The sequence below is a fragment of the Crinia signifera genome, chromosome 2 (assembly GCF_055691185.1).
Source record: "Crinia signifera chromosome 2, ASM5569118v1, whole genome shotgun sequence".
In the NCBI taxonomy this organism is placed as follows: domain Eukaryota; kingdom Metazoa; phylum Chordata; class Amphibia; order Anura; family Myobatrachidae; genus Crinia; species Crinia signifera.
Window position 1 is genome coordinate 225590369 of NC_139218.1, and position 72089 is coordinate 225662457.

Below are 72089 nucleotides of genomic sequence, written 5' to 3' on the forward strand. Positions count from 1 at the left end.
AGGATATCCTGGGATCCAGACAGGAGACCGAAACAAAGGACCAGACAGAAGTTCCCTGCACATGCAGCAGGAACTTTAACCAGGAAGCTGACAGGAACTGAAGCTGACAGGAAATGAGCTATCACTGGCCCAGATCCCCAGGAGAGCATGGCTTATAAAGGCCTCAGGTGATTCCAGCAAGTGCTTGATTAGCTTAATGTCTCACAGCCTAGTGAATAAATTAAGCTCCCAGAACACACAGCTGTAATGGCAACAGACCTGCCACTGGAGGCCACCAGTGAGCAAAAATGCCAAACAGACAGAAACTGGTTCCTGACAGTACCCCCCCCCCCTTGAGGAGGGGTCAACAGACCCCAAAATCCAGACCTCCAAAAATTAAATGCATCTGGACTCTGGATGACGGGGCAAAGGCAACAAAAATGAAAACACAAGCTACAACCACAGCTTGTGACAGTGCCCCCCCCTAAGGGTGACCACAGAGCACAACCAAAACTAAAAGATGATCCAGGAGAAAAGATTAATGTTTCTTTCTTCTCTTTTTCCTGGATTTTGAAGGGAAAAATAACTTAAGGCCCCACACATTATCAGATCTGATGGTACCCTTCCCCAAGCTACAGCTATGGGGTATCAAATCAGATTCAGGGTTGGAATCCTGAACTGAAGAGATCCTGAACGTCTTTTTCACAGACGGGATGGGTAACGAAGAAGAATGAACGCCTTGGCCGTAGATGGAATCTTTGTGAAAGTCTTTAATCTCAGACTTTTGACTGGACAACTCAGCCAGCACTCTCTTGTCTGCCATCATTAAGGCAGGAGCAACTGCTGGACTCTTGCCTGTGGGTATACAAGGTGAGGCGAAAGTGCAATGGATTGATTGTGAATTTCTCAGAGCCGGGACCTCATACCTCTGGCTAATGTTGGAGACCATATCTCCCGGAGCTGATGAAGCCTCAACCTTCCTCTTGGGACTGAACTTTTTAATAACGGCATCACAAAAAGAGGAAAGATCCTTAAGGCAAGGGTCACTACACCTGATCAGCTTGTAGGCCCATGTCTGAGGTCTACCCCTAAAGGCAGAAATGATGAGGTCTACAATGTTAGCCCAAGTGACCCCTGAAGATGGTCCCGATTCAAAAAGGGAAGTATAGTGTTTGACCAGGGCAATAAAATGGGCAAGGTCTCCATCAAATACAATGGACGTGGAAACGTCCACCTCTAGGACCTCAGAGCTAGAATTCTCTGTGTGAACGACCCCACTAGAAGTTAAAACTTCAGAAGTCTCCTTGGAAGCTAGCATGACCGAGACCCCAACTGGGTTTATGGCTCTCAAGTCCTTTGCTGAGGCTGTGGTCTTTGGGACCTCAGCCAAGGAGATGGCCGCCCTTTCCAGGGATTCAGCCTTACAGGTACCTCTTGGGGCAAAATGGACTAAGCCCCCCTCTGGGATGGGACAGGCAGAGTCCCCTTCCGGGGCCGGACAGGCAGAGTCCCCTTCCGGGGCCGGACAGGCAGAGTCCCCTTCCGGGACCGGACAGGCAAAGTCCCCTTCCGGGACCGGACAGGCAGAGTCCCCTTCCGGGACCGGACAGGCAGAGTCCCCTTCCGGGACCGGACAGGCAGAGTCCCCTTCCGGGACCGGACAGGCAGAGTCCCCTTCCGGGACCGGACAGGCAGAGTCCCCTTCCGGGACCGGACAGACAGAGTCCCCTTCTGGGACCGGACAGACAGAGTCCCCTTCCGGGACCGGACAGACAGAGTCCCCTTCCGGGACCAAACAGACAGAGTCCCCTTCCGGGACCAAACAGACAGAGTCCCCTTCCGGGACCAAACAGACAGAGTCCCCTTCCGGGGCGAAACAGACTTGCCCACCTTCTGGGGCGAAACAGACTTGCCCACCGTCTGGGGCGAAACAGACTTGCCCACCGTCTGGGGCGAAACAGACTTGCCCACCTTCTGGGGCGAAACAGACTTTTGGGCCCCCACTCGGGGCTACGGCTTTTGGGCCCCCACTCGGGGCGAAACAGACCTTTGGGCCCCCACTCGGGGCGAAACAGACCTTTGGGCCCCCACTCGGGGCTGCGGCCTTTGGGCCCCCACTCGGGGCTGCGGCCTTTGGGCCCCCACTCGGGGCTGCGGCCTTTGGGCCCCCACTCGGGGCTGCGGCCTTTGGGCCCCCACTCGGGGCTGCGGCCTTTGGGCCCCCACTCGGGGCTGCGGCCTTTGGGCCCCCACTCGGGGCTGCGGCCTTTGGGCCCCCACTCGGGGCTGCGGCCTTTGGGCCCCCACTCGGGGCTGCGGCCTTTGGGCCCCCACTCGGGCTGCGGCCTTTGGGCCCCCACTCGGGGCTGCGGCCTTTGGGCCCCCACTCGGGGCTGCGGCCTTTGGGCTGAACACTTTCCGCATGGTTTTTAGAAAACCCGGAAGATCCCTTAGGATGGGATCGTCAGCCTCTATGAGAGGTTTAACCCACTCCCAAGCTCTTCCTCTAAAGCATGATAAGAGATAACGGACAGCAGAAGTAGGAGTTATCTTCACATTATGTGAGAAGTCCATTTTAGCGAGGAATTGCTGAGCAATTGGTCGGAGCTGGGCCAAATCTCCATCGAAGTATGGCGTGTTAGAAGTATCATCAGACACGCCCGGCGGGCCTTGGGCATCAAATTGGCTCGACTGACCTCGAGCACCCAAAACGTTCAATGAGCCCCAAGCGCCCTTGCCGCTAGATGAGCCCACGGCATCGGACTCGCCTATGGAGACCAGGACTTTGAGTGCCACTCCTGGACCCACAACCTCAGAGGCAACTCCGTGAACCCCAAGATCAGGGAAGATGTCACTAGAAATCCCGGCTGAGACTGATGTCAGGGATTCTTTCTCCGGAGTTATGCCTCCCAAGGCCTCATCAGGAGCAATGACCTCCATAACTCCATGTGGGGTTAAGTTCCCCAAGACCCTCTTAGGGGTGACGGCTTCAAGGACCCCCTCTGGGATTATGCCACTTGAAGCCCCTTTTGAGGGAAAAACCTGAGACTCCTCTACGGGACATAACAATTCCAATGTTGAAAGAACGTTGATCTCCCTGACTGGAAGATTAGCATCCAACGTCTTTCTGTCTGGAATCTTTGTGGATGAATTCCACATTCCCGTCTGATTCCGTACCTCAACATGGGGCGCTCTAGTCTTAGGACCCCAGTTGTAAGTCGGAGCGCTACGTATGTGGGGTGTGTGGTCAGGCTCCTCCTGCTTAGAGGAGACAGGCATAGATGGAACCTCCTGATACCACTTGGATTGAGGAAAATCCTTCCCAGTACCACCACCAGGTCTGCGCAATTCGCAATACTGGAGAAAGTGGCCTGATTCCCCACAATACAGACATAGGTTAAAGTCTTTACGCCGTTGCCGCTCTTCTGGTGTGAGCCTTGGCCGTAAAAAACTTCTATGTCTCTTCTGAATCTCCTGATCTGAAGTTTGACTGATTAACCCCTTAGCCAGGGTCTCCCTCGGAGCTGGTTGAGCCCCAAAAACCTCAGACAGGTCCAGGAAAATTTGGGTTAACAGATCTTGCAATCGCAGAAATGACTGCTGCAGATCCTTAACCCGCTCAGGTTTTAAGGCTGTAAAGGCCGTATTTAAGGCCATCAAGGAAGCTTGCAAGGCCTGCATAATTAAGTACAGAAATGAAACAAACAGACCAGACCACCTGAGTATGCTGAATAAAGCAAAACCCTGTACCGGGCAAAATACTGGAAGGGAAAGAAGGAAAAAAAAAATCTTAATATGGACAACTCTATAGGTCCCGCAACCAATCAAAAAAACACCCAAATCACCTTGAAACAAGATTTTATATATGCATGTACCCCTATGACTACCGTGAACACATGCATATATCGGTATGGCCAGTGATAATGTTACGGATTTGGGTGTTACCCACGGATGAAGTCCGGAGACAGGGACGTGAGGATGCTGGTGTGGTGCTGCAGGAGGCAGGGAGCTGGAGATCAGGCGTGAGCCCGCAGCTGGGACCGCTGTTTAGGACGGCCACAGCAAAACCTACACTAACTCTGTTGAGTCCCCCGGGCAGATGGAATACCCCTGCGGTAGTGCTAGGCTTCGCCTGTAGCCGCCGCGTTCGAAAGAGCCAGTTACGCCGGCTCTGACCCCGATGCAGCCAGGTGTTACGTGGAGACAAGGGGTGAGCGATCGCCAGGGGGTATCTCAAGAGGCAGCTCTAACTAACGGGCCTAACTGAAAAAGAACCCCTATCTAACCGGCACCAGGCCAAGGACGGGACAACGCGACCAAGTCGCAAACCCAACAGGAGATAGGGAATCCTCAGAACCAAGAAAACAGAAAACGGATATTCCCCAAAACCGGATGCAGAGAGGAAAGGGGAAACCCCTACCTGACGGAGACTAAGGAACAAGATAGGGGGAAAAATAGAAGACAAGAATAAACCGTAACCTGACAACAAGAGAAAACAGTCCCGCGGAGGGGAACGGCCACGGCGGGCCACAACAGAGATGAAAGAAGAACCGGGGCTCCACAGGAGCACTTACGTGACCCACGAAGAGAGGGAGAAGGTGGAATTCACGTGGACTCCGTCCCGGGACAGGAACACTGAACGCAGGAGTGAGGAGACGCCGACACAGAAGACGTCGACACAGGGAACACAGAAGATGCTGACACTGAAGACACTGACGCAGGAGATACAGGAGGCGCTGACACTGAAGACACTGACGCAGGAGACACAGGAGGCGCTGACACGGAAGATGCTGACGCAGGAGACAACTGGAGCCACAGGGAGAAACCCAAACACTCCAGGGACCAAGGTAGCATATAGAACGCTAAATGCAGGGCTGCAAGAAGCTGAGCTGCAGAGGATATCCTGGGATCCAGACAGGAGACCGAAACAAAGGACCAGACAGAAGTTCCCTGCACATGCAGCAGGAACTTTAACCAGGAAGCTGACAGGAACTGAAGCTGACAGGAAATGAGCTATCACTGGCCCAGATCCCCAGGAGAGCATGGCTTATAAAGGCCTCAGGTGATTCCAGCAAGTGCTTGATTAGCTTAATGTCTCACAGCCTAGTGAATAAATTAAGCTCCCAGAACACACAGCTGTAATGGCAACAGACCTGCCACTGGAGGCCACCAGTGAGCAAAAATGCCAAACAGACAGAAACTGGTTCCTGACACTTGGACAGTGACTAATTTCTACATTACCCTATTGGTTGGACGTTGGAAAGTCTCTTGATTGTTGCCTGTCCTGACTTTTTGCCTTTATACTGTCCATTCACTGCGCTGGGGCATGGACACGCCCAGCATTTCATGGGCGTCCCCATGAAAACGCTGGGGGCGTTCCCATGCAAATGTGGATAGGACGCAGTGTTCTGCATGACCTCAGTCGCCCACCCTGTCTTCGTCCTGGAGCCCTCGAAATCCATCGATAACACATCCCCTTGCATGGTTGCGAGGGGATACGGCGGTGGAGATAAGGCTTACCGAGTCAACCAGAGTCACGCCCTGTGTACTGGAGCTTGGTACTTGCTGATCATCGTCATTCTATGCCTTCCATAGTCTAGAAATGTTGGGGGACATTTACCAAAATGGATTCGTAGAAAAAAGGTGTATTCGTAGGGAGAAATACACCTTTTTTTTACGAATTTGTATTTTTGGGATTTACAATCCCAAAAATACAACAATTCGTAGTCCTAAAGATGGAACATTCGTATTTGTATTTACAAATACGAATGTCTACACCATCGATAGGATACGACAGAAATCACCATTCAAAAGAATGGTGGTTTCTGATTTACTAAGCAGCCGTACTGACAATACGGCTGCTTAGTGGTGTGAAACACCCACGCAAATACGACAGGAAAATAGAACACCATTTTCCTGTTCTATTTGCGTTTTAGCCTGCACGGATCAGTCAGATCCGTGCAGGCTGCAGTGTAAAAAAATAGAAAAATAAATAAATAAAAAAAAAAAAACGGCGTGGGGTCCCCCCCACAGCCATAACCAGCACCAGGCTGAAGGAGCCGGGGCCGGTAATTAAAAATCAGGGAACCCGACAAATAGGGGCTCCCCGATTTTTAACAACCAGCCCCAGCCTCCAGGTCCGGGGCTGGTTCCCAAAATACGGGGGGACAAAATGACTAGGGGTCCCCCGTATTTCAAGAACCAGTCCCAGGCACAACCAGCCGGCAGGGTAATGTCACAGCCGGGGGACACTTATAATATAAGGTCCAGCGGCCAAAACATTAACCCTACCGACCAGTCAGCCTGGCCAGGGGCCCTGGGGGAGTGGGGACCCCCCAATAAAGGGGTCCCCCCCCTCCAGGACTTACCTGACCAGGCTGAAGCCTGGTACTGTCCTCGATGCCCCTGGGCGGTGGGCATCGAGCTGATAAATGGTGTAAAAATAAGGTTAAACTATTGTTTTTTACTGTGGCACTACAAGTGCCAGCAAGCCTCCCCAGCAAGCTGGGACTTGGAGAACCACAAGTCCCAGCCTGCTGGGCATTAAAGGGCCCGCTGGCACTTGTAGTTCCACAGTTAAAAAAATAGTGCACAAAACACACTGATACACTTTTAAAATAAAACTTTATTACATACAAAGCCCACACATACTAATACTTACCTATCTTCTTTCCGTAGGTAGCCCTGATGTCCTGTGTCGGCGTCTTCTGGTCCTGTGTCGTCTTCTTCCTACATGTCGACCGTCGCTGTCGGTGGGCATCGAGCTGGGCGGTGGGCATCGAGCTGATAAATGGTGTAAAAATAAGGTTAAACTATTGTTTTTTACTGTGGCACTACAAGTGCCAGCAAGCCTCCCCAGCAAGCTGGGACTTGGAGAACCACAAGTCCCAGCCTGCTGGGCATTAAAGGGCCCGCTGGCACTTGTAGTTCCACAGTTAAAAAAATAGTGCACAAAACACACTGATACACTTTTAAAATAAAACTTTATTACATACAAAGCCCACACATACTAATACTTACCTATCTTCTTTCCGTAGGTAGCCCTGATGTCCTGTGTCGGCGTCTTCTGGTCCTGTGTCGTCTTCTTCCTCCATGTCGACCGTCGCTGTCGCAGTCCGGATCCGACGAAATCCATTTGGGAAGCTGTGGAAGGAAACCATACTCACCAGTCCCAGCGCGACGTAGTCCAGGTAAGTGTCTTTGCAAAAAAACAAAACGAACACCCGAAACCAAGCGGACACGGAGACGCACGGTACTGTGTGTACATCGTGCGGCTCCGCCTCCCGAATGCCGCTATTGGCCGCCTTGCGGCCTAGCGGCCAATCAGGAGCCGCTAGGCCGCAAGGCGGCCAATAGCGGCATTCGGGAGGCAGAGCCGCACGATGTAAACACCATGCGGCTCTCAGTCCGGTCTGGATTCGGGGTGTTCGTTTTGTTTTTCTGCAAAGACACTTACCTGGACTATGTCGCGCTGGGACAGGTGAGTATGGTTTCCTTCCACAGCTTCCCAAATGGATTTCGTCGGATCCGGACGGCGACAGCGACGGTCGACATGGAGGAAGAAGACGACACAGGACCAGAAGACGCCGACACAGGACATCAGGGCTACCTACGGAAAGAAGATAGGTAAGTATTAGTATGTGTGGGCTTTGTATGTAATAAAGTTTTATTTTAAAAGTGTATCAGTGTGTTTTGTGCACTATTTTTTTAACTGTAGAACTACAAGTGCCAGCGGGCCCTTTAATGCCCAGCAGGCTGGGACTTGTGGTTCTCCAAGTCCCAGCTTGCTGGGGAGGCTTGCTGGCACTTGTAGTGCCACAGTAAAAAACAATAGTTTAACCTTATTTTTACACCATTTATCAGCCCGATGCCCACCGCCCAGGGGCATCGGGGACAGTACCAGGCTTCAGCCTGGTCAGGTAAGTCCTGGAGGGGGGGGAACCCTTTATTGGGGGGGTCCCCACTCCCCCAGGGCCCCTGGCCAGGCTGACTGGTCGGTAGGGTTAATGTTTTAGCCGCGGGACCTTATATTATAAGTGTCCCCCGGCTGTGACATTACCCTGCCGGCTGGTTGTGCCTGGGACTGGTTCTTGAAATACGGGGGACCCCTAGTCATTTTGTCCCCCGTATTTTGGGAACCAGCCCCGGACCTGGAGCCTGGGGCTGGTTGTTAAAAATCGGGGAGCCCCTATTTGTCGGGTTCCCTGATTTTTAATTACCGGCTCCAGGCTCTGTCAGCCTGGTGCTGGTTTCGGCTGTGGGGGGGACCCCACGCCGTTTTTTTTTAAATTTATTTATTTTTCTATTTTTTTTTTACACACTGCAGCCTGCACGGATCTGACTGATCCGTGCAGACTGCTAGAAATAATTCGTATTAGCAGCCGTATATACGGCCGCTAATACGAATTGTTACACCATCGGAGGGTTACAAAGCAGTCGTATCTGACTGCTTTGTAACTGACCCTCGGGAACACGAGTTTGCATACGACTTAAACAGTCGTATGCAACCGTAGGGAAAATACGAATACGAAAAACTAGGTTTTTCATATTGGTAAATTTCCCCCGTTATACCAAGCCTTATTTCTAAGTTATGGCATTGCTGTATTTATCACCTGCAAATGTATTTAAAAAATATTTATTTTACACAAACAATAGAAGCATTCTTAATATAAAAATATACTTGGTGTGAATTTTGGCAGTACTGTGTTAATGACCTCTATAAGCGCACGACTCCTGAGTTGCTAAAAAAAGAAAGTCATTAAATGAATACCCTGTGTGCATCACTTTATGTTAATGCCTCACCCAGGGGACTGTCTCCTCAGCTAATACCAGATAATGAAATACATCTGTCAGACGAGAAGACTGCCTACCAGTGTGAAAGGAAGCGCATCTTAGGCATCAGCTTGCAGGTACAGTTCTCACAGCTAGCTTTTTTTTATTTTTAATTGATAAGGCAAGCAACTTATTTTAGCTCAATGTATCACCTAGCCATGAGCGGACCGAATGTGTGGGAAATGTCCAAACTGTCGCACTCATTACACTAGTATATTTATAGCATCCGCTTAAACATAAATTGAGTAAATGTCTTGTTTGCATTTGATGGAGGATAATAGTTTACAGCGGATATTCCTAATTTTTCGTGTTGATACACAGCAGGTAACTGGATATAAAATAGCAGCTTACATTTTGTGTTGGCAGCAAAAGCATGTGGGATAAAATCACGGGCTTGCTTCACAGTAATAAGAGTGTCAAATGGGTATGGGTCATATGGTCGACTCAATTAAGGTCGACATACATTAGGATCACCACTGAAGGTCAACAGGGCTTAGGTCGACACAGAAAATAGGTCAAAATTGGTAAGGTTGGCAGGGTTGGAAGGTCAACACAAGCATTAGGTTGACAATGGGAAGGTCGTCAGTCAAAAAGGTCAACATTAGTTGTTCGCGCTTTTGTCCTGAATGTCGACACAGTCAACATGGACACCATCTAAATTAAAATCTACACACTTATACAGTAAATATGTACCTTATAACATGGCTAGTTTTTTCACCTTGTTCCTTTACGGATGTGTTACTCAGTATAATCCATTAAATTAGTAATTACTAGAAGACTTCCCCGAATGACTTGCCATCAGCTTTACACATTAGCACTTTCATATTCATATAGATATACCTTTACATATGATATAAATGCATCAGATGCTGTATATCAGGGGTGACAGACTTTTGCAACCCGGGATCTACTTTTTGTACACTTACAGTACTTATTGGGGATCTACCTGAATCTCCCCATGTAAAATATACCCCTCCAAATGAAATATAAACGTTACACATTATGCAACGGGGAATGAGCCAAACTTCAAATGACAGTATGCCACACATGATGAGCTCAAATTCACATTATTCCACATGGAATGCACCGAAATTCACATTCTGCCACACGGTATGTGCCTGAAATTCACATTCTATCACACAGAATGCGCCCGAAATTCACATTCTGACACAGGAATGCGCTGAAATTCACATTCTGTCATACGGAATGCGCTGATATTCGCATTCTGACACAGGAATGCGCTGATATTTGCATTCTGACACAGGAAATGCGCAGAAATTCACATTCTGTCATACGAAATGCGCTGATATTCGCATTCTGACACAGGAATGCGCTGATATTCGCATTCTGTCACAGGAAATGCGCCGAAATTCACATTCTGTCATACGAAATACGAAGGTTTGTTTAAAATCCTATTTCAATTGCTGATGAATGCCCTAGGCCAGTGGTTCTAAAAACTCGGGGGCCGATTCAGACCCGTGCGTTCTGGTCTGAATTCAGCCCTTCCCCGATGTTCAGGGTTGGGGCATGTGCGATTAGGCACATGTGCAAAACCCGGCAGCGAATGGCTTTAGCAAGTTTCTCACTCGCCGAGCCATTCGAACCAGGAAGAGCAGAATGGGAGCAGCAGGGGGTGGTGGCAGAGGAACACCCAGCATTTTATGGGTGTCCCCATAGAAATTCTGGGCATGGTGAGGTCAGCACCTGCTCCAAATTTGGAAGACAGCAGACATCTGGAAAGTAAGTATCGACTTTTCAGAACGAAGGTCAGCGACCATCAAATGATTTCTCCTCCTTTTGGCCCCATGTGTTCGCGTAAACATCCCCTTGCATGCTAGCGAGGGTGTGGGGGGTTCCGGAGGTGTTCAGGGAGGGTGGGGGGGGGCGGCATTTACCTGACGGCTAGGGTGCAAACATATGCCGCCTAGCGAACAGGTCTGAATCAGGCCCTCGGTGCTAAGGATCCCACTCAGTTCCCGTTTTCTGGTCAGGAGCACTGTGCATCACCATCTGTGATACACTTTTACCAACTTCAAAAATCCACAGGTGACCTGAAAGGAACCCAAGTAGGGTGGCCAATCCCGGGATCGGCGGGATTTGACCGCAAAATGTCTGGAATTTCAATCCCGGAATTGGAGTATCCAATCCCAGGATTTCGGGATTAGACTGCGCATGTGCAGTCTAATGCCAGGCAGCGTCTGAGCACTCGCTCAGACACTGCCCGGCTGTTCCCGACCCGGCATGCGGCCTGCGCAACGAGATTCATTCATAGGTCACGCTGCGCAGGCCGCAGCGCTGACCACCAGCGCCGGAACCTGCTTGCCGTCGGGCCTCCCACATCCTCCCATATCATACCCGATGCCGGAACCTGCTCGCCGCCGGGCCTCCCACGTCCTCCCACATCATACCCGACGCCGGAACCTGCTCGCCACCGGGCCTCACACGTTGCACATGTCTACCCGACGCCTGCCTCTGCACTGCGGCCGCCTGCCCCCTCCGCAGCTCAGAAAAAGTAAGTCAGTGTGGGAGCACAGGGGGCAATTTTCTTTTAGGGATGCCAATCCTGGGATCCCGGGAATAGCGGGAATCCCGGGATTGAGCATATTTTAATCCCAATTTCTGGGATTGAATAAATGCCCCGGGATTGACATCCCTAAACCCAAAACCTGTGTGGGGTCTGAGGAACAAGTTTGAGAACATGTGCCATCGGTAATATAACTTGAACCACTTGCCTGTAATGGTCACATTAGATACGAGAACAGTAGGTTAAGCTTTCCCTGACCTGGTTGCATCTGTAAGCTAATGACAAAGCCCACGGTGCAGCTGCAGAAAAAGAATCTTCCTGCAGTTGCAGCTCTCAGAGGAACCACTGGTTCATCTGCTCCCCCCAAGAAGGATCCTGGGGTGCAAGCTAGATTATAGGGGTGAGCTGCTCCATGATTGTGTACTCTATACCTAGCAAACTATTTATTTCATTTTACTTTCAAATAAAATTGGAGCCTGAGGGCTTCTCTAAACTCTATGGTATCAGCTGCCTAGCGGCTCCCTGTAAGAGAGTGCAGTATCAGCTGCCTAGCTGCTCCCTGTAAGATAGTGCAGTACCAGCTGCCTAGCTGCTCTCTGTAAGAGTGCAGCACCAGCTGCCTAGCTGCTCTCTGTAAGAATGCAGTACCAGCTGCCTAGCTGCTTCCTGTGATAAAGTGCAGTATCAGCTGCCTAGCTGCTTCCTTTGATAAAGTGCAGTATCAGCTGCCTAGCTGCTCCCTGTGAAAGAGTGCAGTATCAGCTGCCTAGCTGCTCCATGGGAGAGAGTGCAGTATCAGCTGCCCATAGACGAATCTAGAATTATGGTAATGGGTGGTCCCAGATCTGGACATAATAGCAGGGGGACCTTTGCGCGGCATAGCCGCGCTGCAAAAAGGGGGCGTGGCCTCATGGGCATCACAAAAAGGGGTGTGGTATTACACTTTAGACCATGGGTCTTCAACCTGTGGCCCTCCAGATGTTGTGAAACTACATGTTCCAACATGCATTGCCACATTTTTTCCTATAAGAGCATGCCAAAACTGTCAGGGCATGCTGGGACATGTAGTTCCACAACATCTGGAGGGCCACAGGTTGAAGACCTGTGCTTTAGACCATACACAGTAATGCCCATTACACATTTTAGCAAACTCCGTAATACCCATTACACATAAAGCCACACGCCGTAATGCCAATTACACATAAGGCCACACACCATAATGCCCATTACACATTGTGCCACACATCATGATGCCCATTACATACTATATAACAAACCGTAATGCCCATTACATATTTGCCACATAAGTGCTGCTTACCTATGTGCTCATTGCTAGGGGGTTCTTGCTTGATGGCACCATAGTACCCATTACACATGATGCCGCACACCATAGTACCCATTACACATGATGCCGCGCACCATAGTACCCATTACACATGATGCCGCACACCATAGTACCCATTACACATGATGCCGCACACCATAGTACCCATTACACATGATGCCGCACACCATAGTACCCATTACACATGATGCCGCACACCATAGTACCCATTACACACAATGCTGCACACATAATGTCCCTTACACATGATGCAGCACACATAATGCCGCTTACACATGATGCTGCACACCGTAATACCCCTTACACATTAAGCCACACATTATGCGTAATGCCCCCACATACCGCCACTTATGCGTCCCTTAAGCAAAGCAATGCCCCCAAAAGTGCCACTTACTGTAAATTTTTATATGAGCCTTCGCTGCTGCTGCAGGGAGAGATGGAGAGCGGTGCAGCTGCTTCTATGGGGAGAGGAGCAGAGCGCAGCACAGAGCACGCTCCCACTCCCCTCCTGGTGTCCCCTCTATCCGAGTGGACATTTGAAATATTGTGCACGCTGTTGTATACAAACACTTACTGAATGTGTGTAGATGGTTATAACCTAACTACCTTGGCATATATAAGCAGGTGTTAAAATAAATCTTACCTAAAACTAAACCAACCTTTACATGTAGAGAAGTGAAGAAAGATATGCTTCCAATGTGTTTGTGGGCTGTGTGTGGCTTGCAGGTAGTGAAATCATGATTTTCACTTAATAGGCTGCAGCATTGCTTATTACATTCAGGTGTCTGAGTTTGAGTAGTAATCAGCGTTAATTAGCAGACCCAGGCGTCCGCTCTCATACGGTATCTCTAGGGGTGGTATGGAGGTATCGTTGGCGTCCGCCTGTTTTCTGTCCAAAATACACGGTGCGTTGGCCGATCGAGCGGTTGTAGCACTGTACATTTTTGGAGCACACCCCCGTGTACGCCCATGTTTACGCCCAGTTTTCCTCATTATTTCGGCCGCTCCCCTCAACACGCCCCTATGCCGCCCACAATGACCGTGCTCTTGCGGACAGGTTTTTTTGCACGGAAAGACCCGTCAGTGAGCGTTGTGAAGTTGCCGCACCTGCGCATTGCGAAAGGTATGCATGCGCAGAACAAAAAAAAACCCCGATCCGAAGGCGTACGTCTCGAACGCACCAAGCAGAATAAGGCCCATTGTGCCACACATCATGATGCCCATAACATACTATATAACAAACCGTAATACCCATTACATATTTGCCACATAAGTGCTGCTTACCTACGTGCTCATTGCTAGTTTTTTTTTTGCTTGATAGCACCATAGTACCCATTACACATGATGCCTCACACCATAGTACCCATTACACATGATGCCGCACACCATAGTACCCATTACACATGATGCCGCACACCATAGTACCCATTACACATGATGCCGCGCACCATAGTACACATTACACATGATGCTGCACACATAATGGAGGTTATTCTGATCGGAGCGGCCAAACGTGCGTACGTTCGCTATTAACGTACGCTAGCCGTACGCTGCCGTTAGGGTTAGGTCCACCCACAAATCATCCGCTTACGTACGGGCAGAAATACCGTAGAAGGGGAGTGGCGTACAAATGAGCGTACGGCAACGTACGCGGACGGCCCAGCCCTGCACTCCGACAACTGGCGTACAACTGAGCATACGGCGCCGTTTACGGACGTCTTTCGTCCGTCTTCCCACCGACTTCTTGCGGAGATCTGAGCGTACTCCAGCTTGCACGGACGGGTCCCTATTGTTTTCAATGGAAAACTCAGCTTATGTCACCGCTCGTGAGAGTGAGCGTACGTCCGTGCACGCTGGCATACCCTTCACATATATGGACCTGCAAATCTTGCCTTTCAATTATAATTATGAAAATTAATTAATTGATTGAATTAATTAATGTGCAAAATAGTGGGCATGGGCTTCAAACATTGCTGAAACATCCTTTGTAGGTGTTAGATGTGGTTTATGTTATTGTATCCTAAATACAAAACCTATGTTAGTATTAGAGTGAACACGTTGACACATGTCGACTTGTGTAGATTGAGTGTGCTACTGCGTAAAGTCTATGAAAGCACGTAGTGAATGTGTCTAACTGTTTAGCAAATACCTACCTTAGCGTATAAAAAGATTCTTACCTTAAATTAAACAAACCTTTAAATGTGGAGAAGTATAGAAACATAAGCTTCCAATGTGTTTGCGTGCTGTGTGTGTGGCTTGCAGGCAGTGAAATCATGGTTTGGACTTAATAGACTGCAGCATTGCTTATTACATTCAGGTGTATGTGTTTGAGTAGTAATCAGCGTTAATTAGCCAACTCAGGCGCACGCTGGCATGCGGTATCTGTAGGGGTGGTTTGAGCTGGCGGTTGGCGGCCGCCTGTTTGGTGTCCGAAATGAACGGTGCCTTAGTCGATCGTGCGGTAGTAGCACCGCTCATTTTTGGTGCACACCCCCGTGTACGCCCATATTTACGCCCATTTTCCCTCATTATTTCGGCCGCTCCCACTTAACACGCCCCTATGCCGCCCCATTACCCGTACACTCGCGTACAGGTTTTTTCGCACGTTGAGACCCCGGCCGTAAGCGTTGTGGAGTGTTCGCGCCGGCGCATTAGCGTATCTGCACATGCGCAGATCATGAAAAACCCCGGGACGTACGCGTACGGCCCGGCCGCTCCAACCAGAATAAGGCCCAATGTCCCTTACACATGATGCTGCACACATAATGCCCCTTACACATGATGCTGCACACCGTAATGCCCCTTACACATTAAGCCACACATTATGCGTAATGCCCCTACATACCGCCACTTGTAGCGTCCCTTAAGCAATGCCCCCAAAAGTGCCACTTACTGTAAATTTTTATATGAGCCTTCCCTGCTGCTGCAGGGAGAGATGGAGAGCGGTGCAGCTGCTTCTATGGGGAGAGGAGCAGAGCGCAGCGCAGAGCACGCTCCCACTCCCCTCCTGGTGTCCCTTCTAGCCAAGTGGACATTTGAAATAATGTGCGCTCTGTTGTTGTGCGTGACGTCGGGGGAGCACCACATGATTAAAGGGGGGGTGGGCTGAGGTGAAACGGGGAGAAGAATTGGAGCGGAAGCTGCAGGGGTGACAGTCATTGACAGCTGGGCAGAGAGCAGGGAGGTGCCCGGCTGTATTCAGAGCACTGCAGGTCACAGCTGTTTGAAATAATACCCCTTTCACAACAGAAAATGCAGGGATTTACCCGGGAATATGGTCCCAGGATCATGCAGGGACATTCCCAGGCTGACCCCTTATACACCAGCCTAGTTCCTGCATTTTCTGGTGTGAGAGGGAGAGACAACCACTCCCCTCTCCCTACCCCCCTCTAACCAACCAGCTATATCTTCGGAACCAACTGACCCATTTACATGAGACCAGTATCATATTGAAGAACTTTTGAGTTGGCTTCAAATGATTTTGGTCCCGTGAAACTGGGCTGTTTGGTTCCAGAGAAATCTGCCCTCAAAGAACATAAACAGTCATGAAATTACATTTAAGAAATGAAAAAAAAAAAAACGGTTTAACCTCAATATCCCTGGAACCAATTAACCCATATGGATCCAGCCTGGTATCAGATTAAAGGCCTAGCGATTTGGGTTCGACTGAGATCAACCTTGAGCCTCAGTGATGCCAAAGGGGGAACTGGAAGCCGTTGAACTGGGTGGGGGTCAGAATTAGCGGGTCCCATGTTATCCTATAGGGAAAACGTTCCAGCTTTGCACCCCCGGACCACCCCCTAGATTCGCCTATGATTGCAATGTGAACCTGGGTGTTAAGGACTCGCCCAGGTCGCATTGTATATGCGATCCGTAGTAAATGGGCCCCCAAGTGTTAAAGCATCAGTCACCTCCTCTGGGGCTCAGTGTAGCTCACACTTTCCTACCCACCCGGAATGGCCATGACGTCGCGTATCCCCAAGAAAGGTGGACAAGTCTCCTGCAATTCCAATTCTGCCAGTCTCCCGCACCCCCCCCCCCCATCCGTGGTGGCTCCATGGGGACTCAATGATGGAAATACTGTCACCGTAACCCCCCCCCCCCCATAGTATCGGCAGGGGGCATGGCCAAGATGATGTGTTTGTATGGTGTAGCTGAACAGATCCTTATAGCCCACAGTACTGCACCAACCTACCATATACTTGTAATTACGCATTACATACCCACAGCTATTTAACCCTTTCAGTGTCAACATCTGACAGATGTGCAAAACATCAGTTAAAAATACCAGCATCGCTCACATTTTGTTCTATACATTTGTATAAATTTTGAGTAAAAAAAGATGATATTTCCTATATAAGGTATATAAGGTAACATTACCGGTCATCATGATGAATAGAATTGTTTGCTTGACAATGTTGACACCTATTTTGACAAATTCACCTGGCGCTCACAGGGCCGTATTCAATGGTCTTTAGTGAGCTGTGATGGCGAGCAGCGCTGATTGCTGGCCGTCACTGCTCGCCGGTCAGTATTCAACCCCCCCCTGCACCCACCATTTCCATCTCGCTGGGATTTTACAGCACGATGCAAACGGTGTGTACGGCCGCCAAAACGGCGAGGCTCGTGGCTAAATTCAGCGGGCTACCTGCATTAGCCGTGAACCTCGCTGTTTGGGGAAATCCTCGCCATTCTCTGACAGCGAGGATTACCCCGGAATGTTGAATAGGGTGAGCGGCCGACGCAGGGGTTAAATGGCGAGGGTGGCTTGTTTTTGGCAATCTTAGCTGTTTAACCCTCTCGTCGGCGCCATTGAATACCACCCAAATGGTTAACACAAGAACAGGGGTCAGACAAATATAGTGGTACAATGGAAAATGTAAACATTAAAACAGACACTGATTGACTTGCCGGTCTTTTTTTTATTAATTAATTTAGTTTCTGGTGTCATTATGATTTAAAAGGAGTAAACACAGTTGTTTGACAATAAATAGCTTCACCCAACCACTAACCATGAGTGAAAGAAAAGTTTGTGAGTTATCATTCATATTCTCTGACAAATGGCCAGAAAATCACAAATTCTGCTAGGGTATGTAAACTTATGAGCACAACTGTGTAATATATATATATATATATATATTGGGAAAACCAAACAATGTTTGAAGGTGCGGATTTTAGAACATTATAGAAATATAAAACACTGTAGAAAACCACAGTGTCCCCCGCCACTTCAGAACCTGTCAAAAAAGTGATCCCGAAAATATGAGATTCTTTGGTCTAGAACATGTGAAGCTAGACATCCGCAAGGGCAATAGAGATATCTTATTGTCAAAAAGAGAATCTTTTTGGATCGTCAACATGGGTACTCTGGTACCCCAGGGTCTAAACGAAGGACTGGAGATTACCCCTTTCCTGACCCGATAAGCGCACACATTTCAGCTTTACTGAATGATAGGCGCTTATTCCTTCCATTCATTTGATCCCTTATATCCATTCTTTATATAATGATAGTATCCCTTTGTACCATCTTTTCTGACTCTTACGCAGTAGGACTTCCTCCAATATCAAATTATTATTTATATTGTACTGTAATTCGTTATGAAGTCTATGATGTATTTTACTATGAAGTCTATGATGTATATTGGACTAAGTCCAGAGGAAAGGTGTCCATTTGAGTGTTGTTCTTCTTTTTAATATAGGGGAATTTTTCAGTTCATATATTATTATTATTTTTTATACATTATTGTATTGGAATTGTTTTATTTGAGGTGTTTTTATATTGTAATGATGTGTTGATGTAAATTTGTTGTATTTATTATGCAGAAATGTTTGAAATAAGTCCGTTAGACAGCGGTTTAAAACACCTAATGATTTATATACAAAAAAAAGCCCTTGTTAGAGAAACCAGCCGTATCTGATTTAAACAGAGTGACGTGGCTATATAGAGGTTACTGACCGGCGCCAGGCCAGCCCTCTGACGAAGTCCGTGTGACGAAACGCGTTGGGGCGTTGCCTGGCGCCGATCGAAGGTGTTTGAGTGTAACCACTCCAACGAGACCGGAGTGTCTGCAATTCATGCTGTCAAAGCTGCTGTTGTCTGTAACCGCTTCCACGGGTACATGATTTACTACCTGCATTTATCGAGTGGTTTTAAAGGAAATAAAAGATTTTTACCTTTTGCTACACGCACTATGGAGCGCTTCCTTTTCTTCCTCTAGATTCCATATATATATATATGTATATATATATATATATATATGTATATATATAGATATCTGGAAAGACCACACTCTCACCCAGCAGAGCAACACTTGGGGTGCCCGGCAAGGGTGCATGCAAAAGCATGTACCCAACTAATAGTCCAGGATCCACACTCAGTGTGGAAGCAGAGCACTCTCCAAAATCACAAATCAGCCTTGTGATTAAGATAAAAAGGTAATTTAATCCAATAGGTGCAGTAAGGCAATATACTTAAGAGTATGTATGCTCCGACGTTTCGGTCCCAACATGGACCTTTATCAAGGAGCGTTTTGCATCAAACTAGCATTCAGTCAATGGCGTGGGTATCAGCCTGGTGCAGGATAGGGTCAGCAAACTGGTGCAGTTTGCTGACCCTATCCTGCACCAGGCTGATACCCACGCCGTTGACTGAATGCTAGTTTGATGCAAAACGCTCCTTGATAAAGGTCCATGTTGGGACCGAAACGTCGGAGCATACATACTCTTAAGTATATTGCCTTACTGCACCTATTGGATTAAATTACCTTTTTATCTTAATCACAAGGCTGATTTGTGATTTTGGAGAGTGCTCTGCTTCCACACTGAGTGTGGATCCTGGACTATGTATATATATATATATATATATATATATATATATATATATATACACAAAGCAAAAACAGAGTGCGCTTAAGGTGAAAATACACAACTTTTCCTTTGTTTATAAAAATACAAATATTTAATAAAAAAAGCCTACAGTAAGGCTTATAAAATGATACACAGTTTGCACAGTCATTTGATGGAATCAATTCACACAGTGTACAATGATCCAATACAGTAGCAGGCCCAACGCGTTTCGTCAACTACGTGACTTCATCAGGGGCGTTCGATGACTTGATTGACACAAATGCAGTTGCACTTCTTGTAGTGTCTCAAATCGATTGGAGAATTTTGTGGGTATGTATATTTTGCCAGATAACAGAGCTCTTGTTAAAAATGGCCCAGGGTATATCCCTTTAATACTTTGGTTATCCCACTTTTTAACAGGTGTTAACATCAGGGTTCAATCGCCAAAAAATAAGGCAGGTTGACCGGATGTTCACTCTAGTGTATCCAAATAACTGATATATATATATATATATATATATATATATATATATATATATACATACATACACAGATATATATATATATATATATATATATATATATATATATATATATATATTCGCAGACGTGTGATCAGGTCTGAATCAGGACCAATATCTAGACTGCATATATTAGGAAAAACCATGCAAAACGAAGGATAGAATTACCATATATAGGATGAGATGTATCAAATCTTTGGGGTTAATTTACTAATTGATGTTAAAGTTGATGTTCACTCAAAATTGTATTTTCATCCACAAAATGCATCTTGGTAATTTACTAAACACAAAACATGGCAGTGTATTCTCAAATACGAATTTAAATCACTGTAGAACACACATATATGAATCAATAGACCTTGGCCAAACTTGGCAGGGTTTCTTAATACCAGACTCAGGGCCTTATTCTGGTTGGTGCGGCCGGCCGGTACGCGTACGTTCTGGGTTTTTTAATGACCTGCGCATGCGTACCATCTCCAATGCGCAGGCGCGAATACTCCACAACGCTTACGGACGGGTCTCTCCGTGCGAAAAAACCTGTACGCGAGAGTATGGGCATTGGGGGCGGCATAGGGGCGTGATGAGGGGAGCGGCCGAAATAATGAGGGAAAATGGGCATAAATATGGGCGTACACGGGGGTGTGCACCAAAAATGAACGGTGCTACTACCGCACGATCGGCTAAAGCACCGTTCATTTCGGACACAAAACAGGCGGCCGCCAACCGCCACCTCAGACCACCCCTACAGATACCGCATGCCAGCGTGCGCCTGGGTTTGCTAATTTACGCTGATTACTACTCAAACACATACACCTGAATGTAATAAGCAATGCTGCAGTCTATTAAGTCCAAACCATGATTTCACTACCTGCAAGCCACACACAGCACTCAAACACATTGGAAGCTTATCTTTCTATACTTCTCTACATTTAAAGGTTTGTTTAATTTAAGGTAAGAACAGGGTTGCCGACTTATAAATGCTCCTCTCCGGGAGAAGCCCGGAGAGGAGACTTTCCTTACCCGATCGGGGGCGGGGCTTGACTGTGACGTCATTAAGCCACGCCCCCATTACGGGAAACAGGAAAAATGACTGATCTCTATGGAGGGGGCGGGGCTAAAATGACGCGATTGTGCCATTTTAGCCCCGCCCCCTCCTCTGAGACCCGCGGATTGCCGCGATTCGGGGGGCTCAGGGGGGTCCCCCAGATTCCGGGAGGATTGCCCACCCTTCCGGGGGGCCGGGAGGAGGACCCGATTTTCGGGAGACTCCCGGGAATTCCGGGAGGGTCGGCAACCCTGGGTAAGAATCTTTTTAAGACCTGCTTATATATGCTAAGGTAGGTATTTGTTAAACAGTTATACACATTCACTACGTGCTTTCATAGACTTTACACAGTAGCACACTCAATCTACACAAGTCGACATGTGTCAATGTGTTCACTTTAATACAAACATAGGTTTTGTATTTATGATACAATAACATAAACCACATCTAACACCTACAAAGGATGTTTCAGCAATGTTTTAAGCCCATGCCCACTATTTTGCACACAATCTTTGTATAGTACCCAAAATACAGACCTGTAACACTATCTGATCTGCTATGAATTGGATTTTACTACACTCTGGATGTAAGATGCCACCAATCACATTATTGCACTCACATCTCTCTAACAAAGGATTCCTACATCTGCTTATGACACTGTAAAATCATATATATGTACAAAGTTAAACATGTTTGTCCACAAGCAATTTTATCATGTTTGGCCGATTCACACATCTTTTTTTAGGGAGGACACATATGCATTCCTACACAAATGTCCCTTTTGACCCTTGTTTGTCGACCTCACCCACTCCATGAGGAAAGCATTGTTCTGGACCTGCTTTTACCTACTAATGTAGGAGCTACCTCACCTGCACACAAACTGCTTTCTCACCTATTAAGTTGCTCTGCACATGTGCTGACACAAACTAATTAGCAGGGAAAAGTTGGATAGGAACATGTGAATGGCCATGGAGAGGGTTACACATGGGAAACTTCTACCACACTTCAACAAATGCTCAAAAATACCCTGGTCAGTAAGTACACATAAATGTAGTATTTGTTTCACACAATAAATTACACATACAACAATTGTGTTTTAATTGGTAAAATAAATTTATTTGCTGTTCAGCATCACAGCTTATTTGACACTTTAATGTCATAAATCAAATAAACATATAAAATATACACAAAAATAAAAAAAAAGCCAGAACAAGAGGTTGCATATCTCCAAACATGTGTTACCCTGCAAATGCAATGGTGAAAGAAATGGGGACACCAGAATACATACTGCAACAACCAGGGTGAATACTAAGCAAGATACACACCACCAAAAATTTATCCTGCATTTGTAGAGGTCAAAATAAGAACTTTAATGCCCATGGCACGAAAATGGATCGATGGCCAACTCAGGAAGTGGATGTCCAGTGCAATTTAAACATTTGGGGTCCAACCACAGAGGAAGTGAACCAGGTCTCATTATTTGGGCCCTTTTTTCCCCTTTTTAGATGGGGCCTTGAGGACAGGGGCCTTTGGCTCAGATGGCTTGCGGCGTCTTCCCCTAGTGGACACAGGAGGGTCAGCAGAGGTGGAAGGTTGGGGAGCAGCTTGGGGTGGGCCAGCAGATGGGGGATTGTCCCTTAGGGACCTGGCGGTGGTCAGCAGCTCCGCAAGAATTTCATTCTGGCGGCTGAGGTGTTGGCCAATGCTTTGCATGCCAGCCGCCAGAGTGTCATTCATGCGGTTGAAGGCCTCACACTGCTGCCTGTTTGTGGCCTTCCAATCCGCCAGAATTTCCACAACCTGCTGCTGACGGGCCGCAGCATCCACCCCTTGCTTCTCGATCCTCTCCAGCATCACCATCAAGCTGGCATCCCATGTGTCCTGTGGCTGGGGGTGTCGTCTTGGTGGAGGCTGGACCACTTGCTCCACCTGTGGCTCTGCAGAGGAAGATGCTGCCGGTTCATCCTGGGTTTCTGCTTCTTCTAGGATAATAATTGAAAACAATGTCACCATCACATACGCACTAAAAAATATCTTTAAAAATACAATGCATTACTGTGACTTACCATCAAAAGCAGCAGCAAAGACCTCCACCGGGAGCTCACTATCCATATTGGATATCCCCCTGACCTCGGCCACATCAATTACATCCAAGGCCTCCTGCTCCAGGGGGGTATATTCCAAGGTGTCTGGCATAGGCCCCCTCCCGGTGGACATGCTGTGGTTGTACCGGTCAGTCATCTTCCTCTTCAGTGTCGTTTTGAAGTCTGTCCACCTACAAGTTTAAAAATACAAATATCACCATGAGATATGTGCACCACTGTGCTAGTGAACATCATGACTACGTTACATTTCCTAGTGTGGGTGATCTTATGTTTTTTAGCCATATGTGTCCCACACACACATTAATGTCTCCATTAGGAGGCATTTCAGTGTCTCATCTCATTCATTAGGCCACTAAATGCACATATATAGATCACTATGCAGAAATGACATCATCCATGGCCAAATTATGCACCTCCACCTGTTGTGAAACTACACATTCCACCATAGCTTGACAGTGTGGTTATTATGGAGTAATTTAACTATGGGATGGCATACTGGGATGTGTAGTTTCTCACCAGCTACAATTGCACAGTTTGGTCATTCTTGTTTCAGTAGCATCATATGGAACATGTTACAACAACTCTTGCAAAAACACACTTTCTCTTGTCCCATCACATACTTCACATACTTCACATGAGCAGAACTGTGCCCATAACCTCACATCACACCAATGGTGCATGTTTCATATATAAATGTGGGTTATTAGACATGGTTGTGTTCACATGTGACATTGAAGTGTAGCACTATCTACAAACACACCTTTCTATTATTCTCAAAACATACATGTAACATATGTACACACATATGACATTATCAGGGGGACAAACACACTTGCCTTTTCTTCACCGCTAGCCAATCTCTGACCACTGGTGACACCTGGTTCACTTCCTCTGTGATCTTGTCCCAAAGGTTTCTCCTTGCACTGGCACCCGGCTTCCTGGTTGGCAATTCTATCCATTCGCGTGCCCTGGGCACTAAAATTCGCAATTCTGCCTCTACAAATGCAGGGTTTCTCTTTTTGGTGGTGGTATCCTGCTCAGTCCTCACCCTAGATGTTGCAGCTCGTTTTCTGGTGGCCCCAGTTCTCTCACCATGCACCTGCTGGGTCACACCTGTTTGGAGAGATGCAACCTCTTGTTCTGGCTGGTTGCTTGGCCCTTGTGGAGCTGGTGCAGTTTGAACAGGGCCTGTTAGTGAGGGGCCCGCTTGGTCTTGCAGGCTACTTCTCTCTTGGGCCCTCCTTCTCCGCTCCTGTTCCCTCTTCTGCAAAGCTTCAAGCAGGGATTCTGCTGTAGCTCTCTGTAGAGCGTCCTCAGCTGCGGAATCATCTGAGCTAGACATGTTTGCAGCAATTCTGGCCTGCATCTGACTGAATATTTATATGGTAATCTCCCGCCATGAACAAGGGGGCGTATATTTTTCCCCGCAATGTAGTTGCTAATTTACGCCGATATTTCCCGGCGATAATTCCCGCTTAAATTACGCAGGTCTCAACGCACCTGATCATTCACCTGTATATGCACATACACAGGTTGTGGAGCATTGTGTGCTACATGATGAAATGTGTGCACCTGTCATTCCAATGATGAGTGTTGTCAGCTGGTATCTGTTGGAGTTCGTGTATGCTTTCTGAGTCACATTTCAAAACATCACGTTATAATGCTTTCCTTACATATGTAATGAGTATGAAATTGTCATACACCAACATGTTGCATTGTGCCTTTTTTAGCAGCGTATTTATTAGTAGACGGTTGCGTGTATTATTTTCAGCACACTGTATATACAGTATGTCTCTCCATGGAAATCGGTGTATTGTGCCCTTTTAGCAGCGTATTTATTAGTAGACGGTTGCGTGTATTATTTTCAGCACACTGTATATACAGTTCGTCTCTCTATACATTGAAAGCATGCTGTTGGTTATGGTGTGTGTATATCAGAACGGTCCGCGTAAGTTTCTATTCGCATCCAGTTTGTTAATGTAAGAAGGATTAATAAAGTTAATACTAAACAAACAATTTTTTAGACCAATCAGCAAGCACCAAAAGTGATATATGTACCTGCAATTAATAACTGCGCCATTGCCAATATGACTTCAACCAGGGCTAGCGCGTTTTCTACCCAGGAGCTGGTGGCCTTGGTTGAGGTCATGGACCGGCGCCTGGGGCCCAGGGGCCCATATGTGTCCAACATGGACAAGCGGCGGGCATATAATGCTGCCCGCCGCCTAATATACACCCGGACCGGCGTACAGAGAAGCCTGGCCCAAGTCGAGCGGCGCTGGTCTGACCTGCGCCGGCGCCAGCCAGTGATGCTGAGTTCCATTCGCCGCCATATTGCCCGATGTAAGTTTTTATTAACTAGTATGTCTGCGGTTTTTTTTCAATGATTTCTGTAATTTTTATAAATATGTTCATGAGTATGTGGGTGTATAGGGGGTGTATATGGGTGTATAGGGGGTGTATAGGGGGTGTATATGGGGTGTATATGGGTGTATAGGGGGTGTATAGGGGGTGTATATGGGTGTATAGGGGGTGTATAGGGGGTGTATAGGGGGTGTATATGGGTGTATAGGGGGTGTATAGGGGGTGTATATGGGTGTATAGGGGGGGTATAAGTAGTCGCTCTGTTTTTGGGTGTAGCATAGCAATTAGTTCGCATGATAAATGTCTGAAATATAACAGCAATGATAATTTGTAAGGTTATGAGCATGACTAATGTGAATTTTTCTTTCCACCATTTTTATGAAACCCAACCTTCGATTTCTATGCCATCAACATGAAAATTTCAGCACGGGCAAGGGCACGCATGGAAGCCCGGGAGGAGGCAGCCCGGGAGCAGGCAGCCCGGGAGCAGGCAGCCCAGGAGGAGGAAGAGGAGGAGGAAGAGGAGGAGGAAGAGGAGGAGGAAGAGGAGGAGACTCTGGGTCCTGCTGGTGACCACCAAATTTCGACATCCCCTTCCACCAGCCACTCCCCTACCCCCACCCCCTCCCCTACCCCCACCCACACCCCTACCCCCACCCACACCCCTACCCCCACCCCCTCCCCTACCCCCACCCCCTCCCCTACCCCCACCCCCTCCCCACCCCATTTCCAACCCCCCTACACTTCTCCACCACCCACCCCCAAACCTCTCCAATCCCCACTCCAACCCACTACCAATATCCTATCCCATCCCCCTTGCTCCTGACCCCCCCAACCACCGGACACCCAACCATCGGCGAGCAGGATGGCTCAACTAGCCGTAAGTAAATAATGTGTCTAATGTTTACCTACACATTTCTACACATAAACAATCACAACAACCACATATGTGTATCCAACATCAACATTAGTTGCAACATATCACTGCAGGGCGACCATGAGGTGTGGCCTGTCCTTCTCCAGGAACAAGGTCCCCTTGGTGGTTTTTTGGAGTGTGGCCATGCCTCACCCCTTGAATAATTGACATAACAGTACATCCAATGAGATATCCGACATTAGTGGTGTTGTAGTTATGTGGGTCCAGGTGTTGGGTAACTCCACTTCCCAGCATGATGTGCAACATTAATTTATAGATTGTTTTGTTCATAGTGTGTGAGGCCATGCGGATGCATGCTTTACAAACATAGCTTTAGGCCTATAATTTGTACCGCAATGTCCTAAATTTAAAATACAGTAGTAAGGAGTGCGTAAGCCGCAACAATGTCATAACCCTTAAATAGCACAGCCTAATTGTGAGGTTAGAGGTGAGTCCCCCAAAACCAAACTACCAATTGGGATACAGCATACATTCATCCAATAAGGAGTAATTTTTATATTTTTATGTAATATGTACAGTATGTGTGTGTCAACTGAATAGTATTTTGGACCATGTTTACAGCATACCCATCTTCAATGTAGTTTAAAAATGTATGTGGCCTTCACACTTAACTCACAACTTCTTATTATGTACAAATACAACAAACATTTGTGTATATTATATATTCAATATAATGTTTTTTTTTCCTTCACTACAGACACTGAACAGCACCAGGAAGATGTGGCCCGCATTTTGCAGGAAATATTTTTAACCCTGCTTTATTTGCACATTCTTTTTTTGCGCCTGGAGGGCCTCCTTTAATTTTTTGATTATGTTTGTTTTTATGTTTGTAAAAAATACAAGTTTATATTCAGTTAGAAGTTGCCTGTGTTTTTAATCATAAATATGTGAGAGGGTTTGTAAGGGCAGGTACATACAGATGTGTCATGTAAGTTATATTGGTAATTTGAGGTGAGGGGTAATGAATGATGTGTGAATGTGTGTGTTTTGGGGTGAAATAACACATAGTGAAAAGGCATGATTTTTTATTGTTGTTAGATGAAAACATCACACATAACATCAGGGTAGGTATACATGTTAAAAAAATCAGATCAAACTAATTAGGGACATAATTTAGTACATACACACAAACACCAACATAAATTTATTTACAAGTAAAAGCAATGTGGGGACACATAGATAGTGATTAAAATGCCACATTAGAACATAACAAATATACATGTAATGAGGGTTAAAATGTTGTTTTATTAGGGTCTTTATTAAGGTAGACAATTGAGTTAATAGAAAACAATAATTGAATAACAATTAGAATAATTAATTAATTGTCTGAATTCTAGTTGAAAGGCAAGATTTGCAGGTCCATATATGTGAAGGGTATGCCAGCGTGCACGGACGTACGCTCACTCTCACGAGCGGTGACATAAGCTGAGTTTTCTATTGAAAACAATAGGGACCCGTCCGTGCAAGCTGGCGTACGCTCAGATAGCCGCAAGAAGGCGTCGGGAAGACGGAGGAGAGACGTCCGTAAACGGTGGCGTACGCTCTGTTGTACGCCAGTTGTCGGAGTCTAAGGGGTGAGCCGTCCGTGTACGTTAGCGTACGCTCAATTGTACGCCACTCCCCTTCGACGTTGTTTCTGGCCGTACGTATGCGGCTGATTTGTGGGTGGACTTAACCTCAACGGCCGCGTACGGAGAGCGTACGTTAATATGGAACGTACGCACGTTTGGCCGCACCGATCAGAATAACCTCCTCAGTCATTTACTTAGGATTTGTATTTGCAATCATCTGCAAAAATACTCAAACACAGCAGCAAATAGCCCAATTTCATCCCAAAATAGAACTCTTGGCTACTTTCACATGTGTGTACTGTACTTAAACATCACCTACAACATTTTTATGACTATAAAAGGGGAAATATCATCTGCATCTCGGTCCCACATGGCTGAAACACGGGAGCTGTAGAAATGATTCATGACTTCTACTGAAGTGACATTTCCAGTGTCTGATCAATGATTAGAATGCATCCCAGAGCACCAGGACTTGGAAGGCTCCACACAGCTGGCCGCACAAGCTTAAGGAAGCTTTTTATCTATTCAGCTGTCTCGATGTGGTATTGAGGGAAAAGCTCTTAAAGGGGTACATTTACTAAGCGTCCATGTTTTAGCCGAGTTGTAACTTAGCTGGTTACAAATGTACAAGGGTCTTTTTTTGAAAAACAATTCTGGTATTTTGCAAAGCTCCTGTGTTTATAGAATTCGTGTTTTCCAATGCGGAGCTCATTGATGTTTGCCTGCAGAGTTTGCTGGCAGCCAAACACTACCAAACTTTAAGCATGCAAGGACCAGTACGATCAATGCAGTGCTTCTTTGTGAAAAAGTCAAATAAATAGTAAAACATTTAAAAAACAAACTGTGTAGGGTCCCTTCCCTAAACATAACCAACCATGGACTCTTTGAGGAGGTGCTGATTCTAAAACTACATGGGGAAAATGCATAGCATTCACCTGTATTTAAAGAACCAACAGCTGGTTCCATAATTATGGGGGTAAAAGGATGTAGGGGTACCCCCATATTTCCTAAACCAGCACTGGGGTCCACTAATGAGCTTGTACTGTGTTTTGTATAATATTTGGCAAACATTGCATAGAGTTCCCCTAAATTTAAAGAACCAGCACTGGGCTCTTGCAATGGTTCTAGTTCCAAAAATATGGGGGGAAAGGATGTAGAGGCCCCCCCCATGAAAACTCCAGCTACAGCCCAAAAACCACAATGGTATCTTGTTTAAATTGAATATTTGGATTTGCAGACTCACAGAAAATCTTATTGAAATATGCAATTTAAATGCTACCGTAAGTGCAGTATAGGAGCAATTAAATTGCAGGCATCACCCCCTAATGCAGACATTCCAAAACTCCGTCCTCCAGGCAGGGCCGGTGCTAGGGTGTCCGGCGCCCTCCTGCAAACCATAAATTTTGCGCCCTTTCACATTGCCTTGCAACAAGCTGCAGCCCGATTATGGAAGCATATGCAACATGCGATCCTATGGAGGATCTCGGGTGCATGTACATGTATGCATACAGCATCTCAGTGCTGTGTCCTCAAAATGTTGCAGGCACTAAAGGTACCCATACACGCTGCGAGAATCTCATACGTTATGGGCTAGATGGCATCACACGGCATGCATGCACTGTGTGTGCGATCTGAAAGCAGTACAAAATGTGCAGCACATACTTTTTGTACTGTGCGATGCCCACAGGAGCGCACATCGCATCGCACACTGCTATTGCAGCGTGTATGGCCACCTTTAGGCACATAACCCAGCCCATTATTTAAAAAGTGTCTAAATTAATAAAAAAAATCTACAATTATAAAAAATTTTTTATAAACATGAATAATAAGACTCCCTGTTCTTTCATTGTTTAACTCTTGTGCAGTCCCTCCTCTTCTATCTGCATAGTCAGGACACTGAGGACGCCATTACACCCCTCTCGTGACTGAGGGGGAAAGGAGGGGAGAGAAGGAGGAGATGGAAGAAGAGGGGAGGAGATAGAGGGGGCGGAGTGTTGAGAACTGGCAGTGGCACTGGCACAGCACTCTGAGAAGAGGGGAGGAAGGGCGGCACTGCTGCTTGTTCATCATTTGATTGACAGCTGACAGGCGCAGGGAGCAATGACATGACATGTCATCCAGGCATTCACAGACAGCACTACATGCCTCAGTGCAAGTGTCCGTGAGGAAAAAGGGGCAGGTCACAGGAGGAGGACAGTGTGTGCGCGGTTCAGGGAGCTGCTCAGCCTCTCCATACTGCCGTCCGCTGTCAGACAGGCACTGCGGGCAGCTTGCAGGCTGTGTGCACTAGCAGTGCAGGGAGCAGCTCTTTGTACTGCCGCCCGCCCGCTGTCAGACAGGTGCTGCGGGCAGCGTGCAGGAGGCAGTGACAGTGAGGGCTGAGGTAGCTTTAGCAGAGCAGTGAGGGAGACAGCGCCTTTTCAGCATGGCGCCTCCCTGCTTTGCAGGAGCTGCTGAGTGGGTAGCGCCGGCCCTGCCTCCAGGTACACTAAAAGTGCAGGTTTTAGTGACATCCAGGCCTCAGCACAGATGATTGACTGAAAGTAATTGAGGTACCAATGAAGTCAACTGTGTTCATGCATAGACAGCGCAAAACCTGGACAGTAAAGCTGTGTACACACCTACAGATTTATCTGTCCAATCTATCTGGTGGGAAGAAAATACAGGAAAGGGTTTAGACTGCACTATAAAATATCAGGCGTGTGGTAGTGCATTGGTATATTTCAATTTAATGTAATAAAAGACAAATATAAAAACATTTAACATATATACTTTTTGGTTGTTTTATGCACTTAACACTTTTGAGACAGAGGTCTTCCTGACGAAGGGGAATATACCCCGAAACTGTTGATAATATGAGCCACAAATGATATGTTTGCCATGATTTGAATACAAGATTTTGCACAAAACTCCGGAGAGTGCCGTCTCTTGATTGCTTACTGTAATCCAACACCAATATATATACCTATATATATGTACCTGCTAGCAGAGGAGATTGGATGCTGTCACTGTGGATTTTTACCAGCATCTGACATTCTGCGAAGCAGCCTTTTCAAAAGCCACAATATTATATATAATGCTGAGGCGAAGTTTGAGGTGGATTTGATTACTGTATTCCATTTTACCCTAAGTGGGAGGAGCTTATGCACAGACCTTCAAGGTCATGGCTACTTTTTATCTAAAAAAAGACCTGTTACCACTAAAGAAACCCCTCCGAAGGGTTAATTGTTTATTCAGGAATAAAAAAACCTGAGGTTTTGTATAGTGTGAAGACACTTTCCTTATACCAATCCTGCTAAGTTTTTAATAAAAACTATTTTCGCTATACCCCTGACAAAGTCCTGTGCGACGAAACGCATTGGGTTTTATGAATAAAGGATCACTTATCCTATCATGAGTCTCCTACTTATTTGAAAAAATGGATGAAAGAACTATTTAATTTCTGATAAAAATACCAGTGAAATGGACTGATTGTGAACTGGCGCACTCCGATAACCCCCTCTTCATATATATATATATTGTGGGGTTTTAGCATCAAACGGGTAGGCACAGGTGAGGATTTGGCACAGACTTAGACAGTGACATCACGGCTTGGGTCCAAAACAGGGCTTGCCTGAGTTTATTGCAGCACTCAGAGCAAGAAACTAAAAAACAGCCTTTACACTTCAGGCAAAACAGAAAATAAAACCTGCTCGTCTGAGCTCTAACTAAACAGAATAAACGTCCCTCTCTATACCAGGGCCACACTATGTGACACTGGACACACACAGCAGATATAGATCAAGTAATGCAGTACTTACAGCCTTGTCTCTCTCTAGCAGCAGCTTACTGCCTCCAACACCCAGGGAGAGAGAGAGAGACCTATGGAGAGGGCTGACTCCTTTTTAAAGAATCAGGTGCTCTCCTGATTACCAGCCCAGGACAGAACACCCTTTGTAAGCCGGAGCTTACTACACAGATTGAAACAGCCTGCAGTCTATATGCCATAAGACAGGATTCTAGGGGAAAGGTACCTGCCGTCTATGACTTTCCCTGCCACTGTCTTACATACCCTCCCCCTCTGTTCGAACCTATGGGGTCGGACACTGTCTGCCAACTGGCAGTATGTTCGGGATAGGGCATCGGCATTACCCTGAAGCCTTCCTGCTCTGTGTTCCACTGTAAATTTGAAATTTTGCAAATTGAGAAACCATCTCGTGACCCTTGCATTTCTCTCTTTGGCTTGGTACATCCATGTAAGTGGGGAGTGGTCAGTGATTAATCTAAAGGAGCGTCCTAAGAGATAGTACTTTAGGGATTCAAGGGCCCACTTGATTGCTAAGCACTCCCGCTCAACTATACTGTAGTTTCTCTCCGCAGGTGTGAGCTTCCTGCTCAAATATGTTACCGGGTGTTCCTCTCCACCAACTTCTTGGGAGAGGACAGCACCTAGTCCCACATCAGAAGCATCAGTCTGTACGACAAACTCTTTTTTAAAATCTGGAGTGATCAGGACTGGTTGATTACAAAGGGCCACTTTTAATTCTTGGAATGCCCTTTCAGCCTCTGGGTTCCAGCTGACCATAACTGCCTTACCTCCTTTGGTAAGATCGGTTAGGGGCGCTGCCATGGTTGCAAACTGGGGAATGAATCTACGGTAATACCCCAGAATTCCCAAAAAAGCCCTGACTTGTTTTTTTGTCGAAGGACGAGGCCAGTCTTGGATAGCCTCCACTTTATTTATTTGTGGCTTTATTATACCTCTCCCGATAACATACCCCAGGTAACGTGCCTCCTCGAGGCCTAAAGTACACTTTTTTGGGTTCGCTGTCAACCCCGCCTCTCTGAGGGAATTCAACACCGCCTGGACTTTGGGTAAATGACTCTTCCAGTCATCACTAAAAATTATGATGTCGTCTAGATATGCCGAGGCATACTGACGATGGGGTTTAAGAACAATGTCCATCAACCTTTGAAAAGTGGCTGGAGCCCCATGCAACCCAAAAGGCAAACAGAGATATTGAAACAGACCATCGGGGGTGACAAACGCGGTTTTCTCTTTGGCACTATCGGTAAGAGGTACTTGCCAGTAACCTTTAGTTAAGTCGAGGGTAGAGAAATATCTAGCATGACCAAGTCTTTCAATTAACTCATCAACTCTTGGCATTGGGTAGGCATCAAATTTTGATACCTCGTTCAGCTTCCGGAAGTTATTACAGAAGCGCAATGAGCCATCTAGTTTTGAAATTAACACAATCGGGCTTGACCACTCACTTTTAGACTCCTCGATAACCCCGAGGTCTAACATTTTCTGGACCTCCCCAGATATGGCCTGTCTACGCGCTTCTGGTACTCTATAGGGTTTTAAGCGTACCCGAACTCCAGGTTCGGTGACAATGTCATGTTTTATGGCTGTGGTGCGCCCTGGAAGTTCTGAGAACACATCATAATTCCTTTGTACTAACTCTTTAGTTTCCTGCTTCTGGGATTTGGACAGGGTCTCTGACACCCGCACCTCTGGGCTATCACTAGAGGGGGCACTTACAGCTGTCAGAGTCTCTCTGTCTTTCCAGGGTTTAATTAAGTTCACATGGTACAACTGTTCTGGCTTCCGTTTACCTGGTTGATACACTTTATAATTTACACTTCCCACTTTTTTATCTAACCGATACAGTAGATCCTGGTTAATGGCCATATATGGGAACTCTTTGTCAGCATTGGGGTATTGGGGCTCACCATTTATGACTTTAGGATTTTCCCTAGCTCTTAATAAGGTGGGATCTCTAAGTTGAGCAGTCCCCAAATTATCACGTGACATCTCTAGCTCAGGCATGTCACACGCTTCTTCCTGCTCCTCAGCTTCACCTGCAAGAACAGCTAGGGGAAAACGGTCAGATTCAATAGTGGTCACCCCTACCGTTTGAACCTCAGTATCCTGATCAAAAGGCTCAGGACTAATCACAGGGCACACATTCTCATTATTAACAGCATTTCTAGTGCAGTGTACATTCTGTTTCCACAAGTCCCAGAACAATGGGAAGTCTCTTCCCAGGATCACACTATGCATCAGGGTCTCTACCACGCCCACTTCATGGGACACAGTTCCACAAGTACTCTTTAGCTGGACTAAAGCTGTGGGATACTCCTTGGTGTCCCCATGTATGCACAAGACCCCTATGTAACGTCCTGTGAGTGTCCCAGGGTCTACCAAGCTGGCATGGATGAGAGTAACTAAACTCCCTGAGTCCAGTAGAGCACTCCCGGGATAACCATCCACCTTTACATGACATATTTGCTGTCCAGTTTCTGACACAGTCTCAGCAGAGAAAACAGAACGTGCATATAAAGAGCTTCGCCTGGCTGTATCACACTCCATTGGCTCAGAAGTAAGGGGGCAATTGGCAGCAATATGCCCAGGTCCATGACAACGCCAACACTGTATGCGGCCCCAGTCTTTTTGCGACCCAGGTTTGGACCCTACTGTCCCTTGGGAACGCCTCTCCACTGTTTGTTCCCCATCTAGGCCACCTCCCTTTACAACATTATTCACCCCTCTAGTAAACGGAACAGTCTTACCAGATGATCCGGCCGATTTGCTGTTCTTGAGGGTGCAATGTCCAGGAGGCACTTCTTGGATTAGATTTTCAGTAGCTCTGTACCTCTCAACCAAGTTGACAAGCCCCTCGGCATCATTAGGGTCGCCCTGACCGACCCAGCGCTGAACCTTTGGAGGTAAGGAACAAAGATACTTGTCCAGCACGACTCTCTCCACGATCTGCGCTGGTGTAGACTCCTCTGGCTGTAGCCATTTCCTTACCAGGTGGACCAGGTCATACATTTGGGACCGCGCAGGTAACTGTTCAGAAAAAGTCCAGTTATGCACCTTCCGGGCACGCACACTCATGTTTACGCCTAAGCGAGCAAGGATCTCTCCCTTGAGTTTCGCGTAGACCTTAGCATCCTGCTCACTCAGATCAAAATACGCCTTTTGTGGTTCTCCAGTTAGAAAAGGCGCTACCACACCTGCCCATTGATCCACGGGTAACTGTTCACGCTCTGCTACACGTTCAAACACCGCAAGAAAGGCCTCTACATCATCCGTAAGAGTCATCTTTTGCAGAGATTTCTGTACTGCAGCCCGTGTGGTTGGAAGCAAGGGTTGGGGTGTTTGCACACTCTGCGCCACACTCTTAGCCACATTCTGTATTTGCTCTTGTAATTGCAGATTAGTTTGCTGCTGTTCCTTTAAGGCTTGTCTGTTGGATTCAAGCAGCAAAACATTGGTTTCAGCCTGGGCACGCATGGCCTCCTCATGCACCTTTTGCTGATATGCGTTTGCCTGCCGCTGCAGCTCATTTGCCTGCACCAAGTGTTTTAAAAGGTCCTCCATTTTAACAGTCTCCTGTTGCAGTGTTACAGCAGCCTTCAGCCAGGACATGCAAGTATCAGCGCACTCCAGACACTCACTTGTGGCTGGTTGCCTTTAGCAACAACTTCCAGCTTGCTGTAGCAAAAGTCCTATAGTTAGGTGTATGTCTCTTTAAGTGAGATGCTTGCTCACATTCTCCACCATATGTGGGGTTTTAGCATCAAACGGGTAGGCACAGGTGAGGATTTGGCACAGACTTAGACAGTGACATCACGGCTTGGGTCCAAAACAGGGCTTGCCTGAGTTTATTGCAGCACTCAGAGCAAGAAACTAAAAAACAGCCTTTACACTTCAGGCAAAACAGAAAATAAAACCTGCTCGTCTGAGCTCTAACTAAACAGAATAAACGTCCCTCTCTATACCAGGGCCACACTATGTGACACTGGACACACACAGCAGATATAGATCAAGTAATGCAGTACTTACAGCCTTGTCTCTCTCTAGCAGCAGCTTACTGCCTCCAACACCCAGGGAGAGAGAGAGAGACCTATGGAGAGGGCTGACTCCTTTTTAAAGAATCAGGTGCTCTCCTGATTACCAGCCCAGGACAGAACACCCTTTGTAAGCCGGAGCTTACTACACAGATTGAAACAGCCTGCAGTCTATATGCCATAAGACAGGATTCTAGGGGAAAGGTACCTGCCGTCTATGACTTTCCCTGCCACTGTCTTACAATATATATATATATATATATATATATATATATATATATATATATATATATGAAAACAAGAGGATGTGTGGCGCCACCTGTGAAGACCTCAGTCCAGATACCAGGTATACCAGGCAATATCCCCCTTCTAATTACGGGGTGTCAGCCAATCTTCAAAAGTAGAAGTAATGGTAAGTTACTTTAGGAAAAGTGTGGGTTCAATAGATGAAGATGCGGCGACTATTGCTCTGGAGTAGTCTATACTGAGTGTGCTGGTCCGCACCGTAACAAACCATAAAAGAGTTCTTTTAAAAGTGGATTTAGAACACGGTATATATTTCTCTATAGGTATGATAAAAATATCAAAAGGTAGGTATAAAAAACAGATGCATTTATTTGAACAAGGTAGAAGAAAATATGTTTCCAATAAAAAACAGACAATTTAATAATTTTTTTAAAAAACGTTCTATACTAAAAAATTATTAAAAACAATAATAAGGTGCAAAAAGAGAAAGGAGGGTAGCTTATCTTTAAATAGATGAGACAGGAGGGCTGTAGAGTCCCAACGCGTTTCGTCCTTCAGACTTTATCAAGGGGTGCAAGTAGACTGAGACCAGACCTATATTTATACTGGTATAGCTCCTGTTCCTATAGTGACATCACTTCCTGTCACTTAATTTTGCTATCTAAATATCAGGGTATAAAATCGTTATATCTGAGTCTCCTATATTTTGAGCTGTAGTGCGCTACAGTAGCATTAAAAAGTGTGTATGGATAACATAAATCTTTTATAAAACAATAGATACGAGTAAATTGGATGTGTGAGCGGTACTTCCGCCACACATCCGGTGTCCATTTAGCGCTACTGCGCATGCGCCCGCATCGCGTTAGTTCAGATGCCGGCTTTCTGTACTGTAGTGTCCTCGCGCTACTGCGCATGCGTCCGTCCCTTCCATGAGATGTGACGTTCAGGTTCTCTAGTGGATGGAAAGGCGTCTCGAGGCTGTGTATACAGTTGTCTGTTCTGAGTGTTTCTCATAGCGGCGGCCATTTTAATGAGGACTGCTGATCATTTATGAATGCAGGAGTTGCGGTGGCCATTTTGTGAGGGGTTTTCCTTATGGCAACATAGAGTGGGATAGAGAATAAAAAACGTAAATGGACTTTAAATGACAAATTGCATTAACTTGTATTCAAGTAACGTTTTGTGGTTTATTGACGTATTTTAGGTGACTGGAGGTGTTCAACATTAACACATACAGACATTATGAGTGATGAGCGATAATAAAGTGATCCGTGCAGAAAGTGCTTAGTGCTAATTATAGGTAACCTATTTATTAGTATGTATCATAGTGATGTGCCTATAAATAATTCAAGGGTATCATGATTAAATACATTTATTTATTGAACAGTGTCCAAAAAAATACGATTAATACAATATAATAGATTTAATAATATAATAATATAATTAAATAATTATATAATTATTAACCCTCCCTTCGATATCACAATGATGTTTAAATATGACATTGACCAATGTTCACAAGCGTATTCTATGTGCACAAGCGTATTCTACAGCACTGAATTTTCCCGGGAGGTCTCCCATCCCCGTACTTGTCCAGCCCAACACTGCTTAGCTTCCAAGATCGGACGAGATTGGGCGTGTACCAGTAATGTGGTTTGACTGTAGAAGTGTGAACCGGTCCGATGTATAGTGGTCCAAATTAGTGATTCGATAGGGAGGGTGTTCTAAAGTGATCATGCTTAAAGTGATAATAAGTAGGTGGTGGTAAAGGATAAATGGCATATAAAAGATAGGACCTTATAAAAACGGGGCAATTTCGTAACTTTCATTAAAACCGTCTGGATGCATGGTTTTAAGCTCGAATATCCAGAACATCTCTCTTTGCGATAGTTTATTAGCTAGGTCACCTCCCCTGGGGCCTAGTCTCACATGTTCAATTGCCTTGAAGGTGAGTCCCTCAGGGTTAGCGTCATGATGCGTCTGAAAATGTTTGTAAATATTATGTGTGTCCACTTTGTTTTTAATGTTTCTGCTGTGTTCTTGTATGCGTAGTTTCAGGATCCGCTTGGTTTTACCAACGTATTTTAGGTTGCATGGACATTCTAGCAGATAAATCACTGAAGAAGTGTTGCAGTTAGTGAAGTCTTTGATTTTGTAATCCTTGCTGTTATCCGAGTTTGTGAAGCTTTTCCTGTTCGGATGTACATGTTTGCAAATATTGCATTTGCCGCACTTGTATGCACCTTTGCACTTTGGTCCTGATGGGTTTTGATTATCATTTGAAGTTAAAAGGCTGGGTGCCAGGATGTCTTTCAGGTTTCTGGATTTTTTGAATATTAATGCAGGTCTTTGGGGGAGAATCTCTTTGAGTATGGGAGCCATTAGAAGCATGTTCCAATGGTCGTTCAATGATTTCCTGATTTTTGGTTCATGTTGGCTGAAGGTCGTAATGAATGCTGTAGAATTGTTTTTATCGTCTTTTGTTTTATACTGTAGGAGTTCCTCTCTGTTAGTATTCTGAATTCTGGATGTCGCTTGTTGTAGAATATTTTGAGGGTACTCTTTCTCCTCAAATCTTTTCTTATAAATTTCCAGTTGTTTTGCACACTCATCCTCCTTGCTACAATTCCTCTTGATCCTGTGGAACTGAGAGTAGGGAATGTTTTCTTTCCATTTGCGTTGATGGTTGCTTTTATAGTGTAAATAACTGTTTGTGTCCACTGTTTTGACAAAATTAAGTGTATTTATAGAATTATTTTCCCCTTGCAGTATGAGGTCCAGAAATTCGATTCGGTTCTTGTTGAAGTTAGATGTGAATTTCAGGTTCAGTTGGTTTCCTCCTATGTATTTCAGAAAATCATCAAACAATTCCTCCGTACCTTCCCAGATAAATAAAATGTCATCAATATAACGTTTATAAAATTTTATATTATTTTTAAAAACGTGATCAGTGTGGATAAAACGTCTCTCCCAGCTCCCCATAAAAAGATTCGCAAAGCTGGGGGCAAAGGTCGTCCCCATTGCGGTCCCGCATTTTTGTAAAAAGAACTGGTCTAAAAATTTAAAATAGTTGTGACTTAAAATGAACTTCATTGCATCACATATAAACGTTTTGTGGTTCGGATCCAGTTCGATATCTTCTTCAAGAAATTCTTTACATGCGTTAATCCCCATCTCATGTTCGATACATGTGTAAAGGGACTGAACATCAATGGTTGCCCAGTTAAAGGAGTTGTCCCATTTAAGATCTTTTAAAAGGTTTAAAACTGTGGTGGTATCTTTTAAAAATGCCGGGAGATCTCTTACATATTTACTCAAGAAAATGTCCACATATTCAGAGAGTCCGGATATATATATATAGATAGATTTTGTAGTAAATCACGGCACTCCAAGGAATTTTCAAAGGAATATATTTGAAGAAAACACACCAACGTTTCGGAGCTAGATGCCCCTTTGTCAAGGTGAAAAACAGTGTAACACAGAACAATCAAAACGACATACCTTAAATACAGTGCTGTGTGGCAGTCTGCCCTCCCTCGTGCATGGGACGCCGGCTGGGACGCTGCGCTCCGTCTGCCGGAAGTTGTCGACCGGAAATGACGTGTAGATGGATTGTAAGAGGTTGCTGGAACGCAAGCTGGGCGGTGGTCATGGTAACTGGCCACCGCTGGTATCGGCGCTTGTCCCCGCCGTTGTCCGCCGCACACTGGGTAGGGGAGAAATGTGAACAAAATACATAAGTGGTTAATCATGCAAATACATGTACCTTAATGTGAAAGTACAATAAAAATATGTTAAAACGCAGTCTGCGAGTTTAAAATAAGTGTCAGGGATCGCTGAATTAAGGCTCAGCGTCCAGGGTGTTAGATCCAGCCATTTGTTGCTGGTAAGTTTAGTGGTTAAAAAGCAGATGTGTCTGCAGGTATAAGGAAGCTGTCAATGCAGCTTGTGTTGTAAAACTCAATATTGTGACGATGCTTAATAAACCTGTACCGTGTGAGAAACATAATTAAGGAAAAAAATAAAATAAAAAAATGCTTGCACTGGTGATTACTTGTGAATACCTCCCACTGCTGGTCAATAAATGGTGATGTCGCGCCTAGTGTGTGTAGACACCAACTTGTGGCGTCGACACACACCCACTGCGGGGAAATCAACCTCTCCAAGTACTCTCATCTCAAAACCATGTTATATTTTATATTTGGCAAGCCGGTGGGGTTTGGCCCTGATGCCGACATTTGTATAGTACCTGCGGTGTCGATATTCAGGTTATCCCGTGCAGGTGTTGAAATGAACTGGTACGTCCACTGGCAATGGTGGACGGGTATGTCACTGCTCGATAGGTGGGGTGCCCCGGCTCCTGGGAACAAGATAGTTCAGTGGATATGGGGGGTGTCGGCCTGGCACTCTCCCGGCGGTGGTCACAGTACCCCGGTGCCCTTGAAGACGGATGTGTAGATTTTGTAGTAAATCACGGCACTCCAAGGAATTTTCAAAGGAATATATTTGAAGAAAACACACCAACGTTTCGGAGCTAGATGCCCCTTTGTCAAGGTGAAAAACAGTGTAACACAGAACAATCAAAACGACATACCTTAAATACAGTGCTGTGTGGCAGTCTGCCCTCCCTCGTGCATGGGACGCCGGCTGGGACGCTGCGCTCCGTCTGCCGGAAGTTGTCGACCGGAAATGACGTGTAGATGGATTGTAAGAGGTTGCTGGAACGCAAGCTGGGCGGTGGTCATGGTAACTGGCCACCGCTGGTATCGGCGCTTGTCCCCGCCGATGTCCGCCGCACACTGGGTAGGGGAGAAATGTGAACAAAATACATAAGTGGTTAATCATGCAAATACATGTACCTTAATGTGAAAGTACAATAAAAATATGTTAAAACGCGGTCTGCGAGTTTAAAATAAGTGTCAGGGATCGCTGAATTAAGGCTCAGCGTCCAGGGTGTTAGATCCAGCCATTTGTTGCTGGTAAGTTTAGTGGTTAAAAAGCAGATGTGTCTGCAGGTATAAGGAAGCTGTCAATGCAGCTTGTGTTGTAAAACTCAATATTGTGACGATGCTTAATAAACCTGTACCGTGTGAGAAACATAATTAAGGAAAAAAATTAAATTAAAAAATGCCCCCCTCCCCCTCCACTGATGACCCGTCCATCACCAAGTTCCTTTGCCAACGCAAGACCTCCAAGTTCGATCCGCAGTCTCATAATGCATCAATTCAATCTTATTTGAGACTGATGGACGACTCAGTAACGAGATACTCCCAAGCCTCGCATCCAAAACACCAAAACCTGAACAGCGACCAACAAGCAGCACTGAAGCAACTGGGAAGCTACAGGGATGTAGTATTTAGACCTGCAGACAAGGGCGGAGGCCTGGTGGTCCAGGACCTCGCTGACTATACCACAGAAATCTACAAACAACTGTCTGATACAGAAGTACAGTATACGAAAGGTTGATACAAGATCCTACGGAGGGCTACAAGGCCGAACTAGACCAGATTTTATCAGCGGCATACGGCAGAGGCTGGATTGAGGAGAAAGTGCGCAAAGCACTGACACAGGACCATCCAACGGTCCCAGTACTGTTTACAGTACCAAAAATCCACAAAGCCCTGAACAACCCTCCAGGCCGGCCTATAATTAGTGCCCGTAATTCAATCTACCAACCAGTATCACAACTATTAGACAGCATTGTCCAGCCCATTATCATGTGCCAGAAGACCCACATCAGAGACACTACAGACTTTCTGAATACCATCAATCGAATTGGGAAAGTGCCCCTGGGCACCAGCCTGGTTACCATGGACGTCAGCAGTCTGTTTACTAGCATCCCACAACAAGAGGGCTTGGATGTAATGGAAGAATTCCTGAGAAAGGAACAGATGTCCACTCTCAATCTAGGTCTGTTTATGGAGCTTATGAGGTTAACATTAACCAAGAATTATTTCCTCTTCAATGGCCATTTCTACAGACAAAAGACGGGATGCGCCATGGGGAGCTCAATATCACCTTCCTTTGCGAACATATTCATGTTCAAACAGGAGGAGGAGATGTTCAACAACGACTCCACAACCAGGGACAAGGTCGTCCTACTGACAAGATACATAGACGACCTGTTCATGTTATGGGGCGGTACTGAACTCGAGCTGGCTGAACTAATGAACAGAATTAACAACAGAGCCTCCCCCATCAAGCTTACATATAACAGTTCCCAAGAAAGAATTAACTACCTGGATGTAACAGTTAGCATCATCAACAATGTCATCCACACAGACCTTTACTCCAAGCCAACGGACAAAAAAACAATCCTTAAGTACAATAGCTTCCACTCACGTTCGCTTAAAGAAGCGTTGCCCCGCTCCCAGATGATCAGAGCTGCACGCATCATCAGTGATCCAGAGAAATTACCGAAGGCCCTGGACAACATGGCAGCCAAATTTGAAGAGAGGGGATATGAACCCAAGAGACTGTCATCAACCAAAGAGGAAGTACTTAAATTGGACCGTAAATCTTTGCTGAGCCCTAACACCCAGAACCGCAGGAGAGACAAACAAGAAAGGTTACCATTTGTGGTCAAACTCAGCACAGCCAGCCCAATCCTCCCCAGAGCAACCAAGGCCTTATGGCCACTAGTAAAGTCCGATCGGGACCTACCAGGCCTAAGGGACAAAAGACCAATGCTCTGTTACACCAAGGGCAGGAGCATACGGGACACTATAGTCCATAATGATATAACGGGCTTCGGTGAGAACTTGCTGAGACCTACTAATTTTCTAACCAAGCAGGCGGGGTGTTACAAGTGTGTAAAGTGTACCACTTGTCAAGATATGATAACCGGGCACAGTTTCATCCATCCTGCCAACGGGCGTGCATTCCCTATCAAACATACACTTAGTTGCCTTTCTACACACATAGTGTATGTAATTAAGTGCCCCTGCAACCTACTTTATGTAGGAAAGACCATCCGGTCTATGAGGGAGCGTATGGCCCTACACAGATCGGCTATCCAACAGGCACTCACAGGCAAAAAGAAGAAGAATGCACCAGACCAACCAGTGGCCAAGCACTTCCTCGAGGCTAAGCACAAGCTCTCAGACCTCAAACACATGGCAGTCGACCATATCCCACCATCCATCCGCAGAGGGGACAGAGATGGCAACCTTCTCAAACTCGAAGCGAGATGGATCCACAAATTAAACTCAACCAGCCCGGCTGGATTAAATGAGAGACTGCCTATATCGGTCTTTTTGTGATATTAATACATTTCTCTGATAATAACCATTGGTCTTTTCAGAAATGATAGGACCATCTATTTTGTCGACATCCAGTAAGAGTCGACACAGAAACCTTTTATAATCACTGTAGTGGTCGACAGGCCAGCATAGTTCTACACTCTAACCAAATATAAAATATAACATGGTTTTGAGATGAGAGTACTTGGAGAGGTTGATTTCCCCGCAGTAGGTGTGTGTCGACGCCACAAGTTGGTGTCTACACACACTAGGCGCGACATCACCATTTATTGACCAGCAGTGGGAGGTATTCACAAGTAATCACCAGTGCAAGCATTTTTTTATTTTATTTTTTTCCTTAATTATGTTTCTCACACGGTACAGGTTTATTAAGCATCGTCACAATATTGAGTTTTACAACACAAGCTGCATTGACAGCTTCCTTATACCTGCAGACACATCTGCTTTTTAACCACTAAACTTACCAGCAACAAATGGCTGGATCTAACACCCTGGACGCTGAGCCTTAATTCAGCGATCCCTGACACTTATTTTAAACTCGCAGACCGCGTTTTAACATATTTTTATTGTACTTTCACATTAAGGTACATGTATTTGCATGATTAACCACTTATGTATTTTGTTCACATTTCTCCCCTACCCAGTGTGCGGCGGACATCGGCGGGGACAAGCGCCGATACCAGCGGTGGCCAGTTACCATGACCACCGCCCAGCTTGCGTTCCAGCAACCTCTTACAATCCATCTACACGTCATTTCCGGTCGACAACTTCCGGCAGACGGAGCGCAGCGTCCCAGCCGGCGTCCCATGCACGAGGGAGGGCAGACTGCCACACAGCACTGTATTTAAGGTATGTCGTTTTGATTGTTCTGTGTTACACTGTTTTTCACCTTGACAAAGGGGCATCTAGCTCCGAAACGTTGGTGTGTTTTCTTCAAATATATTCCTTTGAAAATTCCTTAAAGTGCCGTGATTTACTACAAAATCTACACATCCGTCTTCAAGGGCACCGGGGTACTGTGACCACCGCCGGGAGAGTGCCAGGCCGACACCCCCCATATATATATATATATATATATATATATATATATATATATATATATATATATATAGAGAGAGAGAGAGAGAGAGAGAGAGAGAGAGAGAGAGAGAGAGCAATCGGATGGTCCGGCACTCCAGAGGAATATGGCAATACCGGGGTGCCTTCCAAGTAGATTGTATAGACGATTTTTACCTCCTCCTGCTGTGGAAGCAACAAGTAGAAGAAATAGGCGGCATTCTCCGGATTTAGAGTAATAAACAGTTTTTTAGTGCAAAGTGAAATTACATGACTGACAACGTTTCAAGACTTACGTCTTTTCTTCAAGTCAGATTAAAGTGACAAATTTTAACATACAGATAACCTGTTTAATCTGACTTGAAGAAAAAGACGTAAGTCTTGAAACGTCGTCAGTCATTTAATTTCACTTTGCACTAAAAAAAGTTTATTACTCTAAATCCGGAGAGCGTCACCTATTTCTTCTACTTGTTGCTTCCACAGCAGGAGGAGGCAAAAATCGAATATATATATATATAGTCCAGAGGGCTAAGCACACCAAATACAGCAATTACTGTCCCGGTGCTCACCAGAGACCAGCATCGGTCATATGTAGAGATGAATTCTCTCTCTTCTATATATATATATATATATATATATATATATATATATATATATATATATATATATATATATATATATATATATGTCAGGTGTGCACTTTTGTTTTAAATAGTAAATTTGAGAAAAGAAAAGGTAATGAGATGGATAGTCACCCACTATGTCCACCAGTACTGGGGAAATTCATGTAATTTTCAGTGTTGAATCCAGTAAATGAAAATGGAAGTCCTCACCCACTTAGTTGATATATGTACCGGGCCTTATTATTATATTCTTTCTTTTACGCAGTGTAGTGGATGGTGTCTGACATTCCGGGGAGATAATACTCCTGTAGGCTGATTGACTTGCCTATGTTGGAAGGATGGAATCCTTGTTGCTGGAGGAATGACACAGTGTTGAGCTTACAATGAAGATATTGTATTCCACAAGATAAAAGGTGGAAATGATGGGTCGGCGATACAGAACAAAATTATGTATGGCACACCTGAAGGAACATGTTACGCGTTTCGCTGCTATCTGCAGCTTTCTCTGTACTTGTTTCCGAGCAGGGCACCCAGTTTCCTTACATACGCGAATGTAGTGAAATCGCATCGCATTGCATTACGTTATAGTAGCATGTGATACGATTTTCCGGTTACCGCTCCCTGTCATTCCCGCCCCGTCAGATCCTCTCAGAAATCATTCTGAGGTGATATTGTGACAGTAGAAGCATCCCTCAGAGCTGCTGGTGATTTATCGAAAGTTTATGAGATGGCTGCATCTATGAATATGTTTACATTGCCTCAGACGGAGGAGGAGGCTATCGCCTTTTATCAAGGACACGATCGACTTCTGGTGGTGCAGAATCGCGCGAATGGCCACGTAATGCGCCTTTATGTGAAGGAATGTATGTGGCGCTGCCATGTTAAAGTGTGCCGGCTGAAGGTGAGCCTCAGAGCGGCCCACTGGTTTGCAGGGTGCCGCTTATCATTTGTCACCTTGGTGCGCTTTATATATTCATGGGCCCAGGAGCTGACATCCTTTGAGTACTGTCAGCAACAGCTGGACATATCCAAAAAGACCGCTGTTTTGTACAACAGATGGATGCGGGAGGCTTGTACGATGGACCTCATGGCGCAGTCACAGGGCCGTATCGTCAGTCCAGGCCACATCGTAGAGGTCGATGAGAGTATGTTTGTAAGAAGGAAGAGTAATGTCGGCCGTATGTTCCCACGGCAGTGGGTTTTGGGGGGAATTTTTGTAGGGAAACAGGACAGTGTTTCCTCACCATGGTGCCCAGATGTGATGCCAGCACTTTGATGGTGGCTATTACTGAGAATGTAGAGCCAGGCACCACGATTTACAGTGACTGCTGGAGGGCATACAGCACTGAACAGCTGGAACTTGCAGGGTATCAGCACGCCCAAGTAAATCACAGATTCAATTTTATAGACCCGTCCACAGGGGTGCATACCAAGAATGTGGAGAGAATGTGGGGCGCATGCAAATGGCGCAATAAGCGCCAAAGAGGTACAGCACGCCACATGCTCCATTCCTATCTCCAAGAGTTCATGTGGAGAAAGACATTGGGTCACGTAGTTGACGAAACGCGTTGGGCCTGCTACTGTATTGGATCATTGTACACTGTGTGAATTGATTCCATCAAATGACCGTGTAAACTGTGTATCATTTTATAAGCCTTACTATAGGCTTTTTTATTAAATATTAAGTGATTTGGTACTAATTAATGTTTTACTGTGATTCATTGTTCTTAATTAATGTTTTACTGTTTAAAATTGATTAATTGTTCCTATTATCATTATCGTTATGCTTTTTAAATTATTTAAGTAAATTTACAGTTCTTTGTTAACACATGTCGTCATTACTGTGTCAGCTGTATGATTTTGCAAGTGTGAATGTGTTCCCAAAACACCACCACTATCCACGCCACCCTAAAGCGTGGCGAGCGCAGCGATGGGAGGTTGAACACATCCTCCGACCTTTTCATACCCCCACTATCCACGTCGGTGTGGAGTTGACCTTATAAAGTGTGGTGAGCGCAGCGAGCCACCGAGCCTGAAGCATGGCGAGCACAGCAAGCCCCGCGAGGGGACGAGGATTCATTTACATGTATTCCACGTCCCCTCGCGGGGCACGCTGAGGTCGCCACGCTTCGGGCTCGGTGGCTCGCTGCACTTGCCACACTTTAGAAGATCAACTCCACGCCAACGTGGATAGTGAGGGTATGAAAAGGTCGGAGGACACATTCCGCCGCCACTCGCCATGCTTCGGGGTGGCGCTGATACTGGAGGTGACGCTAAACAATGGCATAGGTGCTTTCAATTGTAAGCACCCATCACATGTCATACTAAGCACACATCACATCTCATCCCATCACATCTCATAGTAAGCACCCATCACATCTCATCGCATGGGTGCTTCTACTATGAAATATTGCATCGCATCGCACCTTGTCTATGGTGCCCTGCGATCCCATGCGATATCTCATTGTATAAGCACTCCTGTACAATTCGTATGAACATTGCATCGCACAGCCGGCGGCCATGTTCCCAAAGCCGCTTCCATATTGTTAGAGCCGCGGCCAGCGCCACCGAACACAGGAGAGTCCCAGCCGGCGCCAGCAGCCAGCGGGAATCAAAATTGGCCCACCTGGCCATCGGCCCTTCTGGCATTTGCCAGAAGGGACGGATGGCCAGTCCGGCCCTGGTGTCCCCTGCCATTTTGTATGAACTACCCCTGGCTGGGGGATTGGCTCTACGAACTGCATAATTGAGGCCCTGCGATGTAATGCCTTGATTTGCTACATTTATGTCACAAGGGGCAAGGCTGCAATGACATCAGATCAAGAAAAACTTATATTAGATTGCGAAAGCAGAGTTATTGCGAAAGCAGAGTATTTTTTGAATTTGAATTAAAGTTTATTTTAAAATTGTATTTTTATTGCTTCAGGGATACCAATCTTTTGGGGTATTCCAGCCCTCCCAGCCCAGTTGGTCCAAATTAACGCAAAAGAACATGTTGGAAACAAGAAGCAGAACTCACTCTGCCAATATCTGCATTTAGAAATTACATTAAATTACATTAAATTACATTAAATATACCATTTTGTGTAAAGGCTTTGCTTATGTAATAACACAAATGAATGCAGAGCTACAAACACAGTCATTAATATCCCAGCTTACTTCCAGCCATCGTACTGATGAGCATATATACTATAAATAATTATCTAATATAGTCACAGCACCAACACATTTTTTTATTTGATTTTATTCATAACAAGGTTGTAAAAAAGGCCATTGATAGCTCGTATCACAGCAGTCGTGTTCCGCAAATAGATAGGGGCCAGACTACCTGCTGCCTGAGCCTCCAGAAGAAAAAGAATGTGGAGCAATGATATCTGCATCTGCAATCTTTGTTCCAGTTTCACAAAAATGCTGCTATTTATAAAACAAAGACAAATCAATGATTCCTAGGTCACGCTGTACGTGCTCAAAACATAATGTGAATGAGCACAAGCCAGCAGCAATTTTCTCCTATTTAAATGGGATCCCGTCAATTATCCAACATAAACATCCAGATGGTCAAAATCTCAACAACCATTGGCCGATGGTCAAAATCCCATTATTGTCAAGAATCCGGACTTTTAAAATACCAACACGGTCAAAATACTGACATTTAAAATGTCCACAAGTCAAAAAAATCGCCATGAGTTTTTCATGATTTTTGCATTAAAACCAACTTGTTCTTACTTCTTGGGGGTTATTCTGGTTGATTTGGTCCTCCGCGCACATGCACAGAGAACCGATGTTTTGGTTGTGTGCATGCGCCGGATGCGTGCGGCCATGGTGAACAGAGTGTTCACTGGGTGCACGCACCCATTAAAAAGCTGGGCGTTCCCATGGAAATCACCCTGTGACACAGGTGCGGGGGCGAGCAGTTGAGATCACCAGATGTCAGCTGCCCGCCCATATCCTGTCGAGTGTGCAAACAAATCTAAGTGACCTGAGAGCCACTTAGATATGCGTGCACCTTCCACATCATTCAATGGTCGGCACTGGGAATTGGGGGGTGGCGGCATATACACTTATATGGTGTCCACATTGACCTACAGTATATCAAGTATGTCGACATAGAATATGCCTACTTTTTATGTATTTTAAATGTCGCCATTTTGTCAGCGTTGCGATGTTGACCTTGTCTGTATTTTGTATAGAGTATGGGGACAAACCTTTTCTGCGCAATGAAAGCTGCCTATTTTCAAGTAAGATATAGGGTACCACCTTGACACCCTCAAATTCAAATTCTGTGGAGAAAAAAATTATCTTACTTTAAAAATGGGAGCTTATATGTAAGAGACTGTTACTCCCCTGGTTTATCTGGTCGATATCAACGTCCCCTTCCGGATCACTCTTCCCATATGAACATATGAAACAATAAGAGACGGAGATATGGAGGGCAAATCCCCTCGTGTAATACTGTTTAGGTGTATTTTGATTGTCGGACAATGTTTGTCAGGAATTTGACTGTTGGATTTTGAATGTCGTGTAATCATACTGACCCCATTTAAATAAATAATTTAGACTTTTGCAGGACTCCCTGTATTTTATTGCCCCCAATTGCCCCCAATTTTCAGTTTGTAACAAGGCCTTTAGGGCATGATGTCATGCAGAGGAGGCACGGCTGCCAACACCTGGAAGTGCAACACTGCCCAGAACATCGGACGAATGCTCTGGACTGCTTCACATTCTGCTTGGTGCCTGCCTACTTGGTGGCAATGCCACAGCAATACTGGCTACATGATGACTTTCCAGGCCCAATAATAGCCTGAAGCAAGGACCTTGGGACAGTGATGGTGTTCCTCTGTGCAGTAATTACACCCATGCCAGATCCTGTGGTATGAGACTGACACCTCATTTTAGATCCACACTTACAAACCACCCAGCAGTTCTTGCTATACAAATCTATATTAGTATTTGTGCTGTGTATAAATACCGGTGAAGTACATGCCAGATGGTGAGGCAAATGATGTCCATTGAAGCCATATTGTGCAGACATCATAGCTAAGTTTGTTTTGGCAAAACTGATATTTTCAATGAGGACATTCTTTAAGTCTGGCAATATTGGATTCATTTGCTGTTGAGTTAGAGACCTGCAATTGTGTATGGCAGATGTCACTCAGATTATGAATATGTAAGGGAAATCTTTGAAACCATCTGATTACACTTCAAAGGACTATTCCCAGATTATGATCCCTCCTTAAGAAGTAAACAGTGCTTTCGCAGTCATGTGCCTTTCTATTAGATTTATGTTCGTTAGACCGTGAACAAAATAAAGTAGGTTGAATGTGGAAATCACAAGCATTACATGCATTTCATCTGATGTCCTATATTGTAGTGTGAAATGAAAAATGTTGAAATAGGAAAAAAAAACAAAAACATGAGAAATAAGAATTGCGATGTGTGTAGAGATGGGAACTCCTTTGTGATTTATTTTTAATCAGTCAAACTCCTGCCATCATTTCTCCAGGAACAAGACGCTAGGAAAAATATTTTGATCTCTTATGGCCCGAGGTATATAACACTCCCAGGTTTACAACATATAACCTCTTCCCCTCTTGTGCCGTGAGGTTAAATCTTTATTTTGCTGTTCTTTGCACAGCCAAGCTTAGTATAATTTATGACTTTTCTAAGTATTTTATCCTAATTACTCTGATGATTTCTCCTGCACTTTGCATACTGATGGTTGATTTTCTAATTTTTTTTCGTGTCAGGCATTTTACATTTCAAGTCAATTCAATGTGTTTCTCTGCTGAAATTACAAAATCACTTGAGGACGTAAACTCAATTAGTTTGAGTACACATGCTAATTCAATGCAGCATTTGTTAAAGCATGGCAAGCTAATTACTTAATTAAATAAAATTGATTATGTTTCCAAAGAAAACACCTTTATTTGTGAAAATGTTTCAATTTAAATCAGTCGTTATTTAGCATTTGTAAAAATAAGTGTAATTTGTTTCATCCTGCCATTTCAAAAGACATTCTTTTACCATGACGCCTGCTGACAGTGATTATTTTTTTTTTTTTTAAATAATGGTGCATATTGGTACCATGCTGGCAATTAAATAATCATTTTTTAGAAATTATTATATTTTGATGGAGTTTCTTAAAGAAGCACAGGGTTTAGGATTGATCTTCTACTCCGACACTCCTCACCCTACCCAGAGATCCAGGCAGTGCCTTAAGTACTGTAGGTGTGGGTGGCACCCCATTACCTACATATGTATGCATGGAATGGCACACTTCAGCCAGTAGCGTAGCCATAGTGCCCCTACTACAGTACGGACCCCGGAGAGAGCTCTTGCTCCCTGTGCGTGACATCACAAGTAAAGGTGGTGGGGCCAGTGCAGGGCGGCAGTAGAGCTTGTTAGGTATTGTGCTGTGCAACTGTTTTTTGGAGGACTCATTTGTTCCTTATATAGATCCAGCTTAACCCTTTGCAATCCAATTTTTTTTGCAATTCAAACAATCTGATTTATATGTTTGAATTAATTGTATTTTTTTTTGTATTCTATTCAAAAATGGTCTACATTGAATGTTGAACGATGTTACTGTTCTTATTTTAAAGTGGCTCCCTATCAGATCTGCTACTAACGCTAGGGCTGTTGAGCCTGACTAGACATTGGAAATGAAATTGTAAAAACAAAATCGTATATAAAATGAAAATGCACGGAGAGTTGCCATTCCCTGTTCAGGGGCGCACGCAGGGGGGGTTTCAGAGTATCTAGAAACTTCCCCCGCTGGCCGCCCGATATATCGATTACCCGGTTATGATGTTTTTTCCACTCCAGCCGGGCGCCACAAGTAACAGCCGTGCTTCCCTCCGACTCCCTACTCCCTGCTGCGGCTGCAATGAGCTGCAGCTACAGCCACTGGCAGGCAGGAGGAGCACCTCTCAGACTGATGACTTCAACCTGAGAGGGGAGAGAGACGGAGGAGCAGCAGCGCTGTGGCAGGGAAGCTTTCTGGACAATGTTAGTGGGCTACTGTGGGCTCTGGGGCAACCAGCACTGGTCTGTGTCAATCCTGTGTGGGCATGATAACAGTACACTGGGGGTGGTCGGCCGTGGGGGGTACACTAGGGGTGGTCTGCCGGGGTTGGGGGGGATCAATCTCTGACAGACTCACTCCTTTGTGTGAGGGACATGGGGAATACATTTCCCTGCATGTGCCAGTTCTACAGTGCAGGCTGTGAAGGAGGGGATTCTGTAAATATGTGACATGCCTGCCTATGGTGGGAGGGGGGGGGCATAGGCGGACATGTCACATATTCATATCCCCCCCCCATAGGCAGACATATCAGACATATTCAGATTCTGAATATGTCTAACATGTCTGCCTATGGGGTGGGGGGAGAATGCAGGAGGGATGTGCATATAACATTATAACATGTCTGTCTATGGGGGGCTGTGCTGGAGGGATATGTGAATGTGACATGTCTGCCTATGGGGGGGTGGGAGTTGTGCTGGGGGGCTTGGGGCATGTTAATATATGACAATTCTGCCTATTTGGGGGTTGGCTGTGCTGGAGGGGGATTTGATTATGTGACATGTCTGCCTAGGGGGGTGGGGGATGTACTCAGGCCCAGCGACAGGGGGGGTCAAAGGGTACAGCTGACCTGGGCCCTGGCATTCTCAGGGGCCCCAAAGCATGGCCGCGGTGACGATGCACTCACCCGCCTGCACAGCACCCTATTCAGCTGACCGCCCACTCAATCCTCCTGCCGCACAAGTTCCTTCAACCACCACCCAGCAGCGCTGTGGGCGTTACATGTATAGGCATCATTACTACTGCAGGCGTTATGTGTATAAGTATCGTTACTACTGTGGGCATTACGTGTATAAGCGCTGTTACTACTGTGGGCGTTACATGTATAGGCGTCATTACTACTGTGGCCGTTATGTGTATAAGTATTGTTACTACTGTGGTAAGTACATGTATAAGCACTGTTACTACTGTGGGCGTTACATGTATAGGCATCATTACTACTGCGGGCGTTATGTGTATAAGTATCGTTACTACTGTGGGCATTACGTGTATAAGTATCGTTACTACTGTGGGCATTACGTGTATAAGCGGTGTTACTACTGTGGGCGTTACATGTATAGGCATCATTACTACTGCGGGCGTTATGTGTATAAGTATCGTTACTACTGTGGGCATTATGTGTATAAGCGCTGTTACTACTGTGGCCATTATGTGTTGATAATACAGAAAATCAACTAATCAATAAATCTATGCTTTTATTATATTCTGTTTTCCTGACTGCTATTATTATTGCTGCAGATGACCTTAGCTTGTTGCACAATGTACTATTCACTGCGTATGAGGCCTACCCTTTGCGCTAAGCAGCAGGTGTTTGTTAGAAGCAGCAGCCATTTTGTTGAACCATGACTTGCATAATAAAATTATAAAATGGCTGATCATTCAGAACAGTGCTGTAAAAGTGATTTCTTATAAGAATTGTTTTTGGTTTTAGAAGCTTAAGAATGTGATGTTGACAGTATAATAGAACAAGGACAGACACCTAGACTCCACAAACTGAATAATATGGGAACAAGGCCACACATGCGTAGACCCACAAGGCCACTGAAGTTGGGTGTTGGGTTAATTATGACATCATGATTGAAAGCAGAGCTTGCCAATAAGACTCAATGCTTATGAGTAATTAATTAATTAATGTGATAAAGGTTTAAATATCAGAGTGATAGAAGGAGGAAAAAGGCAGTTGAGGAAGAACCAGCAAGCACGGGGGGGCTGGAGGTAATTATGAAGGAGGTTTAATCATGGCTGATCACTGTCCTTGAAAGGTGTCCATTTTGATTTGATTTAGAATTACTGTTTAAGTATTAGCTAATCAATTTTATGTTTCTTGTGTTAGTCTGCATTTGCAAATACCTGTAATGAAGCTATTTTTCAAGTAAAGCATTGCCATACATTTTATAACAAGGTTGTGTGGGTGTGCAATCATTTCAGCGTTGCCGTTATATTTAAAGGTAATAAAGGAAATATATTTGGTTTGGGTTATTAATCATATCTAATCTTATCAGATAAATATCTGTGTTATCAGTTGGAGGCCCCAGCGAGATTCAATGATGTTGGTTTTCACATTTTATCAGTTGAGAAAATCAAAGTTTGTAAGAAAAAAAAAAAATTAGCTATTTAAAAAAAAAATAAAAAAATGTGTAGAAAAAATTGTAAAGTCAGTGCATTTTTTTGTACCCTTATCTTTCTCAACATCTGTTAAAGTGTGCTAATCCAATATCACTTGAAACAACTTCGATCTTTAATTATAAAACCAATAGATCGTAATTTAAGGCATGGAAAGACAACGCTGCATTTTGCAGACTGTCAGCTTGCTAAACCCCCCCCCCCCCCCCCCCCGCATCGCCCATTTCTTCTCTGTGTCAGAGAATAGATAAGGAGAGCAGCGAGAAACTTGGCAAGAAGTTGTAAACAACATTGCTTGGGTCAGGAAGAGTATTTCTTTAGTTTATTTGCAAAGCATGCAGACTATAGCAAGCATATTGGTATAAAGGTTATGCTGGCAATAAATTTTCTACTTTTTTAAAAAAAAATATTCTTTAAATGACAGTATTTTTTTGTTTGTTTTTATTTTTTGACCGCGGTTGGATTGTTTGATGTATATTATCTGCTGAGGATTTTTTTTTTTTACCATCCTCTGATGCATACCGAAACCTGGGAGCATCAGTAGTATGATGTATATGTGTGTCTGTTATGATTATACTTGTGGGATTAAATTAAAAGCGGAAGTAGAATACACCACCATGACTCTAGTAATACCTCTTTGATAACTATACACACTGTCCTTGCCAGCAACCAATCCCTGGTAACCCTCATTCACTATAAAAAGATGAAAACTTAAAAAACAAAAATGACTTCTTCAGTTAGTGAGTGTATGGGAAACTTGGTCACTCATGGGGATCATTGTTTTACACCTTGTCCACAACCCGCAGGGACACCACTAAGGGTATCCCCCGATTCCGTGGACCTCTTCTTGCCCACAACCCGCAGGGACACCACTAAGGATGCCCCCCGATTCCGTGGACCTTGTCTTGGTCTGTGTGGGGGCCCTGGACAGGCCCATCATCAAATAAGTTTATTAAGTTAGAATCACAGTCACAATATTTATCTGCATCAGTTCATTTTACAGTTATGGAAGTAGTACAGTCATCTAATCATTGATTTATGATCTGCATATCTCTTACTATCAAATAGCAGATAGTCAGGACTTACTACATTTATTTACAGCACAGTCCAATATACGTGGACTCAATTAAGCCAAAGTTATATAGACAGCCCCACTATGTCCCACAATGAGTTGCATGATTGCTACCACAATGCTGATTCAATATGTTTATGATATAATGATGTGTTTAAATTCTTTACAGGATTCTCTTACTGACACCTTTTCTATTACTACTACTAAATCTAACTGACACAGAGCTGACAAAGTACAATATACTGACATCATTGCTTCATTTGAGGCTCTGATACACGCACTGACAGAAGCCACAGCACTGGATATATCAGATTTATCATATGTCTTTACTGTAATGAACAACAAGCAGCGACCTTGGGAGTTTGAACACATATACATGGGGGTTCATATAGACCCATCAGGTTCTACAGTTGTGCACTTGACCAAGTGGCATCTGCTTTACCAACATGTTTAAGGACTGTGGCGGCTGCTGCAGCCTTTGTATAGAAATTACAGAACACCGCACACTATGTGTCTCTAATGCTACATCTTTTCTAATGAACTTTTCACGGACAAGACACATTTCCAGTGCATGGTTCTCTCGTTGGGAACTTTTGCTCCCAGCGCCACATGACCTGACCATTGTCAGGTGTGGTACGCTAAATCCTGCTACTCTGCTACCTGGTGGGACCCGGGAGTCCCAGAGGATGGATGAGAGGCAGGATTTAGAACATGATTGTGAGGAATATTTAAAGCAAAATTTCTCCAATTAGACCTGATATCTCTGACATGCCACTGCCATCTACAAAGATTGTAGTTGTCACCAACAAGGAGACTCAGGATGGCCATATACGGGATATGCGGTAGTATTGGATTTAGAGATCCTCATTTTCCATCGTGATTTTGCTATGATATAATACGCTAATATCACAGCAAGTAAAGGAGCTCATTGAGGCTGTGCAACTCCCTGCAAAGGCAGTAGTTGTTAAGTGTCAAGCTCACATGTTATAAAGTGATCTTGTTGCACTTGGTAACAAAAATAAGATGGCCACTGTTGTGAATCACACCACTATACAATTTAATGTTTTTACAATTGACCAGTAGAAGCTCATAAAACATCAAGAGTTGTGTATTTAAAAGGAATGTGCCAATGGATGATGAATGGATGCAGTCAAAAGCCTAATGGCCTATGTAAAGATGGTGGGAGCAGATCAGTAGCTCCCCAAACCCCCCCTCCTGGCATATGCGGAAGCTGCCCATGGCATGACCCATGTAAGGAGAGAGAGGGCATGTATTTTGATTTCATCTTATGCAGAAAAGGAGTCCCAAACTCATCTGCAAGAGAATGAACTCAGGAAAATTATTCCTATAGAACCATCTAATATTTCTCCTACCAGTGGTCCATTCCTAAGGTTAAAAATATTTTTTTTGGAATTTACATGCATTTAAAATTGTCATTATATTTAAATGGTATCTGATATGTTATTTTGATTAAGGAACATTCCAGCTGTCCCATGTACAGCATCCTTTACAGCAAAGAAATTAATTGAGAAATTTGTGTGCAGATATGTTATCCCATAAGGTATATGGTAGTAAAAAAAAAAAAAAAAAAAAAATTTATAGAGGTACATATTTGACAGGAAAGGTATTCTAAGGAATAAGTCAACATATGGATATGAAAGTTTGGTTGCACTCACCACACGCTAAAAGGTTTTAGTCAAAATTGAACATGTTAACAAATGCACATTGAGAACACATTATTTAGGGTGGGTGTGGAAATTACCATGAGTTGACTTGAAGTTTTGTCTTCGGTTTTGTATAATATTCACACTACTCCTCAGCAGCCACTGAACCTGTCCCCTTATAAGATCTTTATTTTAATTTATATATATTTTTTTTTATTTTTTGGGAGACCAGCAAACCCTATTCAACATCCAGCAGCAGACTTGGCACTCTAATTCTCACATCATCTAAATACTTTACCAGAAAAGCAAACAAGCTTATGAAGGGATGTTGTTATAAGGTCCAGCCTGGAGACTATGCAATGGTGAGAAAATTCTTACAATTAAATGTCTCATAGATCAAAGGCAAGACCCGTCCCTGTGAAACAAACCAATTGAATTAATGCGTCTCACTGCAAGAAGGTTTCCGACCTGGTGGTGATATCAGTTGAAAGAAAAATAAACTGATGCAGATAAATATTGTGACTGTGATTCTAACTTAATAAACTTATTTGATGATGGGCCTGTCCAGGGCCCCCACACAGACCAAGACAAGGTCCACGGAATCGGGGGGCATCCTTAGTGGTGTCCCTGCGGGTTGTGGGCAAGAAGAGGTCCACGGAATCGGGGGATACCCTTAGTGGTGTCCCTGCGGGTTGTGGACAAGGTGTAAAACAATGATCCCCATGAGTGACCAAGTTTCCCATACACTCACTAACTGAAGAAGTCATTTTTGTTTTTTAAGTTTTCATCTTTTTATAGTGAATGAGGGTTACCAGGGATTGGTTGCTGGCAAGGACAGTGTGTATAGTTATCAAAGAGGTATTACTAGAGTCATGGTGGTGTATTCTACTTCCGCTTTTAATTTAATCCCACAAGTATAATCATAACAGACACACATATACATCATACTACTGATGCTCCCAGGTTTCGGTATGCATCAGAGGATGGTAAAAAAAAAAAAAAAAATACTGATGGCCAATATGTTAAACTAATTAGAAGGTTTAAAATAAATATATGAGTAATAATATAAAAGTAACTGAGAACGCCCACACAGGAACCATTGATAGAATACATCTAGTAAGATATCAGTAAAGAAGAGGCATTCTAAATACGGATGGTAACAATGGTGCAAACATAATATCGATATGCAAACTGATATTTTTTCTTTAAGACGCTCATCATGAGCTGATAAAAAGAACAATAAGGTAAACTGATTGTTGGTTATATTGTCATCTACGGTATCACTCCGGTAATGTTGGGTTAATGGCTACTTATATTTGCAGTCAAATCAAACAACACTTAATTTTCTATGTAGGATTTACACAAGTGAATCTTATAAGGTTACTGACTCTCCCTAGGTTTAAAATTGGTAAAGAGTGTAATAACAGGAGATATTTTGGAGTACAACAAAACATGTAGTTATGTGACAGAGTTGGGTGTGCTAGTATAACATCTAGAAAAAAAAGGGTACTCATTGAATTGTTTCTTATGATGTTTTCTCAAACATACTGTCTCATAAGCCATGGACATTACCACAAGGATTATAAGGTTTCTAAATGGTTACAAACAAGATCTATTGTAATAAAAATTTACTTTTACTAATTAATACAGTGGTGATTCAACATAAAGATTTGAAAGTAACACATGGTATATTAAAGAAACACACTTATTTACATTATCCCAAGTTTATAAAATTGTATTTGAATTTGTGAATATAATTAAAATATGGTACAAAACTGATGACATTAAAAGGAAAGTTGAATTAAATTATTTGGGTTGAAAAAAAAAATTTAGTTTATTGAACAGGTGTGAGTGATGTGATTCCCTACAGTTGGTTTATTTGGTTGAACCCCAATAACTGGTTCGCATAAGTCAATGTTATATATGCTTTAAGAAGTTTGATGTTTTTGCCAAGATAATATTATTGTTTTTTCTGTATACTAGTGAAATGCTTCAAGAAGGTTTTCCGATGTATTAAGAGAGCAACAAATGATGCACAGTACGAGAGATATGAACTTTCTTCAGCGATATGAAAAAAGTTGAGGATGGACTGATAATACAGAAAATCAACTAATCAATAAATCTATGCTTTTATTATATTCTGTTTTCCTGACTGCTATTATTATTGCTGCAGATGACCTTAGCTTGTTGCACAATGTACTATTCACTGCGTATGAGGCCTACCCTTTGCGCTAAGCAGCAGGTGTTTGTTAGAAGCAGCAGCCATTTTGTTGAACCATGACTTGCATAATAAAATTATAAAATGGCTGATCATTCAGAACAGTGCTGTAAAAGTGATTTCTTATAAGAATTGTTTTTGGTTTTAGAAGCTTAAGAATGTGATGTTGACAGTATAATAGAACAAGGACAGACACCTAGACTCCACAAACTGAATAATATGGGAACAAGGCCACACATGCGTAGACCCACAAGGCCACTGAAGTTGGGTGTTGGGTTAATTATGACATCATGATTGAAAGCAGAGCTTGCCAATAAGACTCAATGCTTATGAGTAATTAATTAATTAATTAATGTGATAAAGGTTTAAATATCAGAGTGATAGAAGGAGGAAAAAAGGCAGTTGAGGAAGAACCAGCAAGCACGGGGGGGCTGGAGGTAATTATGAAGGAGGTTTAATCAGGGCTGATCACTGTCCTTGAAAGGTGTCCATTTTGATTTGATTTAGAATTACTGTTTAAGTATTAGCTAATCAATTTTATGTTTCTTGTGTTAGTCTGCATTTGCAAATACCTGTAATGAAGCTATTTTTCAAGTAAAGCATTGCCATACATTTTATAACAAGGTTGTGTGGGTGTGCAATCATTTCAGCGTTGCCGTTATATTTAAAGGTAATAAAGGAAATATATTTGGTTTGGGTTATTAATCATATCTAATCTTATCAGATAAATATCTGTGTTATCAGTGTACAAGCATCGTTACTACTGTGGGCATTACATGTATAGGCATCATTACTACTGCGGGCGTTATGTGTATAAGTATCGTTACTACTGTGGGCATTACATGTATAGGCATTATTACTACTGCGGGCGTTATGTGTATAAGTATCGTTACTACTGTGGGCATTACGTGTATAAGCGCTGTTACTACTGTGGTCATTATGTGTACAAGCATCGTTACTACTGTGGGCATTACATGTATAGGCATCATTACTACTGCGGGCGTTATGTGTATAAGTATCGTTACTACTGTGGGCATTACGTGTATAAGCGGTGTTACTACTGTGGGCGTTACATGTATAGGCATCATTACTACTGCGGGCGTTATGTGTATAAGTATCGTTACTACTGTGGGCATTACGTGTATAAGCGCTGTTACTACTGTGGCCATTATGTGTACAAGCATCGTTACTACTGTGGGAATTACATGTATAGGCATCATTACTACTGCGGGCGTTATGTGTATAAGTATCGTTACTACTGTGGGCATTACATGTATAGGCATTATTACTACTGCGGGCGTTATGTGTATAAGTATCGTTACTACAGAGGGCATTACGTGTATAAGCGATGTTACTACTGTGGCCATTATGTGTACAAGCATCGTTACTACTGTGGGCATTATATGTATAGGCATCATTACTACTGCGGGCGTTATGTGTATAAGTATCGTTACTACTATGGGCATTACATGTATAGGCATTATTACTACTGCGGGCGTTATGTGTATAAGTATCGTTACTACTGTGGGCATTACGTGTATAAGCGCTGTTACTACTGTGGCCATTATGTGTACAAGCAGCGTTACTACTGTGGGCATTACATGTATAGGCATCATTACTACTTTACTACTGTGGTCGTTATGCGTATAAGTATCGTTACTACTGTGGGCTTTACATGCTGTAACCATTTATTTGGAAAAATCCCTTTTAAAATCCTGCGTTTTCCACTGCTGTTCCCCATGTAAGAGCTCAGGGACCTGAGAGCTCTCAGGCTACTTTTGCCAGCCATGGTTGTCATTTCCAAAATAAAATATCTGCGTTTTACTATTTTATTTTCCTGTATTTACTTGAAATATTAATATTGGATTACCTTAATATTTTTTTTTTTTCAGCGAATCCGGCTGTTTTCACTCCTCGCAGTGGTGTATTTCAATGGGGTTTTCACTGGGATTTGCCGAGAGTGTATTCATTGCTCAAATGGAGAACTGCTTTCTCCCTGATTTTTGCCATGATTCACTGTTTTGCATTCGACATCTTTTTAAGGTGAACTGGAAAGTGATCTTTTAAAATAAAGGTTTTTTTGTTTTTTTTTGGTGTCAAAAAATCTGATTTTTTTTCTAAGGGGCATGCTATTTTTATTCATGTGCTTGAAGCACATTAATATATATTTAATTTTTATTTGTCATTTTTAAAAAAAAAAATTACACATTCGCCAGCAGGGGGCCGGGAACCACTCATTAAATATTCATATATTCACTTCACACTGATCCCGGCTTATTACGAGCGTGACCAGTGAAGTGGCGCCCTACCCCTGTCCCCTGACAGGTCTCTGGGGGGGGGGGGGGCAGCTTCTGCTGCCTGTGTCCCCGGGAGCCCTCCTTCTCCCTCACAAATTCTGGGTACATCTCCCTGCCTGCCGTCGTCCCCCGGCTCCCTGCGGCATTCGCCACAGGGGTTAAAATTCGCCATCAGGGGCAGCGAGCCCCTACGGCGTTGAATAAGGTGACAGGAAAGGCTGGCTGCGAATGCTGCAGCCCTCCTCCAAGGAGCCAGGCAGTGTGGAGAGAGATGACAGGTCACAGCAGCACAGCCTCTCTCCCAGCTCTGCACACGCTGCTATGTGCCATGTCCTGAGCTGGGGAAAGAGACATTTGCAGCGGAAGCCTGTCCTTGCTCTCCCTCTCATTTATTTTTTTCATGGGAACATGACCACACTCCCCCCAGAGGTCCTGCCCAGTGGCTATGCCACCTCCATGTTACTGGGCCCAGCCGACCTGTCGGCGCCCCAGTACATACTCCATCAAAACATGTACAAGCTAGTTTCTCTGTATAACCACAGCCTCTTATGCTTGTGACTGTGCACAGACACTAGCACTGACATGACCATAAAACTCCCATACTCATGCTTGCATACCTGACCCTCTCCATGAGGGAGAAAATGCTCTGTTCCCGGCCTTCCCTCCTAATGTATGATTGCCATCACCTGTGGTGAAACACCTTTCTTATCAATTAACTAGCTCCACACAGGTGATGGCAATCATACATTACCAGAGAAGTCCAGGAACAGAGTACTTTCTCCCACATGGAGAGGGTCAGATAGGCAAGTATGCCCATACTATGCCCACCAAATGGATCATTTTTGCCTGCACTATTAGCCACCACCCAGTCCCTGCTCATGAACGCCTATTACTTTTCTGCCACACTTCTGATCCTGTCTGTCCAAATAGTAACAGCACCTTTGTGCATATACTAGGCCTTATTCAAGTCCCAATGGACTGGCGGCACATATTACAAAGTACAGATGTTTGGTACTTTTGTGCCGCCAGTCTATTGGGACATGAATAAGGCCTAGTATATGCACAAAGGTGCTGTTACTATTTGGACAGACAGGATCAGAAGTGTGGCAGAAAAGTAATGGGCGTTCATGAGCAGGGACTGGGTGGTGGCTAATAGTGCAGGCAAAAATTATCCATTTGGTGGGCATAGTATGGGCATACTTGCCTATCTGACCCTCTCCATGTGGGAGAAAGTAGAAGACACTGAAGAACAACAACATCACTGTGAGTGATTGACAGTCTGATGCGGTTTGTGGGAAGAGCTGCTGATGACGCCTTCCATTTCTCTAACTTTGCGTGGGAATGACGAGGTTAGAATTTTTGTCAATGGATAGAGATTTCATGGCCTCTTGGTAGCTACTACAATGCCCGACTTGCGGGTCCCACAGCTGGTTGATGGTCTTGGAGATTATCTAATACTGCATCTTAGGATGCAGCTCCGATCAGTAATGCAGTAATATTCTGCCCATAACTAAATCAGGCCCACTCTGTGTTTTACATGCATTGTAGGTTTTTTTTTTGCATATGCACAATTGCATATAACACAGCGAGAATGTTTCTGGAAAAAAGTTACTTTTAATTAATTTCAGCATGTGAAGAAGAATGCCATTGAAAACTTTCAGTTAGCTCTGTTCCAAAATATAGCCCATTTATGATGATACTATTATCAATATTTTATTATTATTAGTCAAACTTCGACTTAGTCTTCTAAGTAAATGCTAAATTGGCTTGGGAAGCCTTTAAAGGTGTTGTGCATGGTTTCTTGGTTAAGAGAAGAACTGGAAACTAGGTTAAGATTGTCAACCTTTTACAAAGCAATTAGGCTGCAACATGTAACTCAAAATCTACTTTCACAACTCTCATCTGGCCTGACAACTACGGGGCAGTAAGTGAAGAGTACAGTGGGCGATTCCCTGACAACTACGGGGCAGTAATTGAAGAGCACAGTGGGAGATTGCCAGTTGACTGCAATGTAGTGAGTAAAAAGCACAGTGAGTGATTCCACCAAGACATTTCAGCAATGGAACAAAGGTATCAGGTTAAGTGGAACGTCTAAAGAAGAAAGAAAATGTTGATTCTACACACAAATTAATACTACCTATTAATTTGGGTAGAGTTGAAAAACAATTAATATCATACACTTGCGGGGGTGCTATCCTAAGCAACCTAAAAACAGTACTAACAGGAATAAAAAAGAAGTTGCATTGGTGGGTGCACACTTAGGGAAAATTATCTTTATTCTTAAAACTTAAAGTTTATTGGTTAATTTTAAAAAGAGTTTTCGGGGGAGGAGTCCGTCAACCTTATGTACTGTAGTACAGGACGATTTTGTTCCAAATAATACAATAATGACTTTTTCACTATCGACTATTGACCACATACTGGTTCGTTTTGTGTTCTTATTTGCAAATGATTGCATTGAAACAACTGTTATTAAGAAAATATCAGATTATTTTAAAATTGCTTTTCACTCTGGATATATTACTGAAGTACATATAACGTAAGTAGTGTAGCTCTCAGATTAGTGAATTAAAGGTATTTTGATGTTGTACAGTGTAATCACTTAATAACATTGGCATTGTTTGTGACACAGAATCAGGCCCTATAGGTGTACTCTCCTTCTGATTGGCCAGATAGAGGACGTGATTTTGCAGCGGTTTAACCAGTTTAGTAATTTGCAGTGGTTTACCAGTTTAGTAGTTTGCAGTGGTTTACCAGTTTAGTAGTTTGCAGTGGTTAATTAGTTTAATAGTGATTTTATGATGATCTTGCTCAAAACCGCATGAGAAAAACATCTAAAAAACTGCCCCCAAAAAGATAGACATCAATGGTGACTTACAAAACCCTATCAAATACTCTGCCGATCAGTAAATTCAATGCTATGGTGCTTCAATTTGCCAGTAAAGTACTTGGGAGTCAAAGCCCACTTTACCACTCAGTATCAATATTTTACATATTTTTCAAGAAGTATTGAGAAGTAGTGATTGTCTGTAAGGAAAAAAAGTTTTTAATGATTGAAAGTTTAATGAGAGTGTCATATCTGTCACTTATTCAATGAATGTCTCTCGATGTGTCTTAATGTATTTCTATTCAATTTCTGGAACATTAATTAGACTCATTATCATTCAAGTGCTTACATGTGCCGTATATCCACAGAGTTCATAAAAATGAATTATCAACTGTCTTTGCATAATCGGCTTGCAAATGGATTTAGTGACCTTATAATCCTTGACACATTTGCTCCCTATTTTTTTTAAATAATTTTTGATTTGTGTTTCTCTAATTAATTGGAGATTATCATTAAAAGTGCAATTATATACTCAACCAACATCATTTTAATACGAAGAAGCATACATAAACACCTGCAGGAAATAGCTGTACAAAGATCAGACTGTTCAGTTTTTAAAACTGCTGTAGGTTGAGGTATCATAAAATGGCGCATATGTGAGACTTATCCACACATTAGGAGAAAGGCTAGCTTTACAAGGGCTTGCAGACATTTTAAAAACATCTTTTCCCATCAGGGGTGGATTGGAAGCCACAGGGAAGATTCCTGTTGGGCAATCACCCCCAAACCCGTGGCTGGGAGAGGGTGACAGACTGGTGGTGTGTTAGGGTCGTAGAGGATGGGATGCTGGAATGGGTGTGTTAGAGGGTAGAAGGTGTCAGGCTGGTGGCTATGGGGGAAAATTTGTTGGAAATTATTCCAGGGCCACATTAGTTTCCCAATCTGCCTGTGACACCAGGGAAGGGCATTGCAGTGGATTTAGCATAAAGTCACAGACACAACTGCAGTAAAAGACACAAGGACTGCTGCAACTGTGTCCAACTCAGAGACAGGGGGAGAGTCTCTAAAACAGAAATGCTGTAAAAACCCAATAATCGGGTTTTTACCGCATTTCTGTATGCTCTCTGGCCCCTCTGCAGTGGCAGCGCTGCGGAGGGAATCTCCAGCAAAAGCTGTCGATTCCCTGCAGAAACCTATGGGCTTCGTTCTTACCACAACGCTGTTTGAGGGATCAGTCACGGATCCCTCCCAGCATGCTCTGCGGCCGGCGCGTCACTCTGCGCATGCGCAGATGGACTCCCGGGTCGCAGACCCAGAAGTCCAGTGCCGGCACCGCATCGAAAGGGACAGCTCTTATCGCAAGAGAACATATGTTAGAACATATGCCATTATTAATAATGCGATGCCCGGCGATACAGGGCTGCGAATGTTACAACATCCCACCCTCAGGCCCTATAAGGAGATATCCTGCCACTTCAACAAACCCCACCCACTCAGCAGACACCAAGGGCTGCTTCCAGAATTTTCCCAAGGCTTGGTTTCCACCCCAATCCTCTCCTGGTTGCCATTTAGCTGGATTTTCAGTGAGGACCATACACATGTAGGGGTAAACTTGCTATAGCTTAAAAAAAAATGAAAAGAGGTGATGTTGCCCATAGCGACCAATCAGATTCTGCCTATCATTTCTGTATCGCATTCTAGAAAATGATAGACAGAATCTCATTGGTTGCTATCGGTAACATCACCTCTTTTCAGAAGCTTTAGTAAATTTACTCTGTACATTTTTATGCATATCTCCCAACTGTTTTCAACATTGCCCCACTATCCCACTCGCAGTGAATGCGTGCAGTGGCCATTTAGTGCCGGGAGGTTGTCAGACTACTAGGTTCGACCCCGGTATGATAAAACATTAGGCCACATATCCTTTCACACGTGTGCACTAGATCATGATTTGGAATGTTGGAGGTATGTTTAACTTAATGTACTCACTAAATTAAAAAAAATATTTTTGACTCTTCAGTGAAATGCGATTTTTGTTTGAATCTGACTGTAGACACATACATTCATCTTGCTTAGGTACCCAAAATGCTTTTATACATGGCATAGAGTTTTACATCAATGTTCATTCATGCAAAAGTGCACGCTTAAATGACTTATTTGTTAATGGTAACTATTAAAAGAATGGGAAATCTCTGACTGCAGTATTTCTAATGATGACCTGAGACTCACAACCACTGGGGCAAATAAGTTTATTGCAGGGTACGATGTGTTCGTCACATCAGCAGCTCACATCCTCCTAACCTGATATGACCCTGACCTATGTAGATCCTGCTGCCTTTACTGTGACAATGAAATGATAGATATATTGCAATACAGCCAAAAGTATGTTCTTGTTTTCAAGCTTTCCCTAGTGATTTACACATATGGCTATGTACTACAGTATATACAGTTAGAAAATGAACATCTGAAGAGAAGGTAGATAGATGGACCTGTCCGAGCATGCAATCTAGGTATTATGGAGATAAATTGTACATGTCGCCTTCGCCCCCTGGATATGCCCTCTGTGAGCTTCCTCCTCTGTACCTCCATGAGGCAGCAGCATCCCAGGTTTTACCTGCACTTAAGCTGGATACACACTTAACAATACATCAGCCATCCCATACACACTGACCTATATATGGTTCATGGCCGCATATCAATGCATGCACTTGTTTTTCTAGGTTGACCTGCCAGGCACGGAGCTGGTGATCTTGATGAGATATAGTGCATGTAACTACTGCTGCTCACACGTCTTGCTTTTCAGTAAAGGACGAAGAGTGAAAGTTTTGCAACTATGGAGGTTATACTGGTCGACTCGCAGCGATGTGTGTCTTTTTAAGCCTGCCCACTGCTCGCATTGCTACTGCCCCCCCCCCCCCCTCGCAGGGTGAATTTACCCGCACGGCTGTGAATGGATGTTTTGCATCTATTCGCAGCCTACAGGGCCAAACCCACATCATTCAACGGTCGACAACCATCGAATAATGTGGAACGTACACGCAAAACTAAGACACTCTCAGGTGTCTTAACTTTGCATGTATCCTGTACAAGGATAGGGCAGGCAGCTGACATCTGGTGAAGTCAGCTGCCCACCCCCGGCACCCGCGTCATTGGGTCACTACCATGGGAACTCCCAGCGTTTTCATGGCCTGTTGCCTCCTGCCCGCACTGTTGAGCACTTGGCAAACTCTATGTGCCCTGGCCGCTCACACACAGCGTATTCACATGCGCAGAAATGCACATGCGCACAAGAAGAACATTGCGCTCGGGAGTGCATGAACTAGAATACAGGGGCAGATGAATTAAGCCTTAACAAGAGATAGATGCAAGGGTGATAATGATAGATAAATATCCAGCCAATCACCTGCTAACTGCCATGTTACAGGCTGTGTTTGAAAAAAGTCAGTAAGGAGCTGATTGGCTGGACGTTTCTCGTTATCACCCTTGCATTTATCTCTTGTTAAGGCTTAATACATCTGCCCCAAGGTCCTATATGGGGTCCCAGAACAATAGAATAGAGGGGTGGTCTCTCAGGTACACACTATCAGGGTATCCCTTTGTTACTATGAAGCATTCCAAGGTGGGTGTCCCCGGTGTGGTCCTGTGATCCTCATCCTGAAAACAAATGCTTATGATGGAGGTAATTAAACCGTGTTGTATTTACACAGAAAAGTAGTAAAAAAAGAGAAAAAAGTAAAAAAATGATCCTGATGTGTACACAATAAACATGCCCTGTGTATAATCATAGGTAGCACTGTGACTGGAAATATCCAGCATGCGGTCACACGTAACACTATAGCCGTCTTATAATAATGCATGATTACAGTAGTATGTACTTCCATTCCATAGACTTGATCAGTGTAAAATGTGAAATGTTTATATTACAAATAATATGTTAGTGATGTTCTGCATATTCTAATTCATCTGTGCTTTATTACATACAAAAGGATTTTTTACAAGGAAGCAAGAAGCAGTAAATCAGTCTGGAAGCTTCCTTGTGATGAGACATACGAGGCATTCATATAACAATAAAATCATAGAACCATTTTTATTAGTGAATGAATACTGAATGGCATGCCTGCCTACACAAAACTATCAATAACCAGTCATGGGAAACATTACAATCTTAACATCTATTGGTCTTTCTTATTTAATAAAACTACTCTTTCAAAGTATTAGTTTATTAAATAGCCATATCCAAAAGGTTTTATTTCATCCTTAATTTATTTGCTATTGAAGATAGCTTCAGACCACATTATACTTTATTGTAGATATAATGACTATTTTTGAAAACTGTACAGAAGAAAATGCTGCAAATCCAAGACAAACTGTATTGTGGAAGGCTTCTTATACAAACTTTTTATTCATTAGCACACCTCCCAACTTTGGTGCGATGGAAAGAGGGACATTCCTGCACGTCGCAGGCATGCACCCAAATTTTGGGGGTGGTACCTCACAACCAGGGGGCATGGCCTATGATTCCGTAAGGCCACGCCCCTGTTTCGCCAATGTGCCCCTCTGTCTCTCGGACTCTCCCGCAAAAATCGGGATTGTTTTAAGGTATGCAGTAGCATAAATATTTGCAAGGATATCGCAGTGTGAAAGTGGTTGTGGCTACTGGATCAGCTGTTGCCATAGACAGACATAATGTTCCTCAGCAGGGGTGTATCTAGGCACCCAATAAGGTTAGACTACGGAGTGATAGTGGTGGGGGAAGAGGGTTAGGCTGCAGAATGATGGTGTGGAGGCAATAGGGTTAGGCTGCGGAATGATGGTGGGATAAGAGTGGGCTGCAGAGTTATGGTGGTGGTGGATGGGAATAGGGTTTAGATGCGGAATGATGGTGGTCTAAAAATAGGGTGGTGGAGGTGGGGATATGTTTCGGCTGCAGAGTGATAGTGGTGGTGGGGAAAAGGGTAAGGCTGTGTAGTGGTGGGGTCGGAATAGGGTAAGACTGCGAAATAATGGTGTGGGGAGAAAATAGGGTTAGACTGCGGAATGATAGTGGTGGTGGTGGGGGGTAGGTTTAGGGTGCAAAGTGATAGAGGTGGTGGTGGGGAAGGAATAGTGTTTAGTTCCGGAATGGTGGTGGTGTTGTTGGTCGAGAGAAATAGGGTTAGGTTGTGGAGTGATAGTGGTGGTGGGGGAAATAGGGTATGGCTGCTAAGTGATGGTGGTGGTGGGGAAGAGGGTTAGGCTGTGGAGTGATAGTGGTGGTTGGGTGAATAGCGCTAGGCTGTGGAGTGATGGTGGTGAGGGATTAGGTTTTGGCTGCAGTGTGATAGTGGGGGGATAGGGTTAGGCTGGGGAGTGATAGTGGGGGTGGTGGGGGGAAAAGGGTTAGGCTGCGGAGAGATGGTGGTGTTGGTGGTGGGGAATAGGATTAGTCTGCGGAGTGATGGTGGTGGTGGTGGGATTAGGTTTTGGCTGCAGATTGATTCTGGTTGTGGTGGGGAATAGGGTTAGGCTGTGGAGTGATAGTGGGGGTGGGGGAGAATAGGGTTAGGGTGCAGAGTGATGGTGGTGGTGGAGGGATTAGGTTTTGCCTGCAGCTTGATTGTGGTGGTGGGGGGGAATAGGGTTAGGATGTGGAGTGATGGTGGTGGTGGGGAATAAAGTTAGGGTGCGGAATGATGGTGGTGGGGGAAAGAGGGTTAGGCTGCGGAGTGATGGCGGTGGTGGGAGGGAATAGGGTTCGGCTATGTAGTGATTGTGGAGGGTGGGAATATGATTAGGCTGCGGATTGATGGTGGCAGGGGGCAATAGGGTTAGGCTGCAAAGAGATGGTGGTTGTGGGGATAGGGTTAAGCTGCGAAGTGATGGTTGTGGTGGGGAATAGGATTTGGCTGCAGAATGATGGTGGCAGGGGGCAATAGGTTCATGCTGCAAAGAGATGGTAGTGAGGGAACTGATGGTGGATTGATGGTGGTGGTGGGGAATAGGGTTAGGCTGCTGAGTGATGGTGGGGGAATAGGGTCAAGAGGAGAGGGTTAGAATTATGCTGCAAGGGGAAGTTTACCTGACCCAACTACACAGTGCAAAGTGCAAAGTTTGCACTGCATGGTTTGATTAGAAATTACCTGTAGGTGTTCCAGCTGGACAGACAGCTCTTTGATAGAACATAGAGGAGATTTGGCATGCTCAATTTTAGCAGTTATCTATCACTGCAATATCCACAGATATATGATTGAAGTTAATACAGACACTGATGAACCAATGTTAAAAAAATTATGTTGGCGTATATCACATAAGAGCAATCTCTCATACTCTTTTTGCCTCTACTAGCCAACCGTGACTTTCAACATTGTGACTCAGCTACAACATTCAAATCATGGCATCTTCGTGGTCTCAGCTTAGTATATCAACTTATCAGTGATGATTGTTCCGCCATTCTCACCCTATCTAAGATTCAAGAACTATTCCTAGAATTTGATTCCTAAGCCTGCAGCTATGTTAACCGACTACCAGCTGCACACCAACTAGCAGCTAAAGCTACACTCCTAGAGTCTTTGGTCATGTACAAGATTGAACACCCATTTTATACCTCCTTGATATATGACAATATTAAGTAGATAAGTGGGAGAGGACAGGGAGGTTATTGTCTGCACACTCTGGGTAAGGTCTTTGGTATTTTAGACCTATGTCGCCCGCTATTTGGTGTGTCTTGCGGGGGTGCCACTCAGGGTAACTATAATATACACAAACAAATGGTAGCACAGAAGATTATGCAAAAAGTAGTTACACTGGTTGAGGGCACGCTAAAAGTATATTGTATTGTATCTTGTATTTACTGTTTCATTTGTATTTGCTGAATCAATAAAATTTAACTTTTAATAAACGTACTTCTAAGAAATACCCCTTTGTTGTGATTTCTTTATTTATATGGGAACAGAGGGGGAATTAATTGTTCTAGGTGAAATAAAGAGTTAAAATCACATACATTTAAACATAGTGCTCATATAAAGAATGAGAAAAAGTGAAGAATAGATTTTTTTAAAAGATGTCAGAGCCCGCTGTATGCTGCACTGTATTTGATTCTACTTTTGAGAGTGTTCACTGGGTCTGTTTATTTCTGCGTATACAATGTTACCTTTAATTTGGCTTGCAGCCCAGTTTTTTCTTTGATATGTTTCTCTTGGGGATATGTACTTGCTATTATTGTTGCCAGATTGTTTCTACTGGCTGGTTCTTGGCTTAGTATATTCCCCCTTTAAAGAGAGGTGTGTGTGTGGGACACAGTTTTTATTTCATTCGATCAGGGGAGGGAGGAAGATATTGGCGTGTTTGCACAATTTTACACATATATTGTGTTCTTATTGGGTGTTGGGCCTCTGGTATTTACACGCCAGATAGTGGTATTTATACAGGAATTGTTTGACCAATTTAGAAAATTTCCATTTCTGTATTGTAGTTTTTATTTGTACTGTGTCACAATTAAACTGTTCTTTTGTGCGTATTTATTTTATATACTGGTCTTTTTAATTTAATAATTATTCAGTGGGTTCGTCACTTAATGCCCTTATTGTGCTTATATCACGTTCTCTGATAGCGGGGGTCCCCTGCCTGGACCGGCAATCGGAGCTCCGCTATGGTCCCCTGTTGTAAATTTTCTATGGCTTATAAACTAGCAATCAGGGGAGGGAGGAAGGTATTAGCGTGTGTGCACACTTTA

At 44.3% G+C, this 72089-nt stretch overlaps 1 pseudogene; it reads right to left on the reverse strand.

Annotated features, from left to right (window-relative positions):
* Positions 1–37698: 37698 nt before the first annotated feature.
* On the reverse strand, positions 37699–37821 carry LOC146061921 (5S ribosomal RNA; annotated as a pseudogene).
* Positions 37822–72089: the final 34268 nt, after the last annotated feature.